Genomic DNA, 72,089 nt, shown 5'->3' on the forward strand with positions numbered 1-72,089 from the left:
GTTAAGCGATTGCCGGTGAAGCCGAAGGACCCCGGTTCGAGGCTCAATTCTCCAGGACCCACGTTAGCCAGATGCACAAGGGGGCGCACGCGTCTGGAGTTCGTTTGCAGTGGCTGGAAGCCCTGGCGCGCCCATTCTCTGTCTCTCTCTCTCTTTACCTATCTGCCTCTTTCTCTCTGTGTCACTTTCAAATAAATAAATAAAAATGAACAAAAAAAAATTTAAAAAAAAATTAAAAAAAGAACACCAGCAAAGAAATTCTGAGAAACAATTTGCTATGTAGTACTGAGAGGCCTGGGGCTCCAAACTCAAAAAGTGTGATGGATATGGTCTTGCTGATTCATACAATGCCTTTAAGACATCTTTCCTATGATCCCAGCAAAAAGTACTTGATTCTTTTAATGCCATTAATCTGTATAGCAACTGTGTCTTCTGGCCCTAACTTCAAAGCACTTGTTTACTGGTCAAATTACAAGTTTTTCAAATCTTTTCACACTGCTTTTTTTTCCCTCCAAGCCAATCCCAACAGACTGACCTTTTTTTTTTTTTTTTATAATGAGAGAAAGAGGTGCTGTGCCAGGGCCTCCAGCCACTGTAATTGAACACCAGACATGTATGCCCCCTTGTGTGCATGTTTGACATTGCATCACTGTACATCTGGCCTACTTGGGACCTGAGGAGTCAAACATGAGTCTTTAGGCTTTGCAAGCAAGCACCTTAACTGCTAAGCCATCTCTCCAGCCCTTACACTGCTTTTTACTTCCATTTCTCACTATAAATGTGGCTAAACACAGTCACCAATATATATGCCATTGGCTGAATGTCTTGCTGCTTTAGAATTTCATCTTCCAGATCCATGAGTCCATTGCAGTTAAAAATCATCCTCCTACAAACTCTCAGGCCATAGACAAGATAGAGACAAATGCTTTGTCAGCATCTACCATTGCCTATAGTCTAATTCCCAATGGAAGTTTCTTTTTCCCTGAAACCTCAGGAGCCTGACTTGGATTCTCTGGATGCCTACCACATTCTGGTCTTTTGAGCCCTCACAAGAATTGCCAGTTATGGTAATTTCAATGGATGTCACCCAATAGTTCCAGGAGTTTTATTCAAGCTTGTAACTTGGTGACACTGTGGGTGGATCCTAGAGTCCAGCCCTAAGGTGTGGGGGTACATCTAGAATTCCTGTCTAAAGGTCTATGAAGGGCTTGAGTTCTGCCTGGGGTTCCTAGTGTGCTTGCTTATGGTGCAGGTGGTGGTTTTTCTCTCTGTGAGGAGCTGTGAAAGGTCTTTATATACACTAAATTTAAATCTTCTGAGTAGGGACCTAATCACAGACTTTCCCCATTTCTAAAACTGTAGGCCTTGACAAAATCCATGTAGTAAATGTTTACAAACCAATGGCTACTTTTTTTTTAATTTTTTTTTAAATTTTTATTTATTTATTTATTTGAGAGCAACAGACACAGAGAGAAAGACAGATAGAGGGAGAGAGAGAGAATGGGCGCGCCAGGGCTTCCAGCCTCTGCAAACGAACTCCAGACGCGTGCGCCCCCTTGTGCATCTGGCTAACGTGGGACCTGGGGAACTGAGCCTCGAACTGGGGTCCTTAGGCTTCACAGGCAAGCGCTTAACCGCTAAGCCATCTCTCCAGCCCCCAATGGCTACTTTTATATCTCTTATTCTGTACTTCTTATATTAAGTTGCTTTTGCTCCATAATTTATATGAATTTCAAATATTTTCCCAGTCTAACAGCTTACCTTTATGCTACTTTGACATAGCATTTAACATAGCATTGTAATTTTAGCAAAGTATATCAGATACTTCCTTAAAAAATAATGTTCTTGTTGATATGGAAGATTTATGTCAGCATTATTAAGATAGCCTGTTGTCTTCGAGATCTGTAATTCCTTTTGTCTTTTGTGTGTGTGTGTGTGTGTGTGTGTGTGTGTGTGTATGGGTGTGTGTGTGCATGTTCATATGTGTGTGCAGGTAAATGTGCTGCATGTGTGTAGAGGTCAGAGGACAAACTTGTGTAAGCCTCAAAACCACCATCTACCTTTTAATTAAAAAAACAAACAAACAATATTTAAGATGGGAGTGGTGGCACATGCCTTTAATCCCAGCGCTCAGGAGGCAGAGGTAGGAGGATCGCCATGAGTATGAGGCCATCTTGAAACTATATAGTGAATTCCAGGGTCAACCTGGGCTAGAATGAAACCCTACCTCAAAAAAAACAAAAAAAAAAGTATTTAAGAAAGAAAGAGAGATATTGGGCATGCCAGGGCCTCTAGCACCACAGACGAACTCCAGACACATGTGCCACCTTGTGTATATGGTTTATGTGGGTCCTGGGGACTCAAACCTGGGTCCTTTTGCTTTGCAGGCAATTGCCTTAACTGATAAGCATCTCTCCAGCCCCTCTTTTGTTTTTGATACAGCATCTCTCATTGGCCCTGAGCGCACCAATTAAGCAGGCAACCCTAGTGGATGATCAGCAAGCCCCAGGAATCCTTCTTTCCCTGCCTACCTACTACTGGGATTGGAGGTACAGACCACTGTGCCCGGTGATATGTTTATGTGAGTACTGCAGGTCAAGCTCAAGTCTTCATGCTTGGGAGGGAGTCACTTTACCCATGGAAATTTCTCTGAAGCTCTCTCACTTAGTTCTATAGGCCATCTTGAATTAATTTTTACATATGATTAGAAATAGTCGTTAAGGCGCTTGTTTAATAATTTGAGAGTACATTGTTGTTTCAGCATTGTTGGAAAGACAATATGTTCCAGTTACTAGATGCCAGGCTTTTGTCTTCAAAGCCTCCAAGGTATGTGCTGCCCTGCCTGGGAGTACCTTTCTGTTGTGCTGGCTGCCGTCCTCAGAGATTCTATGCATAGGAGTTCCTAGAATGAAGCCTCAATGCTGGAGGAAAAGGTTAGGAAAGGTTTCTTCCTGCTTATTTGCTAGGTTGATTTTTTTTTCCCACAAAGCATCTGTGCCAGCCCGTTTCTGAGAGTGGGACTTCCGCTGTGTTTCATCCCCAGAGGCAGAGGTCCCACAGCTCCTCCTCCAAGACCAGAACCACAAGCACCAGCTCAGCATTGGCCCTGGAAGCCCCTTCTCACACTTTCCCAGCTTCTCCCTTTGATCCTTCAGCCAGACTGGTGGTAACTGCTTTCTGCACTTGCTACACCCTATAATTCTCTATTTCCCCTTTTTAGTAACTAATAACATTTTATGCTGTGAACAGTGATTTATGTTAAGTTCTCTTTGTTCATTTTACTAGTGTGGTTTTTATCTCCTGACGGATATACCATCTGTTCACCCACTGGATTGTGGTTGGAGTATTACTGTAAGTAAGATGACTTCATATAGATGGACATGTTTCTGGCTTCTCTTCTGTCAAGGGTCTATTTGTCTATCCTCATGCTAGTAACACGCTGTCTTAATTATTATTTCTAAGTCTATGTATCTAGTATCTTACGTCATATAGCCTTATTTGCCTTCAACTATCTAGGAAATTAATTATCTAGAAACTCTGTAAAAATGCTTCATTTTCACAGAAACTTTAGAATCAACTCATCAATTTTCATTACAAAATATACTGAGAATTTGATTGGATGGCTATAAATCCACAGAACAATTTAGAATATTCAGACATTACAATATATTTTTCATGAAAAACAAAAGGACATATCCATGAACATAATCTATCTCTTCACTTAACTTAGAACATCTATAATTTATTCCAGAGGTGTTTCACAGCTACTATCATAGTATTTAATACATATTCTGTTTACTTCATCCTAGATATTTGATGATATTTTAATCTTACTGTAAAAGGTAGGTTTTTCCACTTCTTTGTCTATTGTTAGTTGGGGATGGACATAAAGAAAGATTATTTTTATTTATATATCTATTAGCCTTATTAAAATCACTCTTATTAGTTCTAATAGTTGATAGTTTATGTTTCTTTTTGTAGTTTTGATACTTATCATTTCAAATGAATTCATTCTTTTAAATTGAATTGTCAAATTTATCCTGTAAAGTTCCATGTTTTCTTATTATCCTTTCAATAGCTAAAGGGTCAGTAATGTTGCCTTCATTTTTATGTTTCATGTTGGAATATCACATTTTTTTCTTCCCTTTAACTTGGTTGGAACTTCCAGAGGTTGACTATTGCATTCATTTTTTTCAAAAAAAATCAAATATTCTGGGTTTTCCTACTACCTACCTATTTTATTGTTGTTTCTTTTATCTTTGATGTTTTTCCATTTTCACTCTTTTAAAATAAATATTTGATTTTTCTCTTTTTGCAACTTATTAAAAATGGAAGCTCCCTCAAAACATTCACATAACTACATGCAATTAATGTTGATTGTTATGCTCTCATTTTCATCTACTCAAAGTACATCCAAATGTTATATTAATACTATGAATTAAGACTGATTTCAATTATGTTGGTTACTTTTGAGATATTTGAGGATTTTCTAGGATTTTTGTTATGGTTGATATTGATGTGTAGTTGAGTTTCATTGTGACAAAACTTACCCAATATAATTTCATTATTTAAAATGCATTAATCTTACTATCCAAAGGTTCAATAAGTTGGATGACTTATAATTAATAGAAATTGGGCTGAGAAGATGGTTCCATGAGTAAGCATGAGAACCTGGGTTTAATCCCAGTACCCATGTAAAAAGCCAACCTGGCCATACATGGCTATAAAGCCAGCACTGAGGGAAGTAGAGACAGGAAGATCACTGGAGTGCCCTGGTCAGCCAGTCCAACTGAAAATGTCAGCTTCAGGTTCAATAAAGGGCCCTAACTCTGGGGAATCATGCAGAAGAGCCATAGAGGAGGACACCAGACACCTTCCTCTGGTCTCTACACTTGGGACACACTGCATCTGCACACAAATGTGCATAGATTACACCTTCCAAAAAAATTAAAAATCTAAAATAAATATAAATTAATTCATCATTGCCTAAAATCTGAAAAATCCAAATTTAAGTGCCAGTAAATTAAATGTCTAATATTTATTGATTCTTCCCTTAGAAAATATAGCCTTGAGATCATTTCACAGCAGTTGGACTGAAGATATCCTTTTTTAATTTTCTTTACCTTTTTTTTTTTATTTGCCATCTGTGTGTTATCCCCATGAGTGCAGTTAGTTTTATTCAGCTAGTCCTTTGTAGACATTTAACTCAATCCAAGTTTTTTGTTGTCACAATCACACTGGAATGTGCAAGGTCTGTGTGTGTTGCTTTGTGTTGGTGGAGATGCATCTGGAAGTAGCTTCTTTAGAATTTGAGATTACAGAGTAAAAGGGGAATTGGATGTGCAGTTTTCTTCAATGTCCCCAATTCTCTTTCATAGAGGTTGATCCATTCTGTAACTCCTCCTGAATTCTATGAAAGAAGTTAGATTCTACGCACCTTGCCAACAAAATACATACTTAAGCTTTTAGATGCATACTGACCTGAGATGTAAGAAATGGTTTCTCAGCAGGTCTAACTTAATCTCATAGTTATTTTATTTCAAAAGTTATTTGCATTTATTTTCCAAACACTGTCTTTTCTGTTTTACCAGTTTTCATTTGGGTTTTTTATCCTTTTTGTGTTTTAGATAGTCCTTTGCATATAAGGGGAAATAGTACACTCAGTTGCAAATATTTCTTTTACCAGCTTGTCCTTAATGTTTAGCTTTGCTAACTACAGTTTGATTTCTATGCTGTTGCTTAGGGCTTCTGGATTTTATGAAATAATTCATAAGAATTTCTTCACTTACAGATTATAAAAGAATTAAGCTATCCTGTATGATTTGTGTGATTTCTTTTTTAATTTTTTTATTTGAGAGAGACAGAAGAATTGGCACACCAGGGCCTCAGCCACTGAAATTGAACTCCAGAAACTTGTGCCACCTAGTGGACATGTGAGACCTTGCACTTGCTTCACCCTTGTGCATCTGGCTAACATGGGATCTGGAGCGTCAAACATGAGTCCTTAGGCTTCTCAGGCAAGCGCCTTAACCACTAATCCATCTCTCCAGCCTATGATTTCTTTTCTAGGATGGTCCTAGTGTGTATTCATGATAAAAAGTAAAGTATGGATCCAATTTTTTTCATATGCTATTTGCTCTAGTGTTGTCTTCTAAAACTCTGTAATGTCTATCACAAGGACTAGCAGCTCTTTTAGATATAAAATATACTATAAAATCTCTGTAATTGAATGTCATAAATAATATGCAGATTCAATAAGCAAATGCAAATTCACTTGGAAATTTAGTTGACAGTAAAGTGAACTTCAGGAAGTTTCATGGGAGCAGGAAACTAATCACACACACACACACACACACACACACACACACACGGATGATGAAGAGCTTCAGTTCAAACCTTAGGGAAGTTATGTGTCACTATGACATTCTAAACCAAATGTTACAAACTTTTACAATGTAGGCTGCCATGTCTGATTCCACAGACACATATGACACAAATTTTCAAGCTTAAAAAAAGATTTTCACCTACCTTAGACACAACAGAAGATAGAGCAGTGTTGCTTTAAATGAATGGCTACTGAGGCCTACACACTACAGAACACTGAAAAAAATAATAGCTATGCACTGTTAGAGCTTGAGTATAGGAAAGTCACTTAAACAGCTGTCCGGAATTCTACCATGAAGTTAGTACAAAAAGGCAGCCATGGAATTTGTACTTCTTGTAAACAGGTTTGAGAGTAAGAAAATATGCAACAATTGCAGGGTGTGTTCTAAGGTCATTGTGTTATTGAAGGTGGAATGCAGGTACTTTTAATAAATGACCCTGAGAAAATTTATGGAATTTAACAGCACAAATAAACACAGGTACTAGTGAGCAGGAAACTAGTTTTCATGGAGTTCCCCTTATGTGAGCAGTAATCAATCTCAGCCAAACAATATAATCACCAATCACTTCAAAATCTTTATGGGAAAATTGCTGATATCTGCTACATGAATGTTCATTCTTGCCCTTATCCTCCCTCCAAAGGTCTTTCATTTTTTTATGATTGTATAAGTTACATAGTAATTTTAGTTATCTTACCAACATTTTTCCCTTCAGTTACAGATCAGCCAAAATTGCAAGTTTAATTCATGAATTTGAGAAAAAATATTTGAACAGCCATTTTCTTTCTGACATTTAGTGGTCTCATGATCCTAAACATTTTTACTTTGTTTTCCCCTTCTGGATATTACATGTTCTTTAACCCAGATCCACATTATTATTATCTGACCATATAAAGGATGTGTATCCTTTATATACACATATATAATTACATATGAGACAAAACTAGGTAGTATGGACATTGGAAGTTCTAGTTCATATTTCCCCTCTACTATTATTTCCAAGATATTTTTTATTTTTTATTTATGGCTGGATGTCTCCCAGGAAGGAAAGTTGGCTCTTCTCTCAGAAACTTTTTCCTTCTGTTGAAGGATTTTTAGATCTTTGGGACTTTTGAAAGTACTGTCCAAAGTAGAGAGATTTGAGCCACTAAGGGACAATTAGTAAGGATAAAGATGTATTGGAGAGTTAGCCAGCATCACACAGAACAAACACCATTTATAAGCCATAGTTCCAGCTTCTAGACCCAAGAGACTCACCCTTTCTATTCAACTAGCATAGGCCACATTCTAATGCTCATTATACACTCCTAATAGTTGTACTTTTGAGTATGAATTGGGCTTAATGGACTGACTTTTCTGCCTCTACATTAAGCATGTTTGTTATTTAAAAAATTCACTACTACTTATGAACTTACTAATAATTTCTTCATTATAACATCCCTGATAATTTTCATTTCCAATGTTGCCATGAACCCTAACCTGTTTTCCAAAGATCACAATTTCTGCCAAGAACCTCATGTTCTATTGGAATCACTTGAAACAGTGTCATGAATTATTCTTGGAGATCTTGTAAGCCAGGTTCAATGCCATGTTTGCCTTCACTAGCTATTGCTCTTGGCTTTGCCACAATAGATGCTCAGATTATTTTAAACAGACATGACTTATTTGGGTCTCATCTTGCCAACAAAGCTAACCACTCTGTACCTCTGTTTGTCTTAATGTGTGCTATTTAATATAATTATGATGGCCTGTTACATCCCTTCTCATTATTGCCTGTCACCCTCTGAGATTTCATTTCTGGCCCATTGTTTCAAAACTGTCTTTTAGGTTCCACTTCTAACACAATAGCTGAAGAAAAGATGTGGAAAAGGGTTCGTAGCAAAAGCTTTATTATTTTCTGGAAGAGTTATCAAACTCCATTTTTTAAAATTTTTTTTCATTCATTTTTATTTACTTATTTGTAAGTAACAGAAAGAGAAAGAGGTAGGTGGAGAGAGAGAGAGAGAATGGGCATGCCAGGGCTTCAAGCCACTGCAAATGAACTCCAGATGCATGCACCCCTTGTGCATCTGGCTAACGTGGGTCCTGGAGAATTGAGCCTCGAACCAGGGTCCTTAGGCTTCACAGGCAAGCACTTAACTGCTAAGCCATCTCTCCAGCCCTGTCAAATCCATTTTTAAGTGACAGGACTTTGAAAATGAAGTTGTGGATACCTGGAACATTCTTTGACATATAAAGCTTCATAATAAAAATAAGAGTATGGGCCGTTAAGTGTTAATTATAATAATTATGATGCTACATGTACTGATATGTACTGAGTAGTAGCTATACTGTTTGTTCTGAACAGTTTGTGTGTTGTCTTATTTAATCTTTTCCTTGGTTTTTGGGTGAGGCACAGAGAAATTAATATGTCCAAGATTTCTTAGCCACTTGATTATGAAGTCATGACTATAATCCTAATAAATCTGATTCCAGATTCTATATATAGGTCTTAACAGAAAGAGTAGGTAAAAGACGTTACTAAACAAACTTATCTCATGTAAAAGAACAGTGTATTCTCATCTCCTCTCTTGGAGTCAAGTTACTTGTATATAAGTGGTGTGCGTTAATAAACTTTCATTTATGGGTGTAGCCATTCTAATGTCCTTAAAAATGCAAGAACCATCTTTTTCTTTTTCATTTAATACATATTGGTTTAGCATATATCTTGCACTTACCAGGCTACAAATGGGTAGAACACAAAGTAATAAAATACACATTTGTTTTTGTGAAAAAAGAGATGTGGACAGGGAAACAAATGCGTGTGATAAATGTTATGATGGGAGGGTACACACAGTGGGAAGGTGAGGGAGATGAAAATAGCATTTTATGGAAAAATGTCAACGTTGTCAGATGTTCACATACTATTCTCTGCAATTCAGCTACTTTGAAAGAATCTGATCAAATTAGCTCTTTCACAAGAGATGTAGAAAGATATGGTTTAATATTGTAATATGTAGAACCAGGATAATTGTGTTACATTTTACTTACCCAAAAACTAAGGATAACTTTAAGAAGAGAATTGTGAAATGGAATAAATATATGAATTCATTAAAAGAGTAACTGATATATAATAGGAACTACATGTTTTTGCTATTATTATTATTGTTATTATTATTATTACATTGATAGTCAATGAAATGTCTTCACAGGACAAATCCTTCACATGTACCAGATTATAGAAATGATCATTTAGGGGGGCTGGAGAGATGGCTTCCTAGTGGTTAAGGCACTTGCCTGTGAAGCCCAAGTAACCAGATTTGATGCCCATGACCCATGTAAAGCCAAATGCACAAGGTGGCTCATGCATCTGGAGTTCGTTTGCAGTGGCTGAAGGCTGCAGTGTGACTATTTTCTCTATATATATCTGTTTCACTCTCTCTCTCCAACAATCAAATAAATAAATAGAAATGATATATTCTTAATAAAATGATAATATTTTAGGTGTAATATGCTATGAGAAAATACAAGTAAATGGAATAATTAATTTTGTCATGATTGGTTCCAGTAAAGAATCATAGAGCAAGTGACAATCTAGCTAGATCTGGAAGAAATATTAAAATCATTAGTGTGGCAGGGAAGAACATAGAAAAGACTTGAAGGAATAACAGAAGAGAAGAAAGTTGAAGGCTTGTAGGGTGTGTATAAAAAGGTGTCTGGAGATAAGTAGGAAAAATGGACTGTGTTTTGATGAAGGATCTTGTAGTCAATGGATGGAGAATCATAAAAGCATCTCCAAATACAAGGAGTAATTTCAACTTGAGGAACATTTTCCTTGACATTGAATGACTTCTTTGAGGGTGTTGCATGAAATTCTTCCTAGAGATAGATAACAGACATCTATTCACACGACATAGAGCACAGATGATAGAACAGAATAATGACTATACTGAAATCCAACTTGGTGAACCAGTAAGCTTATTGGGATTACTTAAAGAACACAGGTAAGGGGTTGTTACAGGACTCAAAGGCAGCTGCATCACCACAAAGCCCTCCCCAACTTATCAGACTACTCAGAAAAGCTACATTACTAGAGTTCACTGCACAACTTGTAGGCAGCTGGCAGGAGACTCTCTTCTCCAGCAATTATTAACAGCTTCTGCAACCTTGAGGAGTGTGAAGTGGGTACGTTTCAGAAGCTTCCCAAAACCTGCGAGTTATTTACTTCCTAAGAGTTATTAGCATCCCTCCTCCTCCAGGAGGGAGTGTTCATAGGTAACTTGCTATGTAATGGGAAGAAGGAGGAAGTTGTTTTTGTTTTGTTCTTAAAGTTCTTAGCAAATTCTTCAAAAGATAATATACTTTGTAGCATCCTGATTTCATCTTGGAAGCTTCAAGGTAAAGAATGAACTTATTTTTAAATCTCAAGTTAATATCCTTCAAGTAGTCAAAGCTTCCCTAAAACAAAATTAAGAAGCAAATGAACTACTAAATAAGTAGTCTCATTATCCTACCACAGAAATCTACACACATTTCAGCAGTTAGTACTTGGAGATCTTTGAGTAGTACTTGAGGATTTGAAAATCTTGATAAAATTGATTACTTAAAAATGAGGAAGCAAAATGATTTGCAATGGTCGCAAAAGGAAGTATCAGAGCTAGTATATGACAGCTTCTAACCCAAGCCTAGTCTCTCTCTCTCTCTCTCTCTCTCTCTCTCTCTCTCTCTCTCTCTCTCTCTGTGTGTGTGTGTGTGTGTGTGTGTGTGTGTGTGTGTGTGTGTGTCTGTATATGTATAGGCACACACTTATGTGTGCAAGTGAACATGTGTACACATGCATTAGGAGGCCAGATTTCAACATTGGATGTCTCTTTAAATACCTCTCAAACATTTTTAGAGAAAGAATTGGCCTCAGCCAGAAACCAAACTCCAGATGCTTGTGCCACCTTGTGGGCATGTGTTACCTTGCACTTGCCTCACCTTTGTACACCTGGATTAAGTGGGATCAGCTAGCAAGTAAGCCATGGGGATCCTCAACTCTCTTCCTCCCTGGCACATCATTGGTGCTGGATCCAAACATTGGTCTTCATGTGTGTGCAGTACACATTTTACAAAATTGTGAATTTCTTTCTACAGACATATGCATGCTACTGTTTCTGGTAAGGAATTAACAATTTTGTTATTGTTATTATTATTATTCATAGTTGATTCTCAGTATAGGGTCACTTAACCCTGTACACTATGGACTTTTGGATTGGATAATTCCTTCAGTTTGACATGTTCCTGTGTAGAACAGAATGCACGGCAGCTTTCCTAGCCTCTGCCCACCAGATGCCAGTAGCCCCTCCTCTTTACACAGATGTGATCACCAAAAATGTCTCCAGATATTGACAAATATTCTCTGACAGGCAAAATGCCCTCTAATTTAAAACATCTGCTCTGAAGTCTTTCGTCTCCCTAAAATGCTATGACCTTTAGCCAATAGAAGAAAAAGAATGTAGAAAGTGCACATTTTCCCATGAAAATTCTAAACTTTTCTTCATTATGCTTTCCACCATGTTGATAACCTTTCTCAAAAGTTGAGCACCTGTGTGCCTTTCTCTCTAATTCTCACAGTTGTTATGATGTTTTTTTCTTCCCTTTCTGCTCTCAGGCAAGGCTTTTCCCACTCCCAGCTGTGCTTTGCATCAGTAGAAACTATATTCCCAGGCTCTCTTATTTTCAGGCTTGTCAGTGAGTTCAAGCAATGAATGTCTCCTGAAAGACTGAAGTGAGCTGAAGGGAAGAAGCAAGGGCATGCCTCTCTTCTTCTGGTAATAACTGCTAAGTCACTTTTATTTCTCGAATTCCTGTCAGTCAAATCCTTCCTCTGGGTTCTTCGTCATGGTTCCATCTTGTACTATATGACCTTGGATCCAAGTGTTTATTACCATCCTTCTACTCCTAATTGTTAGCAAATTCCTACTGTTGCTAATCTCTAGTTGGCTTCACATTCACATTGGCTATTTGCCTTGTCTGTCTTCTGTGTAACTAATTATTATGGAGTGAGTTGTGTCCACTTAAAATCTACATATTGTAGCTCCAATTCCCACTGTGGAGGTATTTGAAATAAGAAAGCACTATTAAATAAGATCATGCAGTGAGACTTTGGGCTGATAGGATTATTGTCCTCCTAGGAGTACATATAGATCATATGCCTTACCCCAAATGAGGACCCACAAGAAGGAGTTGTCTGCAAGCCAGAAAAGAATCCTCAGTAGGAATTAAATATACCAGCACCTTGTTCATGAAATTCTGGGCCTCCAGAACTTGATTACTTAAGCAATTCAGTCAGCTGTTTTGAAAGTTCAAGCTACCAGCATATTGCTTCCGTGTACTATATGGGTAATGTATGAAAGGGCTAGAGGGTTTCCATTTTCCTGCCAACCCTGACTGGCAGATTTCTTGGCATCACTGATGCCATATAATATTTATTGAGTCCTTAATATTTTTCTGACATACAAAAGACATTTTAATATTCATTTTACTACTGTTCCTTTAACAACACTGCAAAGATGAATGAAATAGGAAGCATTCTGTGCCACTGAAAGCAAATCACATTTTCTTCACCTACTAACTGTATGCCTTAAATCAGTCTCTCTAGGGAGAGGTTGTCTTGTATATAAATGGGTCTAACAGTAATAGCCTAAGAGGCTTGCTTTAAGTTAAATGAGTTACTCTATGAAAAGTGCTTAGAATATGTTTAGACACACAGTAAGTGCTCAGTAAATCTGTTGTTTTTAGCCACGATTCACTGTGTGCTAATTATGTGCTAATCACAGTGTGCTGGGTATATAAACACAAATTTAAAAACCAATGTTTTAAAGGGGTTTCAATATACTAACAGAGATAATGGCAACAAAATATGGCAATTTCATCGATGGATTTATTATGAGAAAGCCAGGCTGATTATCAGTCAGGATTTGAGAGGCATTGGTCATGGTCAGAATTCCAGTCCTGTCAGTTAAGTGTTTGGGTCTAAACAAGTTGCATACCTTCTCTAAGCTTCTGTTTTCTCACATACAACATGGAATACTGACAGTTCCTATTTCATAAATATATGGTGAAAAGAAACGAGATAATGAAAAAATACTTGGCACTATAGTTCTTGGTAGATGAAGTGTGCTCACAGAAGGACATTTATTTTTATCACTGACAGAATAGCTCCGGAAAGGTGTGCCCAACCCACCAGATATTCCCCAAGTTTCCCATTCCATGCCCATCACTTACACATTTAACAAAAACTGCCTTCTGTACTTGTACTTATCTCAGAAGACAGACTTGAATCTGTCATACTTTTTGGGTATGGATATAATTTATTAAAAATATTTAGAAAATTTCTTGAACAATTTATTATACCTTAACACATATATACATAAAAAAAATCCACCCACATACACACATGCATATAAGTATGTATCTGGAAATACATATATCTACCACAGAACATGTAAAAAGATGTTTATGGAAGCTTTATTATAACTGTGAAACCAAATATCCACCAACAGAGAAATGAATAAACACATTGCAATATATTTATGTGGAATATTATACAGCCATGAGAATGAAAAGAAGCTGCATGCAACAACATAGATAAAATTTAGACAAAAATCTGTGTAAAATAATCCAGAGTGCAAACTTTATTCCAGTGAGAGGAGGTTTAAGACCAGACAAAATGTACCTGCGGGAGTAGGAGTCAGTTTTAATAGACTGATACACACACTCCAAAAACGTCCTGACTACAGCATTTACCATTTTCCATAGTGCAAATTCTCCCTCAGTGGTGGGTTTCAAGCTACCAACTGATGAGATTGAACAGAGTTGTGAGGAGATACAATCTCCTCTGATGAGTGGGCTTGAGCCAATTCCAGCATGCCCCGGGAGGTGGCATGAGGAGCATTCAGCTTGCTGAGAATATTTTCATCAGGATAGTGTATACATGAGTAAATGCCTGTCCACAGAGCTACATGCTTAATATTTATTCACTTGGCTCATGTATGTTAGATTTTGGTAGAAAGTAAAATCCAGAATAGTTTTTCAAGAACTAGAAAGAAAATACTGTTATAACTATTGTATCCCCAGAGGAAAGGCCAGAGAAGAACCAGATATTCTGTGACTGATAGTGGCTACTCTTTACTTTTTTCCCTCAGTACCTATGCAGAAAAAGAGAGGCACTATTATCAGTCACTGGCACTATGAGAGAAAGGAGATGTGACTCTTGCATCGGGACCATTCTCAATTATTTCAGCTTCAAATTTAACTCAACCTCATCAGCAATGGTTGCCACACCTCACCTCTCAAGAAGAGTGTCTTGGTTTTGAAAAAATTCCAGATTCACTGCCTTAGCTATCTATAGTCCTGTCACTTGAAAATGAAGTTCATTCCACTGGGTGGCTCCAAATGAACATTTCAAGCACAGAAACACCTGAACACAATGGTCAGACATGAAAGCACCAATGTAAACAATGTCATCTTTATTTTGAGCAAAATTACACATTCATTTTCCTTATGCCCCTCATATCTTAAATATGTTTAATATGTAGACAATATCTGCAATCCAGCTAGGTGTAATATTTTAATAGGACAATTGTTCCTGATATATACATACTCATGTATTTAAATTTACAAAGCCAAAACAAAATTTAAGGGGGTCCACTGATAAGGTGTCAGGTCCACGGGTTTATTTGCTTCCAATCTGGCAGTAGAGCACCATGGAAAACACCAAACCAAGTACCTAGAGAATGCAATACAGGATTAACATGGGATTTAAAGAATAAAACAAGGATGTGGCAATAGCCTGTCTATTGAATCTCTCATGGAAAGTTAAGCGCTGATGGAACAGAAGAGCACTGAAAAGACTCTGAGAGAAGAGAGAGAAAAAGAGTATTGTGGGGGGGGAGGTGGTGCATGTGCATCTTAATAGGGGTTTTCAGCAGACCAGTTAGCCTTCAGTGGCCCTGCCTAACTGATCAGTAAAAGCTGCTACCTGAGGAGCTGCTCCCTTTCCCCACTATGTACATCTGCCTGTAGGGCATATTTCCTGGTGCTCTGGGGACCTCAGGCTTCTGGGAGCTAAATATACCTATTGCTTCCATTAAAAGACTATGGCCATCTGGTCTAGATCATCTACATAAAAACCAAGGAGTCTAAAATTTCTCTTACTATAGTTTTTAAGCAATGCTAGGAATGTAAAAATATGAAGTAACTTTTTCAAAGAAAATGCTTCTAAACTATGGGGAATAGCTAAATTTAGGGATTTCTTTTGAAGTAACAATGACAAACAAAAGATCTAGGTCATAATTTCCATCTCACTAGCTTTTCTGAAAGCAAGGGATCTCCAACTTGTTCTGATTGGCTCTATAGTTGGTGACTGTCATGTTCTGTCTTTGAAGCAGAAATGTCAGAAAGGACCTGTGCATTACAGATGGAGTATCCTCACCACCTGCCTGTCCACCAGCCCCCTCTGAAGGGAGGCAGGAGAAGAGTAAGGTACCATTTTGCTGAATCACCTCTAGCACTCCTATTGTGCTGACATTTTGCTCACTAATACCTTGCTGGAAATGCAATTCGTATGGGCACTCTTGACAAATATTCCTTCCTTCTTAAAAAAAAAAGAAAAAAGAGAAGACGAATTGACATAATCTATTTGGCCATCCCAACACAATGGCTTTCATTCAGAATATTCTAAAATTCAGAGCTAAAATTTAATTTTTGGCCTTGATCCCAGACTTAAAGTTTGAAGGATAAGTGTTAGCAAGGAATGATGAAATGGCCAAATTAGCAAGATAAGGCACCTGACATATATCCTTGGAACAAAAGCCACCAACTCATCAACTGACCATAAAGTGAGGCACTAATATCACACGCTTTTGCACTTTTGTCTCTGTGAAGAGCATTTGTGATTGTTCAGAAAAACAGTAAAAAATGTATACCAAGAGTTACAACAAATGTGGTAAGTGATTTGCATAGGTTTCCATTCTCTGAAACAGTCCAAAAAGTGTGGTAAAATGATCATTTCTCTTTGAATTGCTTTGCTTCCAAGAGTTCCTGTGAGGATGACTTTCATCCTATTAATTAATGACGATTTCCTCTAGTTGATCTTTTCTTTCTTATTTAATTAAGGTGAAGAGACATGGTGCTGACCATTTTTTGTGCATATGTTTATATAATCAAATAAAGATAATAAGCTGGTTGTTTAAATCTAAATAATGAAAATTCCAAAGACATCCATGAACAAATTTTTCTGGCAGGACCAAGAATCTTATAAGATTTCTAGCGTGTAGTTTGAGAAGAATCCCTTAGGTGCACATCTTGAAAATAACCCAGCAAAACCTATTCTTAAGATCTAAATGTGAAGGGGGTTCTTTTCCACATGATTTTTTTTCCTGGGAAGATGGTCTGCATATATTTTCTGCAAGGAGGTAATTGCTTCTGTTTCCTTAGAATTATTTATGAGAAGCTATTTTCTCTCTATATATATCCTCATGTTTTCTTGAATTTGAACTTAGGACGCAAGAAAGCTAGGTTAAATGTCAAGATGGCTATGAGGCTAAAATGCATGTGTAGGTATATTTTTGTATATTAGAAAACAGATGACTATTTTCAAAGCTCTATTTTGAATAAAGGAAGATGGGATATAAAATGCTTTTCTTTTCCTTCAAACTCTAGAGGAAATGCAGGATTTAGCTAAGGAACTTAATAAAAATATTTAAATAATTCTTTGGGCCAACCATTTGCCATATCTACACATAATCTAGAAATCACAATTTAACTGGACTCATTAAAAAGTTGTTAGATTTGGGCTGGAGAGCTGGCTTAGTGGTTAAGGCACTTGCCTGCAAAACCAAAGGACCTCAGTTTGATTCCCCAATACACACATGAACCAGATGCACAAGGTACTGCATGCATCTGGAGTTCATTTGCAGAGGCTGGAAGCCCTGGCGTGCCCATTCTCTCTCTCTCTCTCTCTCTCTCTCTCTCTCTCTCTCTCTTTCTCTCTCTCTTTCTCTCTCTCTCTCTGCCTCTTTCCCTCTCTGCCTCTTTCCCTCTCTGCCTCTTTCCCTCTCTCAAATAAATAAAATATTTTTTAAAGTTGTTACATTTGATGGCAACAGTACCACATGAACTCCATACCTATAAATTGTATGGAAAAATTTTAGTCAGGTATTTCCCTGGAGAGATACTTAGGAGAATCAATAAAGCATCTAAACAGGTAATAAGTACATGAAAGACACCAATTTCATAAAATATTGACATGCACTCTTCCTCTTGCAATCTTATAGTCAACTGAGTAAGTTTAGATTCTTGGCAATACATTTGGCTACGATATGAAAGCTTTCAGCCTCACTAATCAATTGTTTCCTTATATTTTGGCCTTTGACTCAAGAAACTTCTTAAAAGCATCCATAAGTGTCCCAAGCTTAGACAACTATCTAAATTTAGGTATAACATGTAATTTAATAGGTAATCTCATTTAAAGACCTTATTTATTTATCATGTTGACAAATTGAACTCAATTCTCTGAACATAATAAGCACATATTCTATCATCAAGTTACAATTCTAGCCCCAATTATGTGCTTAAAGTCTACTTTATCAGAATACAAGCATATGTGTGTTATGTGTTTCTATGACTATGACTATATATGTGATTCTGTGTTAATTTCTATGTCATTAGCTCTTATTTCTGAGTTAGCATGAACTCATACGTGAAGTGAAGAAACAAAGGGCATTTTCAAATGGCAGAACCAAAAGAAAAGGTCTCATGCAAAGTATCATTTGGTTTTTATCCTATATCAGACATCAAGGCAGTCAAATCCTGCCAACAGAAAATCTTTTACATTTAGACCTATTAATATGGGCTGTAAGAAAGTAATATTCAATAGCACAATTTGCTGCTAATAATTCTAACCCTTTATAGTACTTAGTTAGGAAATTCCACAGTAACCTAAATGAGCACTTGGAATATTAAATTGCTTTAATCTCAATTACAATTCCTACCAAGCAGTAATGTGACATGAGTAAGAGGTAGAAAAATCTACTAAACAGACCAAGGGGAAATGAAACAAGCATTCCATTAGGATGAAGCCAATGTCATTCAGCTAAGTTCACCAGCCCAAGGTATCATGAACCAGGGAGCTACCTCACATCGTGTGAGTTCTTGCTAATGGACTGAAATATGCTTGTGAGTGAATCTGACTGACTTGGTCTCTACATTATTCAAGACTTGGGATAATTCCAAAAATGCTTCTTTGAAACAGCTTTATTTCATCTTCTTGGCAAAGATCTTTGGGCCATACAAAATTATTCTTCAGTTGAGAGAAACCTATGCCAAGAAAGTCTATCAAGGTATATATCATGTGGTATATTTTTTTCTCAGCATCAATAATGAAATTGAGAGTAATATATAAGCCTCAATTAGAATGTTCTTAAAAATTTATCCAGCTCAGTACAAGCTGAGTAAATCAGAACATCTTAGATTCCTATGGAATAAACTAAGAGAAAAACTTTTCCCCACACTCTTTGTGTTCCATTTTCATTTCCTGTTTCAAAATCATGATGAGAAACAGGAAGATGTAAGGGTTGGTTCTTTGCTTTTCTATGGTGCTTTTGCTTCTCACTTCAGGAAAAGTTAACCCCTGTGCTACTTTTCTATAGGAAAGAGATACCTAGGTGTTGTGTGACACAGTCCTCACAAAAAAGCAATTATCACCATTTTTATCAGAAGCAGCTATGCCATATGATAGACTCCAACCTGTTGATATTCCCTCATAGGAGGAAATGGGTGGGAAAGGGTCATGAGACCCTCATCTAAGATCTCAGCCACACCTGTGACAGTTCTATGTAATGATACATAAAGTCTAGTGGCCTCAAAGAGAGACAGAGTATATAGAGGGTGAATGATCAATGGGGTGGTGAGAACACCCACCAGCTATGAGGAGATTGTAACCAATGTGGGGGTGAAATTTTTCAATGTGGCTGCTTCAGAATATACACACCATTATAAGTAACCTTTCATCCATGTTGTGTCAGAAACCCCAGTAACCTCATTGGATCACCAAAATAAATTCTGGTAGAATAGGTCTTTAGTTTGCCAAGGTGCCCTACATGGGGTTACAGAGCTCATCAACTCCTCCCAGAAACCATTAAGACTAAGAACAGTGTAGAAATTTATTCTACTCTTTCTCAATAAAAAGGTCATTCAGAAACATCAGCCTGAATCCTTCTTGCCTCATAGGACTATAATCCTACCCCTGCCAATTTAAGGCTAATTTAGGGCAATGCTGCACTTTTGGCTTTTCTAAAGCAAATGGATTTCTTATTTGGCTCATATAAACATTTATCAGAAGAACTAATAAACAATAGAGTGAATGAAGACTCAATCATGTCACATCATACTGTACCTCAATAATGGCCAGTCCAAATGCTATTCCAATAACTATGATGATATTTTTCTGAACAAGTTCTTGTATAAAAGAAACACATGTCTGTTTTGAAAAAAAAAAAAGAACAAAACATTAGTTTTATTAAAGTTTCAACCTCATATTAAGTCCTTTTAGGATTTTTAAAATTACTTTATACTGGCTATTAAGTTTCATTATAGTAGTTTCACGCATTTTTTTGTTTCTCTTCTCCTCCCTTTAGTCCCCCTGCTTTGTGTTCTTCCCTCAACTTAACCTCTTTCTGCCTTCATATTACATGTTTTCCTTTTGTCGTTTCTCCTCTTCTTTTTGATTTTAGTTAATTTTTTTACACTCCCACCAAGGTTCTCATTGAACAGAAAATAATTAGATTATTTTTCTCCTCCCTACCGCACTCTTGCTGCATTCTTCGTTGTTCATATACTAAAAAGCAAGGGAGGAGATATTTCTACTTTCAGCTACATAGTTCCTGAATCTAAGGGCTGATAGACATGAATAAATCTTGGTCAAAACATCCAGAAATTAGACTGCTTACAATTTTTAAAATTATAAGAAATTTTATTCTCTCTTCAGATTATGCTTGTTTTTTTTTTTTTTTAGAATAGATATCACCTTAACTGTGGATATTTTTAGGTCTGTGAGCAGCAGAAAGGTACATGGTTGAGATCTTAAATAATTGCAAGCTCATTTTCAGAACAAAGGATTTTCAAAACACTTGAATAATAAGTATAAGAGTTATTTTATATTAAGTCATTACATGTGTCATCATGTTAATACTTTGATAAAAAGAAAAGGAATCTAGAATTCTGCCTCTCTGCACTCTCTACACTTCTTTTGAAGTGTACTCAAGCCAGTGTGGAATTCCAATTTTAAAATATGTCTTATAAATACCATTTACTAAAATTCTCACATTTGTAAGTTATAAGGACAATTTTAGGAATGGAAAAATACTACCCAAGCTTATAACTGTACCATCAGCCTGGCTATAAATTAGTATCATCTGTTTGATACTCACGTGTATACAAGGGGCTAACAAAATCTTGCTACTTGCTAAATAAAATAGAAGCTATCCTCAAGGCTAAATCTTTTCCCTCCTCATTCTTGAACATAAAGGGTTATTTTTTTTCCATTCACATCTGATCCAAAGCAGTAAACGTCTGAGAAGATTATCATGTCATTTAGGGTTGACTAGGAGATTAATGGTTGTATCTATTGAGTCATATTCATTATATTTGAAGGTTATATCTTTTCCTTTTCCCAAGTTAACAAGGTTATCTTGTCATAAGACAAGGAGCTAAATAAAGAGAAATGTGAATTATGGCCATTCCAGGTTGCTTGTTTTTCCAGACTTCTTGAAAATTACACACAACAGATGGAAGTATTTTATGAATTTATGACCTTCCTTTTAGGAAACTAAGGCAGTTATTATCCTGTGTTCATCTGAATGATGTGCAAACTTTCAAGAAATATCTTCTTAGGAGCTTTTTGAGACCTATCATGTGAGCAAGCATCTTTTGGTTGTCTTTAGTAAGAAATACATGTCAATATGCAACCTAGTTTACTAATTTCTTTATCAACCTAAGTGGAAATGATATTCATTGGCACCATATATCTGTTTCCACTCTACTTTGTAAATCATACATTGCTAAAATTAAGTAGACAAGGGGATCAAGGAGAAGTAGTAAAGGCAAGAATAAAACTTTTTACTGATGTTACTTTGACAATAAAATGATACAATACTGTAAGTAGCTTCTTCATAATAAGTTCTACTTTAAACATCTATGACACCAGCTCTCCTTACCTCAGTAGCAGTTACTGAACAAGATAATGCTAGGTTGAAAATAATATTCAGGTATTATAGAAATTAATTCAATGCAAATTAAAGTATGTTTGCATGTCTTGCTCCTGAATAGATTATAATCTTCTAAAGGATACAGAATCTTTTCTGATTCTAGCAAGTGTATAACTGACACAGAGTAGGCAACAAATTAATGAAACACTAATATCAATCAGCATTTTTATACAAATCCCTTCTTGGTAGAAGGAACAGCTTGTAAAAGTCTTGTGGTGAGTCATGTCTGCTGTGAAGCCACATTCTGAAACTTCAAAGATAAGTTAGATGGAGACCATGCCATGTGTGTTAATGTCTGTCCAAACAACCCACTGGATGGAAGCCTCCTAATTACTTGGCTTTCTCCCCTATTAAATCTGTGAGTACAGACATTGTACCTTATTCTAGAGTGGATCTCCAAGGGATGACAGACATGAGAATTTCTCAAATGTTTACTGCTTTGCATCCAGTGTAAATGAAGAAGGGTTTTCTAGAAGGTCTAGAATTGGTCAATAACTATTTGATTGACTGTTTAATTGAGACCTACAAATCACATACTTAGGTGGCATATAACACATGAAAGATTGAAACTCACTTTTCTTGACCCAAAGTCTCATGAAGCTCCAGATTGGTTCACAAATCCCTACATGACTGACAATGACCTTGAACTTCTGATTCTCCTGACTTTACCACCCAAGTATGTACCACCATGCCTAGTTTTATCAAGCTCAGGGCTTTGTGTGTAATAGGCAGGCACTCTACTCATTGAGTCACTTGTCCAATTCTAAAACTCACCCTTTAAGTTGGCTTTAAACATCCAAGGCAACGTTTTAGCTGCAACCAGATAAATTGGTAGGTGTATTTAACATCTAGAAACCAAACCCCTAAACACCAAGTCATTTTTTACACATATGTTATATATTGAGAAAAGGAATCTATAATTAGGAAAAAGTATACCTTGATTTTGAAAATTAAATAAAAGTATTTATTTCTAGAACATTTAAAATACAAAATAATATGGTGACTAAAGACAGGACAAAATAAACTTTTAATTTGTATTCAGACTTCCCTTGTAAAATGTTAACTTTGAACTATGAAAGTTGAATTTAAATTATGCCAAACCCATAAAAAATGAAATATTTTCATTTTTTAATACCTTTTTCTTCTCAGTACTTGTTACTATTTTGATATCATGATCCCCAATTGTACTTGCTGCATTTTAATTCCTACACAACTTCATTTTGAAAAGAAAATAACCAAGCCACTTATACCAAATTTGATTTGGTTCTCACCTGTTTGTAAACATTTTTTCCCTGATAACTTATACAAGATGATTTTGATGTGTTTGGAGTACATTCACAGGACTCAGAAGCTTGTTGAAAATTATTCCCCCAGTCAGAAGGTCCATTGATCAAACCACAGCATTCAAACTGTTCAGTGAGGCAGAATAAAGAATGGTCAACAACAACAACAAAACCTAGAAACATTGTCAATACATCACATTTTATTCTTCTCAATGTCATTATAAAGATGTTTGTTGTGCTAAAACAAGTTACCTCACCCACTTCTCTGGACATAGCACAAAAAAGAAGGAATGTTTTATTTTTAAAACATGGGCAAACATGCAAAAGTCTAAGGGAATTGGAAGGGGATTTAAAAACAAAACTCTAGTTCAACGAATGAAGGGTAGAATCAGATCCATGCATTCTAGATTTTAGCTTAGATGTTTCCAAGGAGTTGACAAGAAAGTCAAGTTCACATTAAAATGCTAATGCTCAAACTTCCAGCGAGGTGTGCCAGGGCATGATAGGCCTCTGGCCTCTGTCTTTTCTGGAGAGCTCCTCCTGCTGGCCCTCTCTCACCTTCATGCCCGCCCCTCCCCCTCCTCCAGCTCACTGGTGGACACAAGCCTTAGGTGGCCAGAGGGGAAGAGGCCCAGCTCTGATCTCTGCCTGTGCCTTGTGTCCCCACTAACGCCATGCGCCTCAGTGTGACATCCCTGTTTTGAAGATGTATGATCATTGTAAGAAATGTTTTCCAAAAAGTTGTCTTAAGAAGGTGACAGAAAAAAGTGACTTAGAACAGTTACAAGTAACAAGCATGTAGGTACCTGACATGAATGTCTAAGTTCACTAGCCACGTTGTTTAAACATACTTCATTACATCAAGTGCAGCATGTTTTAGAAGTTAAAAAAAAGTCAAGAATTGAGTCACGAAAACAGAAAAAGCAAGTGAAAGTAATTTTTATTTGATGTTCATAAACAATAAATTATGTAGAAAAACTGCTAATGCTCAAAAGAGATGTGGAGATTTAAAAATAAAATTTCCACCTCATGATCTCTGATAACTTTTGGCAGAAAGAAGGAAAGAAAAAGTTGAAAGTGATTTCAAAAACTAGAGATGTTCTAGGAGCTGTCCTGAGACCAAATGTTCATGAAGCTCTTTAAACTATGGGAGTGAATACAAATGAAGGATGGACCTTTTAAGAAAAATGTCAGGAAGGCAAAGGCCTAGAATGAACTTACTAAAGCATGGAAGGTTATGGCAAGAGGATGGAAAATTAGGGAGTCATGAACCAGATGACTGGGTGACGTTAACACATAATATTAGATGACAAACAGAAAGTATTATACCTACCTTGCTCCTAACTGTTCTATTAGGGAAAAGACTCTTCATGCAGAAATGGTTGGGAAAGAAATGCTAAAGAAAATGGAATATGAGCTGGAGAGATAGCTTAACAGTTAAGGTGCTTGCCTGTGAAGCCTAAGGACCTATGTCTGATTGCCCAGTACCCACATAAGCCAGATGCACAAGGTGACACATGCATCTGGAGTTGGTTTACAATGGCTAGAGACCCTGGCTTGCCTATTCTCTCCTCTCTCTGTCTCTGCCTCTCTCTTTCTCTCTCTTTCTCTCTCTCTCTCTCTCTCTCTCTCTCTCTCTCTCTCTCTCTCTCTCTCTTCTCCTTCTTTCTTTCTCTCTCCTTAATAAACAAAATATTTCTTTTTACAAAGAAAGATGTAATTAACACTGGGTATTATAGTTTCAATATGGAATGTCCCCCTGGTCTCATGTGTTCAGAATACTTGATTCTCAGCTGGTGGCAATTTGGGAAATGAAGCCTTGCTAGAGAAGGTGTGTTAGTGTGAGCAGGCTTTGGGATGTTAAAAGCCTAAGAGCAATCTCTTGCCAGAGTTATGCCACTCTTGCTGTTTCCTGCCAGCTGCTAAGGAAAGAAGTAGTGTCCAGCTTATGGTCTAACATCCTTTCCCTGATGAAACTTCCCTCAAGACTATAAGTAAAAGTAAACCCTTTCCTCCCACAGGCTGTTTTTGGTCAGGTCTTTTGTCCTAGCAACTCAGAGGTAACTATGACACTGTAAATCCCTCAGGTCAGGATACATTAAAATGGTAGAATATGGCTGGAGAGATGGTTAACCAGTTAAGGTATTTGCCTGGGAAGCCTAGGGACCCAGCTTCAATTCCCAGGACCCACATAAACCAGATGCACAAGATGGTGCATGCATATGGAGTTTGTTTGCAGTGGCTGAAGGCCCTGGTATGCCCATTCTCTCTATCTGCCTGTCTCTCACTCTATTAAATAATAAATACATAAGTACATGCCAGAATAGTGAAAGAACCTTTGCTTTATGGTTGAGTAGCCATACTTCTCATGCTATTTAAATCCAACTGCACCATAGTTTCTTTATCTATAAAATATAGACAATGACAGGTGTTAATACCATCTAATCCCCAGGTTTCTTATAGAGATAAAAATGAGAAAATCTTGTACAGAATATGAAGTGTTGTGTCCAGTGCAGCTTCCATAAATCACTTTATGAAATATATTAGCACCTGCTGTGCTTTTTGTCTTCCACTGTTGTTTCTGTTAGATTGTCATATGAATGCAATCGGTGCTACATTGTTATCAGTGATTCTTACTGGAAACACATAGAAACTGTCTGTTCAACTTGATAGTGCAACAAAATCTCAAAGAGAGTTCAAATAACCTGTTCAATTACAAACTCAACAAGGCAAGCATAATGTTGGCTTTGTCCAAAACAGACTGAATTGTACAAATATATGACTCAAGAGATATTTTTATGGTAAAGACGTGGAATTCCAGGTACTTCCAAGTCAATGTGAGAAAAGAGAATTTTTTTAATTGCCTTCCTCTTCTCATGGCAGACATGATTAATTGATTATTCTTTTGGATTGTGGAAATTTAGTAGTATAAGTTAATATAGACATGGTATATAAAATAAGATTTAAATTCTCTATGCATATGGATCAGTCCATATAAAGAATACAACATATCTCAGGATTTTTAAAGAGGCATAGAAACATGAAGGAGACACAAGGATAAAACTTAGGATATCTCCTCTTGAGATGAGCAATAGGGGAAGTTAGGAAAGAAATTTGTCTGAACTAATTGAAAGTTGAATAACAGATGGATGAAAAAAGCATGCAATGAATGATAATAAAACACCGTTGTGCAGATAGTCATCACCAAGAATCCAAGAGGGACACAGTCCACCATAGCTTAAAAGAAGGAATTTAGGTGAAAATTCTGAGATCCATAGGGAAAGACATTCAATATATGCAACCTCTGTCAATGTGTATTGTAATCCTAGATCAATCAGATTTTAAGGTAGGACCCTTTCTCCAAAGAAATATAACTAATACAAAGCAAACCAAGGTGGATGAGAAGATAAATAAAAACAGGCAGAGAATAGGTAGTAAAAAATATATAATCATATATTAACTTAAGGGGTTTCAAGTATGGGATTTTTATATAGGAATGAGAGCATCTCATGAGAGCATGCTACAACAAACAACGTTTAGAAATTCGCACTTAGCACCATGACCTTAAATCCCCAAAATACTGTAGAACCAAGATGACTCGGGTATCACTCAAAAGCCCAGTGTTTACTTCTATGCCCTTCCCACCTCCCCCAAATCAGTTTACTAGGGAAGCCCAAGGATGCTTAGCCCACCAGTGAACGTACTGAGCTGCCCGAATCCTTCCTGCAGTATAGCTATGGGGGGAGCAAGCAGAGGATGCAGCTACATAGAAGCCAGGAGAAGAGCACACCCAAAGGAAGTCAGACAGGAATTGACCCAGATCAGATTCCACCTCTTGGAAACAGCACTTGAAGCAGAATTTTTATCAGCTGGAGTCTGTCCAGATAGGAATTGATGAATGCTCTGATGTCATCTGATAAATAACTCAAGAAATCAAGGATGTTTCGGTTTGAGAAGCAAAGTTTGAGGAGAAAAATAACAGATATTTTCAAAGAATGGGTGCCATGTTGTAGAGACATCTATAGACTTTCTTTTTGTCCTGAAATTCTAGAATTAGGACTAAATGATGTAAAGTCTAAGGAGGTCAAATTTGTTTTCAACTGAGAAGAAGCACACATTAATTGTTACATTTATATGTGTGTGGGATGGACAAAAATTGTGAAAGCTTTCAACTCTTCATTACTTAATGGTTAGATGGACAGAAACATAAAACACTTCAATCAATGATGTCAGATCAAATGACCTATAAAATACAGCCCTGGAAAAATGTTACATGTGGTTCAGACAAGGAGAATTCTGAATAAAATGGTATATCTAGAAGTCATGTCACAAAACAACTAATATTTCAAGTTTTATGGTACATGTAGTCACAAAGATAGAAGTGCATTCCATGAATGAGGAATGATGAAGGCAGGAAGACAGAATTGCTCAAGGGACCACAGCTCAGAAATCTGGCTGGATATAGTCTTCCTTAGGAAGCAGTACTTAATAAACACTGGGCTAGGAACTAGACAGTAGAATGCCTTTAAGTGCTTCTCCAAGTTTTGTTTCTATACTGAAAGCAAGAAAAAGAAAAACAAAAAGAGAGAGAGAGAGAGAGAGAGAGAGAGAGAGAAGGACTTCTATCTGTAGTCAAAAATAAGACTTGTCCTCTAGACTTAAATTCAATTCTAACCACAGTGTTTAGTTACCAGACCTGAGGTCCAATCTCCTCATCTGTAAAATAGGGTCTATGAGGAGGAAACTACCATCTGCTGTGGTTTGGGGATGGTTTGAGTCATATGCTCTCAAGTGTTTCATGTGCTAGATTCTTGGTCCCCTTAATACCCTTGGTATTAAGGATTATTTAAAATGTGGGTCCTAGGCTGGAAAGATGGCTCAGGGGTTAAAAGCACTTGTTTGCAAAACCTGACAGCCCTGGTTCAATTCCCCATTATCCATGTAGAGCCAGATACACAAAGTGGTGCATGCATCTGAAGTTCATTTGCAGTGTCAGAAGGCCCTAATATGCTCCCCCTCTCCCTCCCTCCCTCCCTCCCTCCCGCTCTCTCTCTCTCTCTCTCTCTCTCTCTCTCTCTCTCTCTCTCTCTCTCTCTCTCGTGTGAGTTATTGTTTGTCTCAAAGACTGGGTGGGTCTTACAGAAGTGAGTTAGTTTTTAAAACTATGGGTACCTATAAAAACACCAGGTCTGTCTGCTCCCCAGACTCTTGCTTCTTGTCTAACAAGTACTCTCTTCTGAACCTCCTCCCACAATTGTGATACCCTCCTTGATGAGGCCCTCATAGAGCTGAGCAGGTGAGAGTGCCATGCTCTTCAATGCCCAGAAATGTGAGCTCAGTAAATCCCTTTGTTAAGAAGGTTCTCAGTCTTGGGCATACTGGAGGCAATACAGATCTGACAAGCATATCAGGAACTACAGAGCAAACTAAAACACCACCTAATGGGGCGTTGTGATACTAAATGAACTGTGAATGTAAAACCTTTTGTAAAATAAGTAGCGGTAAATGTTAGTTATAATCATTTAACCAAGAACCCAGGAGGAATGGACGGAAGAAGCAAAATTATTATTTTTTCCCAATTGAGGCTTAATCCATTATAAACATATCTTTTTACATATGTGTCCTAAGCTCTGAAAATCATAAGAAGCTAGAAAAATATTGTAAATTTATTCTTGCTTTTTTTTCTTATTTCATTGTAAAAGCACAGTCAAATTCTGTGAAGTAGAGATATTTTAAAAATTTATAGAGCACACTAATTTAATAAACTAAGCATTGAATAACTATGTTCAACTTCCCAACTAACCAAAAATTCCAGTTACCTCTTTCTGAAATGAAATCATGGCTTCCTGGAATTCTTTTGCTGTATTACTTGTTTCACTCAAAAGATTTGCATTTTCATAGAGTGTTTCATTCAAAACACGGTTTATCTGAAAGTAGAAAAAATATTGTTGCATTATTCATGACAGCAGGTAGTATTTCAATGTTTTAAGCTTTTCCAAAAGCTGTCAAACATCATCTTCATACATACCCCAGGTTTGACAGTAGCTCCAAGAATTCCTGCTGCCAGTTGCAAAAGCAGGATCAGAAGCAAGCCAATAAAAAACTAGAAAAAAAGGGGGAAAGCAGGTATTTATTCCTTTCCATTGAGTAACAGCCAAGGTATTTCAGTATTGTACTTTTCTTGACAGTTCTGATGGCCTCACTGGCAGGGTATTCACTATGGTCTTTACGTAGTGCATCCTTTGTGATCCAGCTACAGATCTTGAGTCTACTGTTACTCAGAAATATTTGTCTCAAAAATTGATCAGGAAAAGTGGTTAAATCAAAGAGTATTGGTAAGACTATTGACAATCATTTAATATTAAAGGGAAGAAAATTTCAAAACTTAGAAGAATCTATTTGAATATTATCTCCTCTTTCCTTGTTTCATACATATGAACATATGGAACTCAGAACTGGCTTCAAAACAGTATTTCCACCACTATCAAACTCACATGCAACTTGCTTTAAATATAAATTGCTGAAATCAGCCTCAGGTCTACTGAGTCATAAGTTTGGAGTATGCAGCCCACATATCAGTGTTGTTTAACAAGCTCTTCAAGTAATTGCACTTCCCAAATTGAAAATAAGGTTTTATTGTTCAAAAATCTATCCCCTAAAGATGTTGTAAGAGAACTGTTAAACTCCGCACTTATCTCCCCTCAAAATAAACAAGCAGTCAAGAGAACTTTTAGAGTCAACACAATGCTTATTCTATCATAGAAACAAGTTTAGATTACCTCTGACAAATTCTTGCAGCAGTTTATATATAGTAAGCTTTCCTAATTTTAAAAAATAATATTTTTTAATTTTAAAAATTTTTTTCTAATTTTAAAAAATAATATTCATTCACTATTTTCTAGTGTATATGTTTGAAATAAATCCTTTTCCCTAGGTTTCTGAGCAACAGATCTGATATCTCACTCCCTTACAATTTTTCTCAGCATAGCACAGAATAGAATTTACGACTTGACCACAGTCCACACAGATTTATCTCCCATCATCAGTAAAAATGGCCTCTGCCCTCTCCAGCCACACTCAAGGACTTCCAATTTCCCAGACAGACACACACACCACAACTTGATTACTGGCTGGCTCTCTCCCTGGAGACCATATCAGCAGCCTAGCCCATAGGAACCTCATTCAGTTCTGGCCCTGGGTGAAAAGTTTCCTCTTCTATCCATGCCATTCTCTTCCGGGCACTCCCACTGGAGCTATTTGTTGAGGTCTAATTGTCCTAAGAGCTTCTGTATCATTTAGCACAGTGTCTGGTACCTGGAGATATGCAACCATGTTGCATGAATGAAAGAGAGAATGAGTGAATGTATGACTGATTAAAATGTGCCTTCCTTCAGAGTATTGTCAAACCTAAGCCAAAGTAAACCAAAATTTAAGCCATGTTCAATTCCATACTCAAACTCTCTAAGCAGAAGTTACAGTTTCACCAGTCTTGGCTATTCTTCTGACCAGCAATGGAGACAGGCGATCACCCTCAGGAATCACAGAATGGGCACGGGCATTTGTCTGGAGAACCTACCAAGAGAAGCATGCAGCGGCTCTCTTTCACAGCCCCACAGCATCCCAGGAAACCCAGGACCATGATGATGGCACCCACTGCGATCAGTAGGTTCACTGCCAGCAAGGGGTCTGAGCCGGAGGGTCCAGAAGTAATAATCTGGAAATGAAGAAGAGATGAATGCCAGAAATTCCTTTCCATGATTTTCATGCTGCTTATCCATCCAACGTACTTTGAGTACCCACTGTACACCAGGCCCTGTCTGGGACCTTGAGACACTGTGCAATCTAACTGACAAAAGCCCCTTGCCCTCAAACTGTTTTGCTGTTTGCAATGCCACTTGGCTGACTAATGTTTTGAACCTTGGATTGTTCTAAAATGATATGGTAAACATTATATGGAAGATACGTAATGAATTTTTCAAAGGCATTGTTTTCAAAAGCTTAAAAGGACAAGGGCTTTGACTTCTTAATAGGAATTTGCTTCACATATCTTATATTTCATACATGAAGTAGCAATTTCAGAATATTTTCTATATGGTAGCTTAATTATTTCAACTTAAGCCAAGTTCTTCAAATAACTGATATATACAATATGAATGAATATCTGAATCATGTTGTTCCAAGGAAGATATAAAGAGAAAATGTCATATGATTCCATTTACATGAAGCTTGAGAATAGGCAAAGCTATAGTGATGAAATTCAAAGCACTTTCCTTTGAGCAAAATGGAAAGTAAGGCAAACATGGACTGGAAAGGGACACAGGAAGTTTCATGTGGTCATTCAAATGCTTTGCATATTAGTTAAAAACAAACTAAGTCAGCTTCCTAATATTCCATATCAAGTCAATCTTCCCATTCCCAGAGGGAACAGTCCTTAATTTTATCTAACTGTAAAATAATGGAAGAATGAGATATTGGAAGATTGAGGAAAATACTCTAGTCCTTTTAAGGTAGTTTGGCTACATATTTGATACAATCCAGTTCTCCAAGAAAAACAAGTATAGTCATTAACCTCATCACACTCAGCCTCCATATGCACCTATCCTCTATGAATGTGCAAATTATAAGTAAAGATCAAGAGCTTGTGCCCATGTGACACATGTGTTCTATACACAGTCCATCTGCCTTCAATGCCGTCTAGCTACTGAGCTGTCTGGGTAGATGCTGCATTCCAGGATATGACAGTTCATAGGTCACCTCCCTTAAATATCAATGCAAGAATAACTGCTGCCACTAGTAATAATCTTTCTTTTAAAGGTTGTTTATTAATCTACTCATAGCTTATAGGAGACCTTTACTCAATAGTCAGTAGGTTGAAATGGACTAAAGTTATGAATGTCATTACAAGTACCTACAAACAGGGCTGAAGGGAGATGGCTCAGCTATTAAAGGTGCAGCTTACAAATACCTGTAAATGACATATTTGTAACTTAGGACAGTCATCCAGCCCTAACCTTTGGGCCCATTTTCCGGTTATAAAAGGATATCTAAAGCCTCCTATGTCTCTAAAAATACATGCTTACAGAAAATGTTTCAATTTACATATATCCTAAAGATTTTTTCTTTCTTTTATTTTTTTGTTTCAGTGGTCTTTGTTTATTTTGTTGTCCAAATTGGGAGCTAGAAAACCATTACAATTCGTAAATATAAATGATGTCTGGGTCAAAATGGATGTGAGAAGAAAATATCCTGAGGAATCCAGTTCTGTTCACCAGCAACTAGTGCTTCCTAGAGCTGAGGGTCTAAGGCATCCCAGAGGGTTGAAGTCTCTCTGGTAGGGCTATCAGATCACAGGTCAGGGCTTGGGAGACGCCTCAGTGGCTAAAGGCACTTGCTGCTCTAGGTCCAATTCTCCAGCACCCATGTAAAGTCAGACCCCAAAACGTGGCATGTGTCTAGTGTTGTCTGCAGTGGCAAGAGAGCCTGGCAAAGCTATACATGTACATATACAAATAAAGAAAAAATATATAAAGAAAAAGATCTCAGGTCAGCTAGCACAGATAGAACTCTTACATGTAATAGTAAGAAGTTCTGTGGGGGCTGACCCAAGCATGATCACCCACTGCCAGAGACTAGCCAGAAAGCAGGAACTTAACCTCTTGGCAGTCACAAATCCACATTTATCCCAACAAATGACTATTCCTTTTTTTAAATGTATAATTTTTTATTGACAATTTCAATACTTACAGACAATAAACCATAATTCTCTACCCCACTTTCCCCTTCACAACCCCACTCTCCATTATATCCCCTCCTTCTCTCCATTAGTCTCTCTTTTATTTTGATATCATCATCTTTTTCTCCAATTATTATGAGAGTCTTATGAAGGTATTGTTATTCTTATTGAAGAATTAAGTAGAAATCTGAGTTCAGATGTTTGCTCCAGCAGAAACCCCAAAGGGGGTCAAAAGCTCTCCTGGGTGAAAATTAAGACTGCGTACTTCTTTTAAAAAAAAGTATTCTTTTTCTTTTTATTTATTTATTAGAGTTGGAGAGAGGAGGGAAGAGAGAGAGAGGGAGAATGGGTACACCAGGGCTTCCAGCCACTACAAACGAACTCCAGACACTTGTGCCCCCATGTGCATCTGGCTAATGTGGGTCCTGGGGAATCAAACCTGGGTCCTCTGGCTTTTCAGGCAAGAGCCTTAACCGCTAAGCCATCCCTCCTGCCCAAGACCGTGCACTTCTTAAGACAAGGGACAGATTTCTAAAGCACTGGGGCTGGTATGCCTGCTGGATAGAGTTGCAGGAATCCTCTTTGGATTAGGGGAGATCAGATCACCTGGCACAAGGGCAGTTTTGCATATGGTGTGCCTTGCCATACTGCTGAGTTTATCCTAAAATGTTTCCCTATGAGTTAGCAAGGCAAGGTATGTGACTTCTCTGTGATCCTTGTTTCTGTGTTTATGCTCAAGTTTTCTCCTGTACAGCTGCTTCTTCTGTCTTCTCAGTAATAAAATTCAGTTCTCCTCTCAGTCTCTTTATTCTTTAGCACTGACTTTGGGTAAGTGAAAATCAAGCCAGCTTGATGTAAGTCAGGCTGGTCAGTGTTGGCCTGGGAGGGCCTGGCCTTTAATCTGCTTGAGAAGCTGACAGTGCAAGAATCCACAGACTTTTGTAAAGTTGCTGTCTGGTTCCATTAGTCCATTTTCATCCGCAGACATGGAGTTACACTCTCTCAAGGACAACAGTTCTCCTCTAATGTGTTCAATGTGTACCATCTCCTAACAGACTAAACATCAAATTTGTTTACAAGAAACACTAGAGAGAAAGAAAACATTATCCATAAAAAGAATGATGAAATAAAACCGGGGCTAAAACATATCTTTAGAAGTCCAAAATACTCTGAGAGGAGCTGGTTGTTAACTTGTGTGCTTAATTCAGACACATTCTACACACCTTCAAATACCCTCCTCCTTAAACTCAAGCACCCATCCCCAAGCCACAAGGAGGTTACAGCTATATTTATCAGTAGAAATAATAAATGAAACTCGGAGGAACAGAATTTGCCACACCTGTCCCCACCCAATTTATTCATCATGGTGATGCACAGAATGAGGAAGTAGCTAAGTGTGCTATGATTGATTCACTGGGTTCTCTAGGGGTAGAAAGAAAGTCATAAAGGAGGAAGGGAGATAAGCAAAGAACACAGGGGAAGGGAGAAAGAGGGAGCAAAGAAGAGAGAGAAAGAGAAATTTCCAGAAAAGCTAGCAACTTTAGGAAAGAAAACAAAACAGATGTTAATTTGCTTTTCATTTTTTCTTTCTACCAAGTTGTGACCAAAGGCATTTAAGTGCCCCATAGTATAATAAAATACAATAAATTTCATGTGTTGTCTTTGTTATTGGCTTAATAATATTTTTGTGATGTTTAAATAGGAATCAGAATTCATCTTAAGAGAAGCAAGTTATTTGAACAAAATCTTTGCAAAGGCTCTAACAATAGATGTGACCCTTAATAGTGACAAGAGCCTACACAACCAAGAAGAAATAACCAAAATTTCTACATGAGGTAAGATGAATAATTGTAGGGAGAAAAGGAAAGAGAAGGAAAGAATGAAAAGCAAGGGAAGCAGGGCATGAAGGCAAAGTGGTATTATATTGGATGACTCTGACAATCTGCCCCTTTTATTACTCTCCCCATCCTTCATGTCTGTGTCACTACAGTTTGGAAGATAGCTCATGTTGAATCCAAAGGCCGTAGCCAGAATTAACCCTATGAACTAAACTTCCTCTAATGCTATGGATGTGTTTGTAAGAGTTTTGGCCTTGAAGAAGAAAAAGTGAATGGTGTATTTGGCATGGGGCAGGTTAGTCATATGTATGTAACAGGCTAGACCTCCCTACCAACCACTGATTACTTTAGCATGACCAGACTCTTGTCAGAAGAGATTGCCTTCTGTTCCAATGGTAACAGGTAAATATCAATTATCCTTGTATTTTTGAGATAGTTTAGGGGTAACAGGGTATCATTCCCCAGACACACACACACACATACACACACACACACAAAGTAGAAGTAATAAATGTCTTTGAGCTTGTAAGGAAAGAATCTACATCATTTCATTTTGCTATAGGTCAGAAATATCTCACTCTAGCCCAGGCTGACCTGCAACTGACTCAGTAGTTCCGAGCTGATCTCAAACTCATGGCAATCCTCCTACCTCTGCCTCCCGAGTACAGGACTAAAGGGATGCACCACCAGGCCTGGCATTAAATCTTTCTAAATCTAATCCTTTGGTCTGTGGATTTTAATTCTCTGAATTCATATGCCAAGAATCTAAAGGCCATTGACTCAGTGCCTTCCTGGACCTTAGCTCCTGAGTTCTTGCCTGCCCAAGAGCCAAGATAAGGCTTTGACACTCTCAAAGACAACACAAATTCCCATAATATTTTGCTGACCACAATACATAGATTCACATTCTTCCCAAGAAAACTATTCACCCTCTTTGTTTTTAATTCAACCAAATTATGGGCAATGTGTTATACTATGAACATCATTCTTAGTGGAGAATAGAGATTGTCTGTATCTTCAAGCTGTATATCAGGCTGGCCTTAATTATGAAAGGAGGAATATTTCTATCATGGACACTTCATAACTCCACTTTCATTGAAATCTTCCCAGTCTGGGGATAACATCTTCTCTGTTCCCAGAAATAGTTGTTCCATACTTAACACAGTGCCACTGGGCATATAATAAGGAATTTTGATTGCTTGACTTATAAACCCACATATCAACACAAATGGTTACATGTGATATTTAAGAAAAAAATGAAAATATTTCCTTTTATCATTCCATTAATCTCATTATTTTAAGGGAAAGGAACTACTTTGGAGATGGAGTAGCTTGTGTTTATCTATACATTTACCTCTTTTCCATGTTTGCTTACTCGCAACCATATTGCTATTCCCAGGATCACAGTACCGCATATCTACAGATTAAAAAATAAATAAAGAATGTTAGAGAACAACAAAGATAAGGTGGAACAATAATTCTATACTCACCACCTATCTGGTTGTAATGGTGCATAATTAACATGACATTGCAGCCTGAAATGTTCCACTACAGTTCTTAAGTGTGATCTATAGAGAAGAACTTGAGTCTGCTCAGTGAGAAAATATTATTTTCCATGATTTAATTCCAATCATGTGTTTGTTAGATAAGTCACAATTGTTTAAATAAACAATATCCTTAGTGTACCCCTGGTTTTGACCCTGAGAAGCTATCATGCACCAAAGAAAGGCATAATGTAATTGATTAAACTCCAAATATTCAAGAGGAAGAATGAAGTTGGGAAAGGCAGGGAGAAGTAGAGCATTTGACAAAATGTGCAGTTAAACAATGATGGTATATACATTAACCAATGCTTTTTAAACCCAAGTAAATTCTTTTCAAAGTAAATTCTTGTAGGTAGTAAAGCTTACCCTGAAAGAAGGAACAATGGAGAGTAGTATTTAAGTCTTAAATTTCTCTAATGACTTTACCAGATTATTTAATTTGGACCAAGGCCAACACATAAAATGTGAAGCACATTTTATTTTAGTGTAGGGAAAACTCTTGTCTGTTAAGGTGAAACAAAAAGACATATGTATACTTCAGAAATCAAAGATGTAGTTTTAGATGGATAAGTTGAGAGCAGCCCTGTAACATATCAGACATAGCAGTCTTTGGAGGACTTTCTATATGTTTCTGACTTTTCTAACTTTGACAAAGAAATGTCTGAGTATGCCTAAACCCAATGACTTTGGAATGTCATTTCTTTCCCTCATGTTGAACCATATGCTTGAAACCCCTAAGCAGCATTTTTAATAGTCTCTCATTAAATTTGCAGCATAAATTAGGTCAAAGGTCTTGTTAGGGAGCAGTACAGTGAGTAGCTAGTGAGCCATAGAATAAATGCTACCTAAAAGATCTTAAAAGTCATGTAGGTCCAAACTGTGTTTTTAAGATTAAAAATAAAATAAAGCTTCAAATATTACAGTTCCATAATTGAAAACCATGGAAATTTCAAAACAAATCTACCCCTACTGTGTGCCTAACTCCTACAAAATCATTGTGATTGTTACAATGCAACTAAAAACCTAAGCACTCAATAACTTGTATAATTTAGCTATCTTCCATGTGCACAATGCAACACAACTTGAACAAAAAAGTTTAAAGTTGCAAACCTCCTTCCCAAATTTTCTTTTCTTAGATGATAATTTCATTTGCAAATGGAGACAAATGCTCATTTTAGCATGTCTTTTTCAATAAGTCAATGATTGAGAGTTAGAGTCAAATGATAATAAGACACACTAGGACTTTCAGGGATTTTATACCAATTGGACCTTTTCTTCTCTGTTACTTAATTTGACTACCAATATTTTTTCTTTTTCATTTACATTTATAAGTAGATTTATGCTGATTATCTTAATAGTCACTCTGGCCTTTAGTTTTAATTAAAAATCAAAGTCAATTATCCTAATAGTTATTATTTGGCATGGTTAAACTGTCAAAGAAAAAACTTTAGTAACTCTTCAATAGTAAGAATGTGATAGACAAATTTTTAACTCATTTTGTTCTTATGTTATTATTTTCTTCATGTTTTCAAGGTATTTAAAAATTAAAACATGTATCTATCTTATGAAGTCAGCCATATCTGCTCCTGAAATGACAACTTTCAGTGTCTTCAGCCACTGGCAATTATAGTAAACTTAGCATTGAAAAGAAAAAGCAATCATTTCAGAAGTCAAGAATAGTTTGCTTAGCTTCAATCTTCACAATTAGGCAAAATTCTTTTACAAATTTTGAAACTGACTGTACACTCTTCCATTTCCATCTCACTTTTCCCAAACCTGATCTTAAAAATAAAAGAAACTATTTTTAGAATATATTATTCTTGGGCTGCAGAGATGGCTCAGCAGATAAGGTGCTTGCTTGCAAAGCTTAAAGACCTGATTTTGATTCTGTAACACCTACCTTAAAGCCAGATGCATAAAGGAGTGCATGCATCTGGAGTTCCTTTGCAGTGGCTGGAGACCCTAGTGTGCCCATTCGTTCTCTCTCTCTTGCTCCTCTCTCAAAATATTAAAATAATAGAAATGAAATAAAAAATAAAGCTAAAATAATATAGCATTCTTGGACTAGAGGGATTGCTCAGTGGTTAAAGACACTTGCTTGCAAAGCCTTATGGCCTGGGTTCAATTCCACGGTACCCACATAAAGCCAGATGTGAAGTGGCACATGTGACCAAAGTTCAGTTGCAGTAGCAGGAGGCCCTGCCATGCCCATACTCATGCTCTCTGTATCTCTCTCTCCTAAATAAATAAATTAAATTACACACAGAGTTAGATGATAGATAGATAGATAGATAGATAGATAGATAGATAGATAGATGATAGATAGATAGATAGATAGATAGACAGACATATTAGCAGATAGATTATAGATAGTAGATAGATGGTAGATCATTCTCATATCATTCATTTAGGAGAAATTCATTTATAAGGATTACAGTTTTAATATCATGACACTCTTCATAAATGCTTTGGCTGACCTCAAAATCAAATGTAGCTCTATCAAAATGATCATTCTTGAGTCATAAACAAATATTCCACTATATAATCCCAGTGTTTAAAGCCTGACCATCAGAATGATTCTTAGTCTTTTCCACTCTTTTGGTTTTTAAATTTGCTCCTACCTCAATATATTTTTTTTCTCTTTTTCCTACCCCAATATTCTATGCTGCTTTAAACAAACAAATAAACAAATAAAAACAAATTAAGAAGTGCCCAGCTATATCTATTTTTTGTTGTAAGACTAGAAAATGAAAAGGAATAGTGTTGGTCCAAGTCAGGCCTGCTCTCAGTGGAAACCGCATAACTAGTTTGCCTACCTTTGCACTGCTTCTCATTTATCTTTAAAAGAAACATTGTGGTTTTTATTCACTTCTATCAGGGCATCTTTATCTTACAGTTAGGATGCAGTTTGTCTGAGTCGGTATTCTGGGAATATAGGCAGTTTTGATATTTCTTATAGGTATGTAATGGTCTGATTTGTAAACCTAATCCCAATTCTTATGTTAAAGCCCTAAACTTCAATAACTCAATTTGGGGGAAAAAAAAAAAAAAAAGGCTTAGGAGATAATTAAGGTTAAGCCAGGTCATTAGAGTAGGTTTGTAATCCAGTAGGATCTTTGGTCTTGCGAGATATTTTGATATGAGTGTCTATCACAGCATGTTAGGAGAGTTGTGCCATGTTAGAAGGACCCATAGATAAGCTTAAAATACTTTCTGCACTGTTTCTTAGAAGATGTGACAAGATAAGAAAATATTCAATGACTAACAAAAACATTTGGGAGTCTGACAACCCCCAAACATGAGAAGGGACTGACTGTAGGAAGGAAGGATCCTGACAGCTCTACCACATTGGAAGAGCACTGCAGTTTTTACTGTCATTACTACTAAATTTTCAAGTTTCTTCTTTATTGAACAGTTTTTTGAAAGTCTAGTTCAATTGCCTGTAGTAAGAAAGTTCAAATTGCTGCCTGTAAGAATATTTTTAATTTCCTTCACTAATTTCCAAAATTCCAGACCTGCTAGAAAAGATAATAAAGACTCAAGAGGGTATAAACTTTATTAGAAACCTATTATACATACTTCATTATAACATTTGGCTACTGTGTAGCTCTGTTTTTTTTTTTCTCTTCTTTGAGATGTTAATAACTGAGAAATTTGAAAAGCTGAGATGATAGTATCTTTACTCACTCATTTTATTTCTCACAGAGTTTATTGCTTATTTTCCAGTAAATACTGTCCAGGGTATTACGTCTTAGATTTCAGCATGGAGTAATTGTTACATAATTGTTATTTTTACAATTATATGTCTTCCCTTTCAAAAATATTTTCTAGATTGATGCATTATCTCATAATCAAGATACAAATATAATTTCCTATACTTAAATGGTTCACTTTACTTCATACTTTAATGATTTGGAATATGTTTAAGTATGTTTATAATATATGTATTTGATGACATCTAACTCTTTCACTTATAAAAGGCTCTGCATACTCAGCAGGCAATATTCTCTGACATTTTGTTTGTAATAGTGGAGTCCAGGGTAAGCTTTACTTGTTTTTATCTAGAAAATTTAAAGAGGTTTATCATTTAAATAATAGTTTTCCTAATTCACTTAAAGATACAGTCTAGCAATTTAGTCCAGGTTGGTCTCCAACTTATGACCCTCCTTTCCCTATGCCACCAGGCTGGTCTTATTTTCCTAATTCTTATTTAGACATAGATATTTTCTCTTTTAAAAAAATGATTTTTATTTATTATTTGAGAGAGAAAGAGAAACAGAGAGGAGAAAAGGCAAGTAGAGAAAAATAATGTATCAAGGCTTCTAGCCACTACAAATGAAATCCAGAAGCATGCACCACCATGTGTATCTGGTTTATGTGGGTATTGGGGAATCAAACTTTGGTCCTTAGGCTTTGCAGGTAAGAACCTTAATTGCTAAGCCATTAGAATTTTTCCTTAATTGGGGTAGAAAGCACTTCTTCATGCTATATATGAGGTATATTTTTAGCTCTATAGCCATGTAATTTTGGATTATTGTTTTTTTCTCTCCTATTTATTTTACCTTCTTATGCAGGAAAACAAGGTATTTGGGATTCTATTTTCTGTACTCTGTATATATTATCTCTTCTATAATTTTTATATCATTTTTATTTTCCTCTGAAAGAGCTTCTCTTTCTGATTTTTAAAAATTTATTAATTTTTTTTGTTGTTTTTTTCAAGGTAGGGTCTCACTCTAGCCCAGGATAACCTGGAGTTCACTATGTAGTCTCAGGATGGCCTGAACTCATGGTAATTCTTCCTACCTCTGCCTCTTGAGGGCTGGGATGAAAGGCATGCACCACCATGCCTGGCTCAAGGAAGAGCTTCTTTAAAAGAAAAAAAAAATTATTTATCTGAGGTAGAAAAGACAAAGAGAAAGAAGCAGAAAAGAAAGAGGTGGGAGACACAGAGGGAGAGGGAATTTATGGGTATGGCAGGGACTTCTTCCACTGCAAACAAACTCCAGACTCATGAGCCACTTTGTGCGTCTGGCTTTATGTGAGTGGTTTTATGTGGGTAGCAGAGACTCAAACCTGTGCCAGTGCCTCTAACCATTCAGCCATCTTTCCAGCCCCTGAAAGAACCTCTTAAAATATTTTCTTTTATTTATTCATTTATTTGAGAGAGACAGAGGGGAAGAGAGGGAGAGAAAGAAGGCATGGGTGAGCCAGGGCATCCAGCCACTGCAAACAAACTCAAGACACATGCACCACTTCATGCATCTGGCTTACATGGGTCCTGGGAAATAAAACCTGTGTTCTTTGGCTTGGCAGGCAAGCACCTTAACCACTAAACCATCTCTCCAGCCCTGAAAGAGCTTCTGAACTTGAGATCTATATCACTGCTTCATCTCATGTGCTATCTGCAGTGAATGTTAATTCTGCTATTAAATTTCTAGATATATTGAATTCTTTGTTTATTTTATCCATTCCTTTTCCCATTCATCCTATGGCTTTCTGATTAACTTTATTTTTTCTTATGGGGAGGGATGGGAAGCATTTTCTGGTATCATATTGTGGTTGCCAACTTCCAGACATTGTTTTCCAGGACACTGGAGAATTTATTTCAAAGATGTGTGTCCATGTTCTAAATCTTCAAGATGATGTTTTTACTTGTTTAATAATATTTTACTAGGCCTTATACTGAATTTTACTTTACTCACATGGACTGGAGATGAAATATATTCTGATTTATTATTTATTAAGAGCAAGAGGAGTGCTTTCCAGTTGTCTCTCTCTAATGATATGGATTCTCATCATTCCCTGATCTCCTGTGCCTACTCTCTATGGTGTGACATAATGCAGTTCTGTTCCTAAAATAGTCTCTAATTTTTTTTGCTGCTAAACCTATGAAGTAAATTAAAACTCTTCAATATTGTATCAATCTTCAATAAGCTGACATACCTAATAAGCATCTCGAGGACCAGACAATAGGAAGGGTGGAGTGGGAGGGGAGGGCAAAGGGGGTGACACAAACTGAGCCCAAATGGAAATAGTATCATAAAATTCTATATCCTAAAAGACAATTGTTGAGCCTTCATCAGGTCCTTAGAGGGAACACCTGCATCATGGGGCCCTGGAGAGAGTATGATGAAGACTAACCTCAATCTTCTCCTGTTTATCTCTCGCTCGCTCTCTCTCTCCCTCACTTTTCTCCCTCTTCTCTCTTTCTCTTTTATATAATCTATCTTTTTCTTCCTTCTTTTCCTTGCTGCTGCCCTGTAACCCCCAGTACCAGCATGTGGTTAATATCCACAATGAGCTATTGATCAGAAAGACCTACAAAGTTTCCCAAAAGAAGACAGATTTCTGTGAGAATACTTGATGACCCACCAAAGATTAGTGGTAAGACCCTACTGCCAAAGAGACCTTATGTTGTTGGTACAGAACATGGAATGACATGGTTGGAATCTGGAAGACAGTCAGGCCCCAGACAGTTAGCTCGCCTAGTGCCAGAAGGTGCTACATGAGTGACTGGGGGAAAATGGCCAACATCTGTATAAGCAACTCATGGTCTAAGCTACTCAACAGCAAACAAACAACCTGATGTGATGCTCACACAAATGCAATAGTTGCACAGAGCCATGGTAAGTCACCAACTGCCCTTGATTTGGCTAATAAATCCACTCAGTGGAACAGAACCCATGGCTGGATCTGGGAAACAAGTCAGAACCATATCCAAAAAAATGAGCATGCTCTCCATTATCAAGTTCCCACCAACTGTGGGCTACAAGAGGGCCTACACCTGTTAACTTCTCTCTAAAATAATAATGGTTATCCTGTTTATCTGGTGCTGACTTCACTCTCCATTGAAGAATTTACTTCTCTTTTTTAGATGGACACAGATCCTGAGGACAGAATCAGCCCATCACTCCTCACCAGGGCCCCCACTGAAAACATAGAGTAACTGGAGAAATGAGCAAGAGTACTGCTTTTTGGTAAACCTGGTATCAGCACAAGGGTGAAGGAGATGAACACAGAGAACACTCAACTCTTACCAAACCAGACATCCAGAGACACAGAGGCTCCCAAGATCTTATCACTAACTTAGACCTAAAACGAACTCAACATGGCTCAAGGAAATTCGTGGAAGAGGGGGTGGAAAGATTGTTAGAGCTACATGTTGGGACATTATGCACAGAGACATTGCCTCTTACCCATAACTGATGGCTAACCCCACAATGCAAGACCCACATTCCCCAAAAAGGAGGGACCTTGTGGAGGGTGGAGTACAGGGAGGAGGACAATGATGGTACCAACATGGCTGTATTCACACTGTGTACATAACTAATAAAAATGTTTTAAAAATCTTCAATATTTAGTAGACAAAATCTGGTGTCATTTTTTTAACCTGTAGGCCCAAGTTGGTAGTATTTATTGTATTAATGAGTATTATATAGTGTGTGTATATGTTCTATAGCTGCATTCATCAGCACTTTCTAAATCTGTTAAATAACTAAATATCCAGTACAACTGCTGCTAATTTTACTTATTACTTTAAGTTTAGGAAATAAAAGCAACACTCCTTCTTTCTGAAACAAATATGCCTTTGGTAAGAAATGCAGCACTAACATTCACGTAGCTACAAAATATGTAATAAGATTGATGCTTAGCATTATGTTCATATCCTAATGTTTAATAAGTCATACATGTGATACAAATTCAGAAGTATTTTTGTGGCCATGCTTCATGAGTAAAAATTCCATGTAACACATGGAGACCTGTACATATATGTGAAAATCCCAGGGATAAATATAACTAACAGCTCACAGACCACAGCTCTCTATACTGACAAGGTATTACTCAAGATAGTAAGCACAGAAAGAAGATGTGTTCTATCTTCTCGCCTCAACAAATAATTCATGACCTAGAAGACATGGCTTGATATAAAACTCCCAGGTGCTTTGGGCTTGCCTGCCAGAAGAAAATGATAAGGGGAAAGTCTTGCATCACACACTCCTGCTTCTATTTAGAACTTTGGGGCACCTAATAGGAATTGAGGTGGATTCTTACAAAGCAAAGATCAGCTTACAACCTGTTTCTACTCCTGCAAACAGCTCTCAAGATCACCCCTGCAAGTTTGAGGCCATTTGAGAAGGAAATTTCAGGTCCTCACAGATTCAAAGTGGACACAAGCATATTCCATTCATTCTTATAACACCCTTACCTTGTGATTTAAAAAAGTAGGGTCAGGGACTGGAGAGATGGCTTAGCAGTTAAGGTGCTCATCCACAAAGGCTAAGGACCCATGTTCAACTCCCCAGATCCCACATAAGCCAAACATACAAAGTGATGCAAGCACACAAGTTCGCACATGTGCACAAAGTGGTAATGCATCTGGAATTCAATTACCCTGACTAAAGCCCCTATTGCACCAATTCTCTCTCTCTCTCATAGAAAAGGGTGACCGGAGTAGGGCTAAAACTGTACTTAATTTTTAAAACATGAAATATGATCACACCAGATTATAATACTTTCAAATTGAACAAAGTATGATCACTGGAATAATAAAAGGTATTAATTAAACTATTGTATTCCAGACTTTGGTTCTAAGCTTTCATAAAGTATCCTAGTCTTGGGCTGAAGAGACGCCTTACAAGTTAAGGAGCTTTTCTCCAAAGCCTAAGGACCCAGGTTCAATTCCCCAGGTCCCAAGTAAGCCAGGTGCATATAGTGTCACATGTTTCTGGAGTTCATTTGCAATAGCTGGAGGCCCTGGCATGCCCATTCTTTCTCTCACTCTCTCTCTGTCTTCCTCCCTTCACCCTTCCCTCTGTCTCCCTCTTTCTGATTTAATAAATGAATAAATACAAATAAAAAAAAACTTTTTTAAAGTATCTCAGTCTTTATTTATAAATAGTTTACAAAATTTATAAATAATCTTAGTCTTAATTAATTATAAATAATTAATCTTTGCTGATAAAATTATCACCCTCATTTTACAAATGCAGAAAGAGGGGCACTGAAAATCAATAAACATATTTCAGGTCTCAAAGCAATGAAGTCTAGATTCAGGATGAGAATCTCAGCTGATTCCATTCCTTTAATTCATGAGGGAAGAACTCCTGCCTTATCCTAATTGTTTGCTTTCTTATTTCCTCCTCTGTTTCAAAATACAGCATAGAAATTACTCATCACAATGTGGACTTGTTTTGTACTTGTGGCTCATAAAAACGCCTATTAAATATTGGTTAAGAGTCACTTTCTTACACAGTATGAATGTTATCCTGAGTTATTTATGTGTATTAACTCATTTAATCACCACAGCATCTCCTGAGATACATACAACTACTGCTTTCATTTCACAGATGATGAACAATAAGGTACAGAGAAGCTATTTTCCCCCAAGGAAGTATAGCTGGTAATGAAACAGCCAATGTTCACCCTGCCCTCTCTACTACTGGGCTATAATGTCTTTTGTTATTGTGATAATTCTAACAGCATTAATTACATAATGGCAAGCATCCACTGTATTTACAGAGTTCATACATTCCAACTATTGTTAAGTGCTTACCTTGGGGCATTTCATGAGCTGACAGAATAAAATATAATTATCCCTATTATTTTAATGTACCCCATCTCAGAGTTATGTCTGCTTTTCCTCTGATCTCTTAATTAAGCCAAACACAACTAATATAGTGTCCCAGCCATTGGTTCCTGGGATTCTTCCATGTTTTGACTACTTTCTGCTCTCTTCAAACCATGGAGTGGCCTCCCTCAGGTGCTCATCCTTCTGGCCTTAGAGTTTGGCTCCTTTTCCTCACCTTGCCTCATTTATGATTGGTAATGTTGCCTCACTTAGATCTAGGCTCTCATGGCTCTCTGTTTTATTACAATGTCTCACCCAGCTGAAGGCCTTGTGCTATATGGGAATCCAAATGACTAGGAAACTCTAACCATGTATGACATTCTCAATCCTAACCTATAAAAGAAACATGAAAATTTGGGGCATTTCATCTGTTTTTAACATAAGACTCAGATGAACAGGTTTTGTACCTGTAACTCCATTATTGATAGCATCTTAAATTCTCTAATTTACACCAAACTAATGTGAATGACTAGAAATGATTTTCAGATCTCATGCTTTTATTCAATTAGTAATGCAAACACATGGAAACCACTGCATATTTGTGTGTCATATCTCAGTTTCTTTCTACAAAGAAACCAGTATGTTTAGATTAAACGACCATATGCATATCTCAGAGATATTTCAACATCTGGCTCTACTTTACAAAAGCTTAGTTTTGCAAGTTACAACAGAAAGAATATACTTGAAAACATAAGGCTATGGACATCTACAAGAAAACCACATCAGTGGGACTGTTAAAATTTTTTACTTAAGTAAACATTAGGAATGTGACAAATTGCTAATTTCCTATGAAGGATCATAAAATACCAACTGAGAGCTCTGGGCTGGAGGTATATGGGAGAGCAGAAGCAGGAACATTCCCTAACCTCAGAAACTCCTCCATATGCCTAGATTTTATTTTCAAATACTGATGTGATGTGTTGGCTAAGAAGTTATCAGTGACCTTTACAACTTACTCTCACTGAGATTCCATCTCAAATTCTCTTATATAGGGCTGGAGGGATGGACCAGCAGTTAAGGTGCTTGCCTACAAACCTAAGGACCCTGGTTTGATTACCCGGTATCTCATAATGTCAAATGAACAAGAAAATAAATAAATAAATAAATCTCTTATTTAGAGATTATAGGTCTCACCATACATGGGATGGCAATAACCTGAAAAGGCAGTAAGAGCTATCTAACTGAAATCTATAGCATCAGAAAGACTTGGTCTATATTATCAGAGAAATAATAGGTAATGGTAACCATGAGTTAATCAGAGGTGCCCAGTAAAGTAGTGATAGTATTTAGGTATAATGGTAGATATATTAACAACCTACTATGGACTTTAATCTTAATTATATAATCCTGAATCCATGGAATGCCCCTTTCCTAGACTGTCTTTGCCATTTTGATTTAAAATGTGAATATATTCTAAATTTGTTTGCAAATTAAACAATGTGAGGAAACTTCACAATAACACTTTGCTTTCTATTTTTATATACTAAAGATCTATTTAACTGTTTTCTGATCTGAAAATCATTACTAGTCTGGGTATTTTCAGACATCTTCTGGATGTCTTAGGAACCATGCATTCATTAACATATTGATGTCATGATTTGTTTAAAACAAGCCATATATATTTTTATCACATGATACTTTTTTAGATAATGGCATACTAAGAAGCCATAGACTGTTACTAGAAAAAATTTCAGTGCCAGGGATGGGATACCTTCCTGTGAGTTGTTGGCCATGGAGGTCCCTGATGCCCCCAAAACATTATAGGCTATTGCCAATACTCTTGATTTCCCACCAAGAATAGATGATAAGACCCTATTGCTGATCCACATGCCTGGGCTGCAAGGTCACTGAGAAATCAAACTGGAGCTGAGCTGAAAACTTTGTCCCAGAAGACCAGATGACAGAAAGCTGGAAAAAGCTGTACTGCATGCGGCCTTACGGGAGACAGAAGCCATCAGTGGTGAAAACAGTGGACACTGCAAGACTCAAGTTTGGCCAAGACTGAACAGATACAATAGTGGCATGTCTGTTATGGAGGAAACCAACTGCTCTCTAATTGGACTTAAGGATTGCTCTAAGTGTGGGAATACATGCCTAGTACTGAAAACCTAATTAAAAGCCTATGGTGGGGGTAGTCATGAGCATTATGAGTGTAATGCCCACTCTTGTTTGGCTAAATGAATATATTATGCTCAACAAATTGCCCTGTCAGCATTTTACTTAATGTTCATACCCATATATTATTGCTACTCTCACTTTTGGTTAGAAAACTTCTCTTTTCAGATGGCGATGACCACTGGGATGACCCAAAAGGTACCATATTGCTGAGAAGATGTAATGGGGGCATGTTCAGCACTGAAACATCTCTATCATCTTCCAAGGCTCAGGGTCCATTGCAGGAGAAGTAATGGAAAGAATGTAAAAGCCAAAGGAAAGGTAGGACTGCTTAAAATGCAATCAAACAGACAGAAATTGGCCTTAATATCCATGACTTCACAGTGCCTAGCACTATCTTCACAAGACCCTCATAATAGGAGGAAAAGATGATGACATAAAAATAAAAGAGAGACTAATGGAGAGAAGGAGAAGGTATGATGGAGAGTAAATTTGAGAAGGGGAAAGAGGGGGAGGGGAGGGAATTATCATGGTTTATTGTCTGTAAGTATGGAAGCTGTCAAAAAAAGAAAAACAACAAAACAAAAACCTCAGAAAGCAACCTGAAGAAATGCCTGTTAACCAAAGATTAAATAAAGTATACATCAGTAAGGATATGAACTATAATGGGGTATGTTTATTAGTACATTGGGAAGAATTATCATTGTTTACCAACATGAAAGGTTAACTCATAATTTTGAAATCTGGTAATTAAATAACAAAAAATAAGTACTTGTGCTTATGGATATATACCTTTCTCTCCCCCTCTCTCTCTCTTTCTCTCCACATTTTATTACACACATATGCATAAAAATGTACAAACATACACTGAATACCACTGGTAACCAAACAATAAATCAGTAAATGAGAAATTTCTCCTCAGCTACTATATAAAGAAGGATTGTAGAACCACAGTATCACCCATTTGAATTTTTCAATAAACTAAAAGTGGATTTCAAACTTGAATATCATTCACAAAAATGGGACATTTCATGCACTTCCTAATCAAAGAACATAGTATCACTTATGAAGCAGTTACAACCCCTCCAAACCTAAACCTTTTCAAACTGCCTGATGGTGCTGCTAACAAATAGAAATACAGAGGTCAGGAAAACATGGCAAGTGACACTTTGAGTAAGCAAATAGCTATAGAAAATGTTAACACAAACAACAAAAAACAATCACACAAAATTTCAATGAGTTTTTTAAAAAGATAAAATTATTGTGAGAATCTACAGAGTAAAATTGATATCGAAGCAATTGGTCACAGTATGTGGACCTTATTTGGATTCCAGTTCAAATAAGAATATCATTTATGAGGCAATTTGTTGGGTGGGGCCAAGTACATGAGAATATGGTGGAATAAGACAGGCCATTATGGCTCTGCAGGCTGGGTAATGGGATTAACTACCCAACTTTGTCTTATTTTGTGGATGTGGAAAGCTTTGAATAAAAAAGATGAAAAATGTACACATTCCTTTCTTTATATTCTACTCTCAATGTTTTAAATATCTCAAAGTAAGAAATGCATCAAAATTAACTTTTGAAAAAAGTACTATTTATGTTTAAGCTTCATTTAATGTTTTGAAAAGGAGCCCATTTTGGGGGAAAAGAGAAGGTACAATGAACAAATATTTATTTATATATGTAAGTAAATGCACATTTAATTCGTCAATATTCCATCTGTATTACTAGGGCTACTGACCATCAAGAGAAAAATCATTCTGAATAATAAAACTGTATTTGTGTGAGTTTATTTAACTTCCATGATTATGATAATAGAACAGAAATTTAATAACAAATCGATACCAGCTGCCTCTCTACTATAAGCACAAGGATCTTCAACAACAAAAAACATAGTCCTTTCCTCTTTTTAGTGCATAAGTGCTCCCTTTCCATATGTTTCCTTTTTCCATTTCCCAAGTTAAATGCTATTTTCAGCGTATTTGCTCTGTTTAGGCTGATGGACTTGCAAGAGAAGTATAATTTGCTAAAGACAATCCCTGCTGATTGAAAGGTGGGTTGATGACACATCTAAATACTGTTTTTCAATACCAGTCCATAGCCACTGGTTGAGATGAACTTTATTATTTAATAATCTTATTCTTTCTCATGTAGTTTTTCATGACCCACTTCCCCCTCTCTTGGGCTTCTGAAAATGGTCCTTTCATGACTTTTTTGTCTTATGATCTACTAGCTTGTCACCTGTTTTAAACCCAGATATAAAGAGAGGGAACCAGGAGCTAGGCTATGGGTGACATGAGTCAAACTGTTTTCCTTAGAGTTCTTAAACAAAGTAGTCCTGACTGACATATAACTAAAAAGAATTATCCTTTAATTAAGGGATATTTTTCTCTGTGATTGCTTTTGCCACAATATCAAAACATTTAAGAAATGTTTATCCTCAGAGTTCCTGAGTACATTGTTTTTGGTAGTCATTGGCTTATTTTTAATTACCCAAACAACCAACTATAGAACAAACAAACCCCAACAGTTCAATGGGAAATGCATTTTCCTTCTCATCCGATTTTAGAGTCTGCTCTTGGTTACAATATTTATATCAAGATCCTCTTTCTTACATAAACTGATCATTAAAAGAAAAATACTCACCCAGAACAAGAAGTTAAAGATAAACATAGAATATTTTATACAGCTATTCACACCTGCCATTTCGGAGAAGGGGTAGCCACCCAGATGCCGCTGATAGAACTGTCTTACAGGACTGCTCTGCAATACGCTCTGGAGTAATTTGCCAGCAGAGATGCCTGTGTCCGCAGCCTCAGAACAGAAATAGAAAACGAAGAAGTAGATGGAACGAAAAAAATGCCAGTTATTAAAGTGGATAAAAAATTAACTCAGTCATTTAAATATCACCAAGGCTATCATCGTCAAGCGAGTATGTTTTTTTCGCTTGTCATGACTCCTAGGGCACGGGGCCAGGGTATTTGCTATCTTGAAAACTGCCTCTCTAAAGTAAACAGATATCAAGTTAAGGGAGTGGCTCTGGATCAGAGGGAGAGTGGCACAACGACATAGCAGGCTTCAGAAACCACAGCCTGGCATTCCTGCCCTTTGTTTCGACCACCAGGAAATAGGTTATTTTGTTCTTAAGTAAAGGGACATTATGTCTCAACTTTCTTTTTGCATTGCATTTTATCAAAAATTTAAAATATCTTTCAAATTCAACAGTATACGCTTAGAAATCTGCAATATCTCTAGACTGAGTCACAGCAGTCCCTCACTATCAACCTGCAGAACAGTAAAACAACCCTCACATGTGCCTGCTGGCCAAAGCTCCTAAGTTGTTGTTTCCCCCCCACATCCCAAAGAAATCACAAGGAGCTGCCTTAAATGCATCACAGTTTCAGGAAGTGAATAAGGTGAGGTCAATCACAATAAGACCATTCAGGTTTTATCTTTATTTCTTTACAGTGCCTCCATTGTGTTCCTTTTGTAATTGTGGGGCTATTTTGATAGCGTGGTTTGTTTTTAAGATAGACTTTCTATTTTTTTTCTCATGTAAATGACATGTGGCCGAGTTCCTATCCATCAGCTTGGTTTCTGTATGAAGAGTAGCATTAGACAAAGAAGTTTAAAGTGGGAAAGGGGTAATGAGTCTGTGAACTGTTTGTCATCCTGATGGAAGGCAGCTGGCCCCAGGTAATGGCAAAATTCTCTGATCTAACAGGCAGGCCCCAGCAGCTAGGAGGAAATACGCTGGCTGTCTTCCTAAGAACTTCCTCTACTCCTAAGTAAAAGGGGGTGGGGGTACTAATTCAGATGATTTTGGGAAAACAATTCCTTGAAATATTTATTAATTTCTTTTTAACAACTGACCATGGGCTTCTCCCAAAAGAATATTTTTCTAATTTTCTCTAACATACTGATGCAAGAGAAAGTACTGAATGGAATTAGAACTCACATGCCGGTCGCTCTGACTCTTGAGTTCTTGTCCACATTAGCAAAGAATTGAAAATATGAGCTCAGAGAAAGGTAAATTATGCTGGGCACGGTGGTGCACACCTTTAATCCTAGCACTCGGGAGGCAGAGGTAGGAGGATCACTGTGAGTTCGAGGCCACTCTGAGACTACATAGTTAATTCCAGGTCAGCCTGAGCCAGAGTGAGACCCTACCTTGAAAAAAAAAAAAGAAAGGTAAATTATGAGACTTATTTTAGGAAGAATTAGGATGTGAGGGTAAAAAGCATCCAAGAAAAAAGAAGTCCTTTCACTTCTCAGCCTGGCTGGAGGGTGAGATAGAGAGGAAACTGGGAAAGTCTCCCTTAAATAGAAAAAAGTCTCAAGGATGAAGCCTCAGGGGAAGAGAAGGGAAGAGGAGAAGGGGAAAGAGGCTTACACATGCATTTAAGGTCAATTTATATGAACCAGATATCAAATTAGAATAAGCCTCTTCAGCAGAATCAGGTGTGTAGAGAGGGAACTGATTGGCTGGTGGGCTCAGGAGGAACACTGATTAAGAAAGGCCCACCCACAGGTGCCAAGCCCTCAAAATTGGGGCAGAAACAGGAAGCTGTTGTTGAAGAAGGATTAGGAGGTTGTTCCTTTAAGCCATCTTGGATGACATTCAAAGTCTGGAGTTCAAGTTCTGCCAGGGCAGGCTAGGTGGCATCCATGTTTCTGTGGGTCAGTCCCTAGCTAACTATGTATTAGGAAAAAGCTACCTTCTTCCTAATCCTTACCAATTCAACCTCACTCCTTAACTAAAAAAAAAATGTATTTTAATATATTATTGACAATAATATTTAGTTCCTAAAAGCCAAATTTAGAATTAGGTCCAAAACTAACACCTTAATATTTAAGTCAGCTCTAGGTATTATATGCTGTGATAATTTTCCAAGCTTCTGCTGAGATGATAATGTACATGGGATATGCCACACTGGAAGAAAAGTTTTGAACAAAACAGCAAATTATTAATTATAATAGAAGTAAATTAAAAACAAATACATAGATTTAATTGTTTTGTTGATAAAGATATATACTTAATTCCATTTGGGAATAGATTTTCAGGTAGATGCCAAGTTTTCTTTTTTAAATAATGAATCATCTTTAAATTGTTCTTGAACTCAAATACAATCAATGGATGTGTTTTCACAGGAAAATGATCCTGTAATAGATCTCTCAGTCCAATTTAACTTCAATATAATAGTTCATTTCTATGCACACCCCAATAAATGTTAAAGTCACACAATACTGGCCTCAGCAAAATACTATAGTGCCATTCTCTTATTCTTGTTTCTTGCTTACTCTCCATGGTCTATCTAACTCCTAAATTTCCTTCATATTTCTTTCCTCCTTTTTATTCCTTGGCAATGATCATTATCCAATCCCTTATTGCCTGACTTGAGCCCTTTTAATACGATCATCATATATATAGTTGCCAATCTTTCTCCATCTAGCACTGTAGAATTCCTTTCTGAAGCATTTATTGATCATGCTTCATTTATTTGACCATGCTTCATTTATTGATCATTTATTGATCCTTATGAAACCCAGCCCAAGTTGAGCTTCCTGTTGCCTATGAGATAAATTTCAGATGACTTAATACTCAACGTACACACACTCTCTTTCTCTCATCCTCTCTTCCCTTTCTTTCATTCTTCTCCCTCCCTCTCTCTGCCTTCCCTCCACAGCCTCTACTTCCAGGTTTCCACAACCATAGAACAGAATGAGTACACAGCTCCAGAGCTCCCCTGGGTGTTGTTTGCCTCCCTCTCACGAGATTCTTTCTCCTGGCTTCCTTTTCTGTCTTTGCTCCCTGGTGAAACACTGCAAGCATCCCTCACCACTCAGCTCAGGTGACACTTGGTGTGTGGAGACTTCTGTCCTCAACTACTACCTGTATTCATGCTTCTCACTACTCAAGACTTGAACAAATCTTACTTACCCTACCATCTTAGATGCATTTACTGGTGTGTCTCCCCTGGGTGACCCTTCATGCCTGAAAGACAGAGCCCCTGCCCTACTCTTCTTTGTACCCATAGTGTCTAGCACTGGAGATAAAGGGGTATGCAGTTTTAGCTCAGCTACCCTGAGAAAAAACTAGTGATTCCTTCACTGGGGTCCCTACGGAACTGTAGATATACTAGCTTTCTTTCCTAAAACATCCATCAGGTAAAGAAAAACTAGTTTATTTAAGGCCTTTTCAGAACATTTACCTTTCTAATATTCAAGCAGGTTACATTTAGCAATTTACAAATGAATGTGACCTTGAACATGTTCTACAAATATATCTATGGCCAGTGTCACAGAGCATATATTTTTAGGAGCATAGGTTTAGGAAAATGTTATAGTAGAGGAAAGTGTAGTCCAGGGATATTAAGAAGTCCAAGTTCACAAAACTGGCTTGAGACAGAGCCCTTCTAGAAAAGAGGTCTCAGGAATATCAGGTCAGTGTTCTGCCCAGTGGCCTCAATTATCAGTTGAGTTATGAGGTTTGATACTTTAGCAGTGGTGTGGTGGGGTGTGCTGGGGTTGAAAGTGTCAGTAATAAATCTTAGACTCTGTCAAAGAGCAGGTCAAAACTCAGAGGCAAAAGAGAGTGGGACATTATAATGACAAATGATACCCAGGGAAAAAGCAGAAGGAATGTCTCATTAAATTAGATAAACTTTCCCTAATGTACTCATTATGCAATTATGATTACTCATAGTGAATGTGCAGGGTAAATAAGGCAGAAGGATTTCGATTTGATTAATCATAAAAATTCTCCACAAAGCAGTCACCACAGAATGAGGTTCTGATAGCAGCATGGGAGCCCTGGCAGGCAAAAATGACAGAGATTCTCAGGCTCCAAACAATGAAAGATCATGAGTAGGGTTGCCAGCTGCCCTATATTTAACATAGCATTCGCTATGCCATCAAGCAAATAAGACCTTCTTTCAGGACCTACTGTGGTTTCACTGTGTCCCCAAAATTCATATATTTGAAACTTAACCCCTGATGAAATAGTGTTGAGAGGTGGAGCCTGTGAGAGCTGATCAGATTATGGGAGACTTATCATCACTCTGGTTGGAATGGGTTTACATCTTGAGAGTGAATTTGTTGCAAAAGCAAGTTCAGTCCTATGTCATGCTTTCTTCTGCATAATTCTCTCTCAATCTCTCCCTCTCCCTCTCCCTCTCCCTCTCCCTCTCCCTCTCCCTCTCCCTCTCCCTCTCCCCCTCCCTCCCTCCCTCCCTCCCCCCCCCTCTCTCTTTCTCTCTCTCCCTTTCTATTTTCCCCATACAATTGTGTTTCTACCTTCTGCCATAGAATGATGTAGCAAGAAGGACCTCATCAAATGTAGTCCTCTTAGTTTTGGATATCCTAACATTCTAAACTGCAAAAAGGGCTGGAGAGATGGCTTAGTTGTTAAGCGCTTGCCTGTGAAGGCTAAGGACTCTGGTTCGAGGCTCGATTCCCCTGGACCCACGCTAGCCAGATGCACAAGGGGGCACGTGCGTCTGGAGTTTGTTTGCAGTGGCTGGAAGCCCTGGTGCCCCCATTCTCTCTCTCTCTCTCTCTCTCTCTCTCTCTCTCTCTCTCTCTGTCACTCTCTAATAAATAAATAAATAAATAAATAAATAAATAAAAATGAACCAAAAAATGAACTAAACTGCAAGAAATTACTTTCTGTTCTTTATGAATTACTCACTCTGTGATATTCTGTTAAACAGTACAAAAAGGAACAGATATTATATGTGACCCAGAAGGTAGGTATATACAAGTAATATAATCCCCTATAGGATATACTAAAAATTTCATTTCAAAACCCATATTCCAGGCACTTTACTAGCTGCCACAGACACACTGGTTTAAAAATGAAATTTTAAAAAATCCTTGCTTTCATAGAATATGTGGTAAGAAGATAACGTTCTTTTTGTATTTTTGTTTCTAAAACCCAATAACCCAAAGAATCTATAGTAAAAAAGCTTATCTATGATTTAAGGAAAAGACTTTTTTATCTTATACATTTTCACATTATTACCGTCACTCTAATATATACCTAAAACACACACATATATATATTTATTAGTCACATGGGGAATAATAATTCATTTTATCAAAGGCTGATAATAGGAATAAAATGATGTTGAAATTTTTTAATGGCTGTATTTAAAGATGGGTGTGTAAGAATATCAGGTTACATACCTTAAATAATTATTAAGGTGAGGAGAAACCTCACATGTAGTCCTTCTTTTAAGTTTTGGGAAGTTGGAGTTGCTCACTTTAGGGTTCTATGGTCCTTTCCACAAGGCACAGCCTTGGTTTTTGTTGTCCTCTAATCCAATTACAGCCTTCGGGAGACCAACATTGCACTTCTGTAAAGACCTACCCTGTGTGCTGACAGAGCTGGCTCATAAAAGCCCTTCCTGGATTCCCACTGGGGGTGGGAAGCCTCTGATATGAGACAGACTCTCTTCATTATTTGTGAGACATTTTTAAACAATAATCTGGACTTGTGCTATTAATTTCAACTCAAAACTAAGTATGGCTTAAAACTAACTGTACCCAATACCAAATACTCATATGTTTTCATTCTAAAATAGTCATGTTTATGTCTAGGTATAAAATGATTATCACATGGGTCACATGAGGAAAAATAGTACACCATATATTAGAAAAATAAAATTTAAATCACTATAATCTGTTGGTAAATAAGTAAATATTGGGCTGGAGAGATGGCTTAGCAGTTAAACTGCTTGCCAGTAAAGCCAAGAGGATCCATGTTAGATTCCCCAACACCCACGTAAGCCAGATGATCAAAGTGCTACATGCGTCTAGCGTTTGTTTGCAGTGGCTGGAGGCAGGGAAGGCATGGTGGCAGCACTTGTTCACTTCAGACCACAGTCAAGAAGTAGTGAGGGATGATGGATGCTGATGATCAGTGGCTCAATTTCTCCTTTCATTCAGCTCGGAACCCTTGCGATGGTGCAGCACACAAATAGGATGGCTCCTCCTACCTGAATTAACCTACTAGAAAACCCCTCAAAGACATTCCCAAAAGTCTATCCTCTAAGTGATTCTAGATTCTGTCAAGTTGTTAATACTAACCACCACAGTTGCTGAGATGAGAACCATGCAGGGATCCAATAGTCAAGCCCTCCAGAGGAAGTTTGCCATGGTCTTAGCGTCCTCACCTTGAATATTTCTGTGACACACCACTAAAGCCTTTCTTCTCAAGGGTTCTTTATCTGTGCTCGATCCAGTCTATTCACCAGTTATCTCCAGACAAAAGTATATGATCATTTTTTTCAGCTTTTGTCTACCAAATTGTAATTACAATTCAGTCTCCCTTCTGAGATCACATTTTAATTGCATTTTTGATTCTTTTCAAAGTTCTCACTTACATATAATAGACCTCTTGATTCATTCCTTAAGATTTTTTTTATGTGTTTGTGTGTGTATGCATGTGTGTGTGTCTGAGTGTGGGTACACTCATGCCTCACCATATATGACCTGAATTCATCCCTGTCAATTCTCACCTTGTTTCAATCAGGCTTTCTTATTTACTGCTATGTACATAAGGCCTGTTGGCCCATTTCCTAGAGATCTTCCTGTCTTGCCTTCCCATCGACCATATACGTGTGAATTATAGATTGGTGGCATTAGTTCTGGGATAACACAGGTTCTGAGGATTGGAACTCTGGATGTCATGATTATGTAGCAAGAACTTTTACCCACTGATTCACTTTCCCAACCCCATACATATAGATTTTACAAGCTGGCTTCTCAGAGATAAACCTTGTTTTTCTTTTTCTGCAAATCAGAATTTATATTTGTGTACTGATCACAACACTCAACAAGAGAATGACAAGTGTAAAACAGAGCTTTGAAAGCACTAGCCCAAGTGCATTGAGCAGTCTACTTTTGTATCAAATACTTGCCTGGTGGTTTGCCTTTTAAGTATATGGTTTAAATCCCTGAATAATTAATTTGTTAAGTTCACAGGGTTCACATTAGCTGTTGAAGGTGACTAGGCTCTGATTTATTAATGATTAAACAATAGAGAGGGAGAGGAGGCCATCAACACAGAATTTAAATGTAATATAATTGTATTAGCAAATAGGATGGAGATGTTTATGGCTTGTATCAAAGAGCAACTCAAAGCAATGGATCCAACAAAATGCTACACTGAATAAACATGAGCTTGTCCCATGACAGGTAGGAAATAAACAGACATTTTACTCATAATTCAAATTAGGATCTCACAAGTAACTAATTCCAAATTAGAAATATTTATTTAACATAGTAGGAATGTGATACATGGCTATTCTAGTTCTTAAAGAGCAGAAAATAATTTTTGAGTAAGCTTAAACTCCACACCTTTATTTTGAAAAGAATCAGGGCTGGGGAGATGGCTTAGTAGTTAAGGTATGTGCCTGCGGAGCCAAAAGACGCAGGTTCAATTCGCCAGGACCCACATAAGCCAGGTGCACAAGGTGGTACATGCATCTGGAGTTAGTTTACAATGGCCCTGGAGCACCCATTCTCTCCCTTCTCTCTCTCCCTCCCTCTCTCTCTCTCTCTCTCTCTCTGTACCTCTTTCTGTCTCTTTCCCAAATAAATGAGATGAAATTGAATTGAATTAAAAAATACTTTTTAAAAATCAAGAATAAGATTATGTAGAGAAAAAAAATCCTCATCTTCTGATTAAGGGTGATCTTGTTCTTACACAAACAAGAATCCTGTTTTGTCTTGAACACTTAGGAGCAAAGACTTTATTTTCTCTTAAAGAGAAGAAAAAAGGAGTGGTTATTTCAGCAACCTATTTCAGCTACTGCTGAATACCTAAAAAAAAGAACAATGGTCATGCTACATTACTCTCATGCCCACCCTTTATAAATGTGGCTCCCCAATTCTAATCATACAAATAAAAGTGGACATCTTTAAGAAAATAAAATCCAAATGCAGACTTCCCAGGAACCAGGAAGTAAATGCACTATCTCTCCTAAAGTACTATTGGATCTCTTTTCCATTTATAGCCAAGCCCTTCCCTAACCTGAGTCTCAATAATTTTCTTACTTATTAACATCATGGTTGATTCAGAATGTGCCTCTCCATAGACCAACCATGTGAGAAAGTCAAAAATTTTCTCTAATAAGCTACTCTTTGGGAGTCACTAAAGTGCCCTTGGGTAAAACAAATCCCTGGGGCTGTTTGGCTTTACCCAAAGTCAGTTGACCTCTACTTTTGTTTACATTAATCATTAAGCCTTCAGAAAATATTCCAAAAGAGACCTTCCTGGTTCATGGTTTTTGTTTTGTTTGTTAATTATGGAAAGCACCCAAACTCTTTATGCATGCTAATTTATTTATATCATATTTTTTTCTTTTCTTTTTTTTTTTTGTGGGAGGAAAGGGTTTATTTTGCCTTACAGACTGGAGGGGAGGCTCCATGATGGCAGGGAAAAACATGGCATGAGCATAGGCTAAACATCACTTTCTGGTCAACATCAGGTGTACACCAACAGCAGGAGAGTGAGTCACACTATGGTAAGAGGAAGTATTTTTTTCCTTAAAGCTTTAGACAGCCAGAGAATTCATGTGAACATTGTGTTTTCCTTCTCACTTCAAACTCTGTTGAACATATGAGGGTGATATTGAGAGAGGTATTATGAAGCCAGCTAGACCAGCCCAGCCAAGACTCTCCAAAAGGAATGTGCAAATACAGGAGCACATTCCTGGCCTTCTAGCCAGCCACACAGGGCCTGATGTACAAGTACCAGCCAGAAATGTTAAGTGTCTCGGGAATCACTATTCTCAGCCAATCCCCCGCAAAAAGCTTTCTGAGAAAGAAAGAGTTCTTAAAACAATTCTTTGTGCAGCAAAGAAGTATGACACCCCAAGCACTAAACCCTCTAATGGGTTCCCACCACTATTAGAATGAAACCCAAAGCCATGAAAAATGGGTTCTTGGCTACCTTGCCAAGCACTCCCCCACCCACCCTCTTCTTATGCTGCCCTAGCACTGGATTATGTGCCCCTCCTCGGACTTGCCAAGTGCATTCTTCACTCCAGCATCCTGTTTCTATCTCTTCCTCCAGAATCCTGTTCTTCAGAGTGACATGTTTCATTTTATCCATTTGTAGAATCATGTATTTGTCTAGTTTTCTTACTAGAATCTAAATGTTAGGTGTTCAAAGGCATTTTCTCTTTTTTTCAGAGCCTTATCATCACCAAGCCCTGAAATACAGAAGACATGCAATCAATATTTTTTTTTTCTCCGAGGTAGGGTCTCACTCTAGCTCCGGCTGACCTAGAATTCACTATGTAGTCTCAGTGTGGCCTCGAACTCACAGCGATCCTCCTACCTCTGCCTCCCAAGTGCTGGGATTAAAGGCGTGTGCCACCATGCCCGGATGCAATCAGTATTTTTAAATGAATGACTGAATAATAAGTTTTCTAAATAATCTAACTGATTCTTAATAATTAAGAACATCTATTTTTGTTCACTATTGCATGCATGCATATTGTCTAGCACAATAATTGGCAGAATATTATGTTCAGTGAAATGGCACTTGAAGAGAAAAATTAAGCCTATGCTTCTGCAATTGGCCATATAACCTATCAACTTGAAACAACACATAAAAGCACAATTGTTTAACTACTAAGAAGAGGAAAATAGCAAAAATCCAGTGTTACAACGTAAATGAGTGAACTACTTCACATTATGTGGAGAAGGAGACTTTTAAAGTGGGTCCTGCCTAAAATGAAAAGCATAAGCCATGCCAAGTCCCATGGTAAGAACATTCCAGAAAGCCAAAGGTAACAGCACAAAGGTGCACACAAACCCAGCACTCTAAGATACATACAAACCTAGCATGCTGGAGAAAGACCATCAAGTGTATGCAGCATACAGAATTATGAGGAGTATGGTATGAGATGAGTTCATACTAAACATTCTTCAGGTCAGATCCCATAGATAGCTGTAAGACAGGGAAATGAGAGTGAAATTTAGGAGTTATTGAGGGGTTGTGGGAGATGGCTGGGGTAACCTGCTTGACAAACAAGAGGACTTGAATTCTAGTCACTAGAGCCCATGCAAATGATGAGCATGGTGGGGCACACCTGTAATCCCAGCTCTGTGAAGGGCGTGACAGACAGATCCCTGGAGCTGACTAGCTAGTCTGATTAGATCCATGAGCTCTAGGTTCAGCAAGAATAAGTAACAACAAATAAGTAGAAAGAATGATGGAGGAAGCCACCTGGCATAGCACTTACTCTCTCATTGCTATGAACAAATTCGTGACCAGAGTAGCTTGAGAAATGAGAGTTTATTTTGACATACAGTTCCTAGGGGAACTTTCATGGCAGAATTTTGCTTGGTGACAGGTTCAGGGTCAGCTATTCACATGATAACATTAGCAAGCAGGAAATAGAGGGCAACACAGGAAGTAAGATAAGGTAGAGCCACAAAACCTTAAGATTTGCTTCCAGAAAGGTTCCACCTCCTAAAAGTTGCACACATGCACATATGATCACACACATATGAATATGAATGAAGGAATACATAAATATGCAAAAAATTATTGTAGGTTTTAAGCAATGAAGTGATATTACCCAGTGGTCCAGGCAGGAGAAGATGGTGACTGGTAAAACGTGATAGTAGAAAGAGAAGAAAGGATGTACTTAGGATATGCTTTAAAAGTAAAGTCAGCATCAAGGGTGTGAAAAATTAGATGTACATGGTTACCATTCAGATTTTTTCCCCTCTTTAATTTTGATGCCAAGTATTAAACCCAGGAGCCCAGGCATGCTAAGCAAGCTACTACCAAGATTTTGACTCAGACAACTTATTTGGTAATGATACTACCAAGATAGAAAAATGAGGGAAAAGAAGTTCCATTAATTTTTTTTAATTTATTTATTTATTTATTTGAGAGTGACAGACACAGAGAGAAAGACAGATAGAGGGAGAGAGAGAGGATGGGCGCACCAGGGCTTCCAGCCTCTGCAAACGAACTCCAGACGCGTGCGCCCCCTTGTGCATCTGGCTAACGTGGGACCTGGGGAACCGAGCCTCGAACCGGGGTCCTTAGGCTTCACAGGCAAGCGCTATACCGCTAAGCCATCTCTCCAGCCCTCCATTAATTTTTTTAAGTGAATGGCTTTAATACAAATTTAAGCAAAAATTCTAAAGGAGAGAGAGGGGTCTTAGGAAAAAGATAGGACATGCCCAAGTGTTGAGTGTGGGGCTTCTAAAGATAGTTGCCAGAAATTTCATTCTGAACATGTTAGATTGAGAAGTCTGTAAGTGATCAAATAGAGATGTCAAGTAAGTTGTACAATATATAAATATAAAATTTAGACAGAATAGGACTAAACATGTAGTAATATGCATGATATTAAGAAGTACTGGGTAGAATTACCTGAGAAGAATGCATAGATAGCTAACACAGAACTCTCACTTATTCACCAGAGCATACCAATATTCAAAGTTGTAAAACATAGGAGTACATAAGACTGAAAAGCAGAAGTGTGCTATCCAGGAAGTAAGAAAATGTATGTTAAGGAAAGGGATGGGCACCTTCCAAGGTCTATTAAAAAAAAAAAAAAGTCTGATATGATGGGAACTCCTAGTTATTGTTGCTTTCAACAGCCTGGGGATTACCACTGTCTTTGAGAGGAAGCCAGTTTTAGTCTCATAGTGGGGACAGGGACCACATTGAAGAAGAAATGAGAGGTATGAAAAGCAAATCATTTACCTTAAATAATTACTTCAAATTTTACTGTAAAAGAAAATATATGGAAGCTGGGTTATCATGAATTTATGTAGTTCTACAGTCCACTGGAAATTCCAGAAGAAAGTGAAAAGGCATTCCCATTTAAAATGAATGTGTTTCTTCCTACATGCTCAAGTAATATTTTATGTCATGTAGACATGAACTCTTCACTGACTCTATGAAAATCTGTAGTAATCTATAATATAGATCACCACCAAGTAGATTGTAATAGAAAATTATAAGCATAGGGATCCTTAAGTAATAACTTCCTATATAGGCAGGCCAGTAAATCTTTCTCAAATGCCATGGTAAAAACTGAGTCAAGTATTTACTAACAGAGCCCAAGGAGCTGTAAGGCCAAAGAAAGATAGATAGACCTAGAATTGCATAAACGTCACAGATGAAATATAACAGTTAGATACAAGCGTGAGGGCAACATTCTCTGAGCATCCAATCCACATTTGTTTTTCCATGCTTGCATTTTCAGCTTTTCCCAGACTAGTGTGGTACATGTCAGACTATTCTCTAGCAGTAGGGAGGGGAGAAATGGCTCTGCTAATGTTGGATGCTAATGGTGTCAGTGAGAGAGAAGAGGACTAGTTCCTTACAAGGGCCCACAGGACTGAAGCCCCATCTCTCTTAGGTCTGTGAGCCAGTTGCAAGCAATATTTTGAATGGAGTTGGTCTTTATATTCTTGCCAGGTTTGGTTATTGCTCTCAAATTTGAGGCTTTGGTATCCAACATTTTGTGTCATCTTTTAAGTGGGTCACTTTGCTCCTTAGTTATCAAATCTCTTCCTATGCCATCTGGTATCTCTATATCTCTTAGGACCTCAAACTCATGACTATCAAATTAAATAATTTGCTTCTCAAAAAAAAAATCCATTAGATAAAATTTTTTTTAATATTTTGTTGTTATTTTTATTTACTTATTTGAGAGTGACAGACACAGAGAGAAAGAGGCAGAGAGAGAGAGAGAGAGAGAGAGAGAGAGAGAGAGAGAGAGAGAATGGACACGCCAGGGCCTCCAGCCACTGCAAATGAACTCCAGATGCACGCGCCCCCTTGTGCATCTGGCTAATGTGGGTCCTGAGGAGTCAAGCCTTGAACCAGGGTCCTTAGGCTTCACAGGCAAGCGCTTAACTGCTAAGCCATCTCTCCAGCCCTAGACATAATTTTTAAAGCAGTTATAGGATTACAGAAAAATTAATTAGAAGGTAAATAATTTCTATGCGTTCCAAACTCCAACTCCTAATACAGTTTCCCCTATTATTACCATTTTGTATTAGTACAGTATACTTGTGCCATTGAGTAAATATCAACATGTTACTATTAAAGCTTATATCTTAGGGCTTACCCTTTGGATTGAACATATTATGGATCTTAGCAAATGGTTGGCATATACTTGCCATTAGACCACCACCCAGAGTAGTTCTGCTGTCTTAGAATTCCCTGTGCTTCACAGACTTGTCCTTCTCCTCATTCCCCAGAAACTACTGATCTTTTATCTTTCTCCATAATTTTGCCTTTTCCCAAATTTCATTATAGTTAAAATTCAAAGTATGTGTCCTCTTCAGCATGTATTCTTTTACTTTGAAATATTTATGTAAATTTACTTCCTATCTTTCTGTGGATCAACAGATTGTTTTTTAATGCTTAATAATATTTCATTGCTTGGATAGATCAGTTTTCTGTGAAGTCACCTAGTTGAAGCCATATTAGCATTTCAGTGTTTTAGTAAGTATGAATAAAATCTTTATTAATATTCATGTTAAGGGTTTTTTTTAATTTTTTTGTTATTTTTATTTATTTATTTAAGAGTGACAGAGAAAGAGGCAGAGAGAGAGAGAGAGAGAGAGAGAATGGACACGCCAGGGCCTCCAGCCACTGAAAACGAACTCCAGATGCATGTGCCCCCTTGTGCATCTGGCTAACATGGGTCCTGGGGAATCAAGCCTCGATCCTTAGGCTTCACAGGCAAGCGCTTAACCGCTAAGTCATCTCTCCAGTCATGTTAAGGTTTTTTATATGAGCATAGCTTTTAACTCATTTAGGCAAATACCAAGAAACTCAAGTGGTAGGTTATATAATTTAAAAAATGTGGCTTTATAAGGAACTGCCAAACTGTTTTTCTTACAATTAAAAAGGTTTTGTTGTTCTATCGCCTTGTTATATCATTTAATATTCTCAATGCCTGGGATTTTAGCAATTTTAATAGATGATAAATAAACAGTGAGATTTAATTATTGTTTTTATTTGAAATTCCCTAATGACATGATGTTAAGCACATGTCTTTGTGCTTATTTGCCATGTATACTATCTTCTTTTGTGAGATTCCTCATATTTTCTGCCCAGTTTGTAACTTTGCAAATAAAACAAGAACTAAGTACTTGCTTCTTGACATAGTCTGTTGAATTTTGGAGTGTGATGAAGAGAGTCCAAGTGGAAGGGGAATGTGATGGCAATCTGGCTGCTATATCTGTCACCTCATTAATCTCCAAGGTTGATTTGGCTAATCTGGCTGGCTAAGCAGGTGTACTGTGTATATTCCCTCCAAAGCTGCACTTGGTTGAAGTGTAAATCCTCCCCTAAAAGAGAAAGACCATTCTTTCATCAAGAGGATACAAGTATCTGCCCCTCCCCCCTGCTAGAACCTCCAAAAGAGTTTCCAAGGCTTTCTCAGTGCACCCAGCAATTTAATCCCTGATAGGCCTCAGGAAGGTATTTATGAAGAAATAATAGGTGTCCTTGGGGATTTGACCCTGGGCCAAAAACATGTAATTGTAACTGCTATCCCATCAGGTATTGCTAAAGGTATACAGAATGCTTGAGGAAGACATTGGTCTTGATATCTTTGACAAACAGCCGCTTACCTCTTCATAACTCTTACCCAACCATATTCTGGAACTTCAGGAAGAGGAGGCTGAGGCCCAAGACCCATGCAGCCTGACTGGGAGCTGCTGCTCATAATCAAAGTAGCATGTATCCAGCGCTGGAAGGGCTCCAAGGAGGGGTGTCCGTGTGTAGGGTACTCCACTGGATCCCTGTCTCCAGTATGGTCCAGAGTTAGCAGCATTAGCTTGGTCCCTAGCAGCTTTAGCTTGGTCCCTATGGAAGGCAGGATGTGGAGCTACAACAGAGCCTGCTGAAGGCATCCCAGCTCTTTCCCACACTTGGTTGGGGCTTTTAAGTTAGCTGAATGTGCCAGCACAGCCTTCAAGCCTAGGTCCAAGACCAGGGCAGGCTCAGAACATACATACAGGTCTCCAAGTTCACAGTTCCGGCCTAATTTAACCACAGCAATTCTCTTACCAATAAGGTAGAAATTTTTGTTTTGTTTTTTGTTTTGTTTGGGGGCATTTTGTTTTGTTTGGTTTTGGTTTTCTTGCTTTGAAATGATCTCATTTTATATGCTATCTTGGAACTCACTATGTTAAACCAGGCTGATCATGAATTTGGGGCAATTCTCATGCCTCAGCTTTCCAACTGCTGGGATTGCAAGCATGAAATACCAAGCCTGGCTCTAGTAAATATTTTGAGGAAGCAAGAGGCTATAGAGAAAAAGATATTAGGACAAACTTCCCACTAGCCTGCAAATGTGATGGTTGACTTTTTTTTATTATTATTTAGTCTGTTACTCAGTGGTGTGAGTTTAATCGTCCTTAGTTAATAAAATTTTAGTAACAGTAGTGAAAACTTTTTCCTTTGGTGGATCCAGTGCTCAGATAGAGAATAGAACCTCAGAGAAAATCCTTCTCTGCCAGTGCTGCTCCACAGATGCTCTTAGTTTAAAGTTCAGAGTCGCATATTTGAGATTTCATTTTCTAAGCACCAATATTGTTTGATTATCTGGTGTGTGTGTGTGTGTGTGTGTGTGTGTGTGTGTGTGTGTGTGTGTTTATGTGTGTGTAGTATTGTGGCAGTGTGGTATGTATGGTGTATGATGCATATGTGCTGATGTGGCAATCCGGGCAGCTTATCTGTGGTGCCCCATAGGCTCACTAGTTTCAAAGGAAACTCTGGGGAGCCCACCTCCATCAACCACCACCTGCTTTTTCCTTATGACTGATGGTCACTGATTCTGGAGCTTGGAGTTTGCCGTGAGCTTTAGCAATTCTATAGTCTCTGCACCCAAAAGGACCGGGATTCCAAACATGTATGGCAATGCCAAGCTCTTTCCGTGGGTTCTGGAAATTCAAATTTCAGTTGTCCCATGTTCCCTCAGGCTTTCATGCTTGCATAGGAAGTGCACTTAACCACTAAACCATCTCTCGTATTTTTATAAATATTTTCTACCATTTTGTAGGCTGTATTTTTACTTTTCAATATACTATTTATTTCCCATGAGACAAATACCATATTATGCAAAATGAAACACAAAATCATTATGTTTGAATAATTACTTTCCTTATTTGCAAACATTTTGTTATTAGAGCTCAGAGGAAGCCCTCTAGTCACCATAATGTCACATACCCTTAGCTAATTTAAAAATCACTAATTTTAGAGGTCACATAACAAGGCATTTAATGTGGAAATCTTCTGATAGCTTTACTGTGTTTAACACCTTGGTCATGTGGTTATTATAACAGTAGCTTAAGTTACTTTCCAGAGACTTAAAGACTGATTTTATGAAAAACACTGACTTTTCTTAGGCCTTCAGTTGTCCCACAGGGTCAATGGAATGAAATGCAAGTCTTGATATGTCTGTGTTCATGTTTGTCTCTTTGTGTACTAGAAACACTACACTATAAAAGGAGTGAAAAGAGATGGTATCTGGATTCTTGGAAGACCCTGCCTATGCCCCAGAAAACATGAATACTCCTCCTCTCTACTAGATCCTCTTTCTCAGGGTCTCTGTCCTGATAATAACTCCTCAGCTCCCTGGAGTTAAGCTGATTTGTGAGCAGAGTCTCCCAGTTTTCCATTCTTTAACCACTGAGTGAAGTTCTACCTCCTTCTGTCACAGTGTTTGAGTCATTGGCTGTATCAAATAATAGCAGAAATTAACCTTTTTCTTAGTTTACATTATCTCTGAGATAACACTAACCTCATGTCTACTGCCAGTACCCTGGTGTACTTTCTTGGATTACTATCATAAGTATCTCTATGAATCAGTTCTTTCCCATCAGAAAAAAAAATATATATATATATCTGGGAAGGCTCTGGGATTTTACTGAAACTTTCCAACTAACAAATTAGTCTGCCATAGTTGGATAGTCGCTGTCAAGAAGTCATGAGAAGGCTGAGGAGATAGCTCTAGTGGCAATGCATTTGCCTTTTAAATCTGAAGACCTGAATTTGATCCCAGAACCCACATTTCAAAAGTTCATTGTGATGGCTGTGCTTGTAACTCTGGTGCTGGGGATGCAAAGACATGCAAATCTCTTGGGCATGCTGACCTGTCAACCTTGGCAACTGCCAGAAGCCCAATCTCAAAAGAAAAGTTGACTCCACCTGAGGAACAACACCCAAGGTTGTCCTCTGGCCAACTCGAGAGTGTGCATGCATGCACACACACACAACTACACACATGTATACACACATACACACGAAGACATGAGGTTCCTGGATTGGAAACAAATGTCTGTAAGTCAGGACACAGCAAGTTATATTGAATAAACTTCATAGGAGCATGGGTTCTCTTTGCCCTCCATGTCTTATTGAGAGTGGCCCAGAAAACAAGGTGAATACTGCATACACAGCAAACCCATGTCATAGCTGAAAACACAAAACTTAAGAAATCCCTGTCATTTGAAAAGTGTCCTTCTCCACCGCCATAGAGAACACACCATCCCTATCTTCCAAGGCTATCAGCCAAATGAACATTCTCTTTTTTTTTTTTTAGGGTTTTTTTTTTTTTTTTTTTTTTTTTTGAGGTAGTCGTCTCACTCTAGCTCAGGCTGACCTGGAATTAACCATGTAGTCTCAGGGTGGCCCTGAACTCATGGTGATCCTCCTACCTCTGCATCCCTAGTGCTGGGATTAAAGGCGTGCACCACCACGCCCGGCCAAATGAACATTCTCAAGATGCTAAAAATAAAGCTGATGATGCCTGTGCTCAGAAGGTGTATAGAAATGTGAGAGATTTTTCTCCCAACATAACCCTCTAGCTACTGGTGAATAGCCAGGGTAAGAATTTCCACTGTTTTTAGGATACTTGTGCTTTTATTTTTGTCTTTTTAAATTTTACTTAATTTTTTGAAAAGTTCATACATGTGTATAATAATAATAATGTATTTTGATCAAATGTATCTTCCATTACTTTCTCTTATCCCCTCCCATCCCTCTGAATACCTTCTTCCTCCCAACTATCCTCCTCCAAGTTCATATCTTCTTCAAAATGACTCGCTGAGGTTTTTTTCTCAATTTTTATTAACATTTTCCATGATTATAAAAAATAGTCCATGGTAATACCTTCCCTCTCCCCCCACTTTCCCTTTTGAAATTCCATTCTCCATCATATCCGCTCCCCATCTCAATCAGTCTCTCTTTTATTTTGATGTCATGATTTTTTCCTCCTCTTATGATGGTTGTGTGCAGGTAGTGTCAGTCACTATGAGGTCATGGATATTCAGGCCATTTTACGTCTGGAGGGAACACGTTGTAAGGAGTCCTACCCTTCCTTTGGCTCTTACATTCTTTCTACCACCTCTTCCACATTAGACCCTGAGCCTTGGAAGGTGTGATTGAGATGTTACTCAGGACTCCAGTCACTTCTTTCCAGCACTATGATACCTTCTTAATCATCCCAAGGTCACTGCCATCTAAAAAGAGAAGATTCTCTACCCAAAGTGAGAGTAGTGCTAATATAAGGGTATAAATATTAAGAGAAGTGCTTACTGGGCAGTTTGATAAGCATAGTATATACATTTTTCCAGACATCAGCAGATGTTATATGCCTAAGGCTCATGACTAGCCCTGTTTTAAGTTTTCAGTATCAGGGATGTGTTTCCCCCCCCATGGAGCAGGCCTCTAGTCCAAGTGGAGGGCAGTTGGTTTCCACCATGACAGACGTGCCACTATTGCACCCGTTGGCTCATGTGGCCTGGCTGGCCAACTATAAGGCTTGCAGTGTCTACTGTTGAGTATCTTCACTGGTGGTATCTCTTTTTCCCATTGAACTACATATAGAATGGTTTCTTCTAGCTTTCTGTCAGCTGGTCTACATGGAGGAGGTTATCAGCTCAGTTCCAGCAGGATTTCTCAGTGGCCTTGCAGCCCAAGTATGTGGAACCTCCAGCAATAGGGTCTTACCATATATTTTCTATTCCTGGTGGGAAACCAAGGGGCTCGGCAATGGCCTATAATGTTTTGGGGGTATCAGGGACCTCCCTGGCCAACAACTCACTGGAGGTATCCCATCCCTGACATTGAAAATTTTCTAATAATGATCTATGGCTCCTGAGTGTTCCATTGTCCGAAACTGGAGGATTCCATATGATTTCTTTGCATCCTCTTAGATTTTGAGTAGCCCTCCCTCTACCTTTCCTTTACTCAATCTTCTCCCTTGACCTCACTTTGGGCCTTTTCACCCCTGCTAATCTATTCTTCTACTTACATATATACAATACCAACCTATTAAGTATCCTCCTTCCTTCCCTTCTCTTCCTTTTATATCTCCTTTTTAACTTACTGGCCTCTGCTACTGAGTTTTTCCTTCTCACACAGAAGCCCACTCATCTGTAGCTAGGATCCACATATGAGGGAGAATATGCGGTGCTTGGTTTTCTGCATCTGGGTTACCTCACTTAGTATAATCCTTTCCAGATCCATCCATTTTCCTGCAAATTTCATAACTTCATTTTTCTTTACCACTGAGTACAACTCCATTGTATAAATGTGCCACATCTTCATTATCCACTTATTAGTTGAGGGACATCTAGGCTGGTTCCCTTTACCAGCTATTATGAATTGAGTGGCAATAAACATGGTTGACAAGCCAAATAAAAAATGGGCTATGGAGCTAAACAGAGAGTTCTCAAAAGAAGAAATACGAATGGCATATAAGCACCTAAAAAAAAAGTTCTACATCCCTAGTCATCAGGGAAATGCAGATTAAAACTACATTGAGATTCTATCTCACTCCTGTCAGATTGGATACCTTCATGAAAACAAATGATCATAAATGCTGGTGGGGATGTGGAAAAAGAGGAACCCTTCTGCACTGTTGGTGGGAATGCAATCTGGTCCAGCCAGTGTGGAGGTTCCTAAAACTGCTAAAAATTGATCTACCATATGACCCAGCTATGGCACTCCTAGGCATATATCCTAAATACTCATCCCATTTCCTTAGAAGTACATGCTCAACCATGTTTATTGTCGGTGAGTTTAATAAAGGGTTATTAGCATGATCAAAGGAGAGGGTCTATTTACTTCTGGGACACCACTGAAGAAAGTGACTCCTCCTTCCTTAGCAGCCATTACATGAAGAAGACAGCATTCCTCAGCACTCCTCCCTATTCTCCAGCTCTTATTCTCTTACATGATGTTCCTTGAGCCTTGGAGGGGGTGATCTACATATTCTTTTTAGGGTTGAGCACTAAACAGTATCAGCTCTTTGACTGGTTATGAGTGTCTGCATTAACCACCAGCCACTCCAAAAAGAAACTTCTCTGATCAAGGCTGAGAGCAGCACTAATCTATGGGTATGAATACAAATACTTAAGAAGGCAGTTTGACAAAGATGTCCATTTAGCAAAACAATAGTAGTTAGGTTCCTTGCTAGGGCTCTGATCTTCATTTCCTTTGTATTTTACCCAGGTTAATAGGACCAGGCATGAATTCTTTCCTGTAGAAAAGGCCCCAGCTCCAGTCAGAAAGCAGTTGGTCATCCCATAACATTCAAGCCACTATTGCTCCAGTGGGCACATCTTGCCTGGCAAGTCAGTGTTGCAGCATGCAGGATCCACAGCTGAGTAAGACCTGTTGATCACTTTTCTTTCTCCTCATGGTCATCTGGCTCCATTACCTTTGAGCTTGTGGTGAGGCAAGATATCATTGTGGGGAGGGAGGTTGTGGTAGAGCCAAGCTGCTTATCTCATGGCAGCCAGGAAGTAAAAGGAGAAAGTAAAGGAGTAGGGACCTGACATCCCCTTTAAGAGCACACTTTCAATGACATAATTTTATTCTACTAGGCCCAGGTTCTGAAGGGTCAACCACCTCCCAATAGTGCTATTGCCCGGCATCCAAGCCTTCAACATGTGGCTTTATGGGAACACTTAAGATCCAAACTATAATACAGTGTAAGCACTAGTGTATCCATTGCTTATTTGTATTTATTTCTTCTAGCACACTATCAAACAGACCTAGACTTCTTTGAGTCTGTGTCTCTCATGCCAAAAACTAAGCCAAGCAAATAGTGAGTGAACAAAAGAAAAACAAATGTTGTGAATTTTTAAAATTTTACTAAGGAATTTCTAGAGAGGTGAGACTATTATTTTTAAAAAACAATTACCTATGATTCTTTCATTATGGATAAAACAATTGTTCCCAAACTCACTGAATTTGTTCA

The 72,089-nt window shown here is 37.7% G+C and overlaps 1 protein-coding gene across 1 annotated transcript; it reads right to left on the reverse strand.

Moving 5' to 3' along the window:
- Positions 1-14,239: 14,239 nt before the first annotated feature.
- Tspan8 (tetraspanin 8) lies at positions 14,240-50,775 on the reverse strand. The gene is made up of 8 exons (XM_004650101.2): positions 50,464-50,775; positions 35,882-35,944; positions 30,533-30,670; positions 28,985-29,059; positions 28,776-28,883; positions 22,945-23,082; positions 19,804-19,887; positions 14,240-15,135 (listed from the first exon to the last, which is right to left on the reverse strand). Exons 1-8 carry the CDS (start codon positions 50,521-50,523, stop codon positions 15,082-15,084), a joined length of 720 nt encoding a protein of 239 aa, XP_004650158.1. The 5' UTR covers positions 50,524-50,775; the 3' UTR covers positions 14,240-15,081.
- Between the last annotated feature and the right edge of the window lie 21,314 nt (positions 50,776-72,089).

This window comes from Jaculus jaculus, chromosome 6 (genome assembly GCF_020740685.1).
Source record: "Jaculus jaculus isolate mJacJac1 chromosome 6, mJacJac1.mat.Y.cur, whole genome shotgun sequence".
Classification (NCBI taxonomy): domain Eukaryota; kingdom Metazoa; phylum Chordata; class Mammalia; order Rodentia; family Dipodidae; genus Jaculus; species Jaculus jaculus.

Bases quoted from the DNA above. Each gene is read 5' to 3' on its own strand.
- Tspan8 (XM_004650101.2), bottom strand. From the start codon at position 50,523: ATGGCAGGTGTGAATAGCTGTATAAAATATTCTATGTTTATCTTTAAC. The intron at 29,060-30,532 runs GTAGGTTCTCCA...CTTTTTTTCTAG, and splicing joins GCCGCTGCATGCTTCTCTTG to TTTTTTATTGGCTTGCTTCT. The intron at 28,884-28,984 runs GTATGTATGAAG...TTCTACTTTCAG, and splicing joins GAGCTACTGTCAAACCTGGG to ATAAACCGTGTTTTGAATGA.